The 63,366-nt window shown below is 42.2% G+C and overlaps 11 non-coding genes across 11 annotated transcripts; 6 read left to right on the top strand and 5 right to left on the bottom strand.

Annotated features, from left to right (window-relative positions):
• Positions 1 to 333: 333 nt before the first annotated feature.
• LOC140265791 (U5 spliceosomal RNA) lies at positions 334 to 447 on the top strand. The gene has a single exon (XR_011906483.1). It is a non-coding gene; the product is annotated as a U5 spliceosomal RNA (small nuclear RNA).
• A 316-nt stretch (positions 448 to 763) lies between these two features.
• Positions 764 to 954, top strand: LOC140320404 (U2 spliceosomal RNA). Its single transcript, XR_011918256.1, has one exon. It is a non-coding gene; the product is annotated as a U2 spliceosomal RNA (small nuclear RNA).
• A 2,289-nt stretch (positions 955 to 3,243) lies between these two features.
• On the bottom strand, positions 3,244 to 3,427 carry LOC140320610 (U2 spliceosomal RNA). Its single transcript, XR_011918442.1, has one exon. It is a non-coding gene; the product is annotated as a U2 spliceosomal RNA (small nuclear RNA).
• Positions 3,428 to 3,743: 316 nt separating this feature from the next.
• LOC140265790 (U5 spliceosomal RNA) lies at positions 3,744 to 3,857 on the bottom strand. Its single transcript, XR_011906482.1, has one exon. It is a non-coding gene; the product is annotated as a U5 spliceosomal RNA (small nuclear RNA).
• A 12,757-nt stretch (positions 3,858 to 16,614) lies between these two features.
• LOC140265928 (U5 spliceosomal RNA) lies at positions 16,615 to 16,728 on the top strand. The gene has a single exon (XR_011906609.1). It is a non-coding gene; the product is annotated as a U5 spliceosomal RNA (small nuclear RNA).
• A 3,244-nt stretch (positions 16,729 to 19,972) lies between these two features.
• Positions 19,973 to 20,156, bottom strand: LOC140320576 (U2 spliceosomal RNA). Its single transcript, XR_011918411.1, has one exon. It is a non-coding gene; the product is annotated as a U2 spliceosomal RNA (small nuclear RNA).
• Positions 20,157 to 20,464: 308 nt separating this feature from the next.
• On the bottom strand, positions 20,465 to 20,578 carry LOC140265902 (U5 spliceosomal RNA). Its single transcript, XR_011906585.1, has one exon. It is a non-coding gene; the product is annotated as a U5 spliceosomal RNA (small nuclear RNA).
• Positions 20,579 to 47,083: 26,505 nt separating this feature from the next.
• LOC140265926 (U5 spliceosomal RNA) lies at positions 47,084 to 47,197 on the top strand. Its single transcript, XR_011906607.1, has one exon. It is a non-coding gene; the product is annotated as a U5 spliceosomal RNA (small nuclear RNA).
• A 9,605-nt stretch (positions 47,198 to 56,802) lies between these two features.
• On the top strand, positions 56,803 to 56,916 carry LOC140265901 (U5 spliceosomal RNA). The gene has a single exon (XR_011906584.1). It is a non-coding gene; the product is annotated as a U5 spliceosomal RNA (small nuclear RNA).
• Positions 56,917 to 57,224: 308 nt separating this feature from the next.
• Positions 57,225 to 57,408, top strand: LOC140320608 (U2 spliceosomal RNA). Its single transcript, XR_011918440.1, has one exon. It is a non-coding gene; the product is annotated as a U2 spliceosomal RNA (small nuclear RNA).
• Positions 57,409 to 60,653: 3,245 nt separating this feature from the next.
• On the bottom strand, positions 60,654 to 60,767 carry LOC140265925 (U5 spliceosomal RNA). Its single transcript, XR_011906606.1, has one exon. It is a non-coding gene; the product is annotated as a U5 spliceosomal RNA (small nuclear RNA).
• Between the last annotated feature and the right edge of the window lie 2,599 nt (positions 60,768 to 63,366).

The raw sequence follows: 63,366 nt of genomic DNA, 5'->3' as shown, positions 1-63,366 counted from the left end.
ACACGGCTATGGGAGCGAGCCGAGTGTGGGCTAACCGGGAGAATTGCTTGAAAGAAACGCGACACCGAATGAGCGATCAGAACAAAGCCTCAATACGGGATTCTCGTGGTGTTTTTGTTGCTGCCTTGTCTTTTGCACAGAGTAAAAGACAAGGCAGCCATCGAATAGGGCCCGATTGTTCCTACTTGGTCAGCCGAGGAGCAAGGGGGGGGGGGGGGGGAGCAAGGGGGGGGGGGGGGGGTGGAGCAAGCGTCTCAACCAAGCAAAGCTCACCATGGGGCAGGTGGCTATGCCAACTAGCCTGATGCCCTGCTCCCGCAGTGACGGATAATCGTACTCTGGTTTCTCTTCATAACGTACAAGTCTTTCGCCTTTTACTAAAGACTTCTGTGGAGAGCAGCACTAATGAGTTGTTTCTATTTTTGGCAGGCTTTACCTTTGCGGGTGAAGCCCTTTCTGTCTGTGCAAAAGAAATCTTGTTACTGTGCAGAGTGACTTCTCTGAGTAGAGTCGCCTTACTTGTTGCGACTGTGCCGATGTTCGAAGCTGGAGTGCAAAGTTGTTGCTTGAATGGTGCTTGCTGGAGCGTGCGGGAGTGCAAAGTTATACCATTTAAAAGGGCTGAAGAGTGCTCAGTGCAGCAGGTGGGCGGAGGTGCAAAGTGACACTCTGGCCACCTATGGCCATAAAAAGAACAGGGGTGTTAGCGGACAAGTGCGCATTGTGCCAGGAAGGGCCCTCGGACGTGAACCAGTGGACAGTTGTCGCTTCTCGGCCTTTTGGCTAAGATCAAGTGTAGTATCTGTTCTTATCAGTTTAATATCTGATATGTCCTCTATACGAGGACTACATATTAAATGGATTTTTAGCAATAGGAGTTGAAAAAGTAGCTTGCTCCGTTCACTCCAAGCATTGACCCCGTACTGCAGTGCCGCTGGGAACGGTGCGCTCTTCTCTACTCTTGTGAAAAAGCGAACAGCGGTGCAGGATGCAAGTTTCAGGGAGCCCAAGATGAAACTTTCTTTTAGTCTGCTGAGAAAAGAGAGTGAATGCGAAGTAGACTTTAACACAGCTCTATACCAAATGAGCGGTCAGAACAAAGCCTCAATACGGTGTTCCCGTTGTGTTTTTGTTGCTGCCGCTGTTTGCTTTTTCACAAGAGCGCACCTGTTGAGGGGGGGCCTGGGGGGGGCCTGGGTGATGGTGGGTCTCAGGCCCGGGCTGCTGCGACTGGTGTGACCGGGTGGTTTGTTTGTTTGTTTTTTGTTGTTGTTTGTTTGTTTTTTGTAGAGGTCCTCCGGAGTGGGGTTGGGTTGAGTGGGATGGGGCGGGATGGGTACCTTCTGGGGGTACAGTAGCTCCCAGAATATGGTCGCTGCAGGCCCCGAGCCTGGTGGACATCAGGCCCTCCTGTCCTGTGTTGGCTCCCTGGTAGCGGGGATGCCTATTGCAGCCAGTCCCTGGCTGCCCCCAGTGTATATCCCCATACCCCTCTCCCTTCTGGCTCCTGTACACAGCACACACTCACACATGAAGGGTTTTGGGGGCGTGTGTGTTCGGTGGGGTGTAGTGGACTCTGCAGTAGTTGCACTCTGCAGTTCCCACCCCTGTTTTAATTACACCTTAGACATTACTACTTATCAAACACACTCACACACACACATTAGGTCTTGGGGGGTGGTTACACTGAGTGGCATCTGGTGGGCGGGGCTCTTTGGGTATGTAGGCTGCCCAGAGGGCCACGCTCCCAGTTCTACAAGTTTGGCTGCCCCTCAATTTTAATTGCTCACTATTAGAAAATATTGAAGAGCCAGAAGGGTGAGGGGAGGGGTCTTCTTCGCACACCCCTGCTTCCTGGTTGCTGCTCGGGGCGGGAGGGGCCAGGAGGATTAATTAATTGTTCTGCTGGTTTGGGGTCTGTGGTGGCTGGGGGGCTGCTGGCCCCCTGGTGTGCCCGCTGCACTACACCCCAGCGGAGTCGAGGGAGGGAGGACGTGTGGATGTATGGGACATGAAAGTGTGTGTGGTAATGATTGGGCCTGGATCTTGGACTTGCTGTCGCCTGGCCTGCCTGTGCTTCTCCCGATGGGGGGGGCGGCGTGGCCTCTCTCCGCTGCTCGCGACTTCACCCACCTGTGGGCACGTCTTGACTCCCAGGGCCCAGGGCACTTGGCCAGGGGTGCTGGGGCAGGCGCTGACCCACTGTGTGGCTGTCTGGGGCGCTTGGTCCTCCTGGGTTTTGGGTGGGGCCTCTGCCGGGGGGTTTGGGGGCGCTCGGGCTCCTGGGGCCCGGATCCAGTGCACGGCCCATGTCTGGGCGGCTGGGGCCTGGCGACGTCGGTGGGCTGTTGCCCCTGGCTCCCGGAGGGCCTCTGCCCTATGCTTATGGGGGCTCTTTCCGGGGGCTTCCTCTGCAGTCTTCTGGGTGGATGCGTGGTTGCCCCTGCGGTGGGCTTCCTGGGTTCTGTGCTCTGTGGGGGCTGCTGGTGGCCTGTGTCTTGTGGCCCTCTCTGCCTGCTTCTGATTGCTTGGGGGGGCTGTGGATTGTGGCCCTGTACGCTTATACACTCATAACTAAGCACGGTTATCATGTAGGTCCTGTGCCATGGGTGTTGCATGTTCTCACACACACACAACCACATTCATTAGTCCAGTAGCATGGTCGCTAAGCAGTTGATGTATTATCATGTCGTCTCAGGTCATCTATATCCACAGCTGTGTTGTATGCGATGTATGTTCTGTTTTTCTCTTCTTTCCTCTTCTTCTTTCCTTGTCCCCCGGTCCGGTTCAGTTCTATTACATGTCATATATTGTAAACAGAAATAAATAAATGGGCATCAAGGGGAGCTTTACATTTATAAAACTTCCCTTGGCAAAGCAAATCTGTTTGGCATCAAAGGTATTCAGACTACAATTCTGCTGCCATAATGCTGAACACGATAAGGGGAAAAAAAAAAAAAGTAAAGAAGACAGTTCTGCCGAAAGCCAGGGACTAGACCTGTTCTAAGTTCTGTACTTTTTAAAAGGGAGCCAACACAGGACAGGAGGGCCTGATGTCCACCAGGCTCGGGGCCTGCAGCGACCATATTCTGGGAGCTACTGTACCCCCAGAAGGTACCCATCCCGCCCCACCCCACTCAACCCGCATTCACTCTCTTTTCTCAGCAGACTAAAAGAAAGTTTCATCTTGGGCTCCCTGAAACTTGCATCCTGCACCGCTGTTTGCTTTTTCACAAGAGTAGAGAAGAGCGCACCATTCCCAGCGGCACTGCAGTACGGGGTCAATGCTTGGAGTGAACGGAGCAAGCTACTTTTTCAACTCCTATTGCTAAAAATCCATTTAATATGTAGTCCGCGTATAGAGGACATATTAAACTGATAAGAACAGATACTACACTTGATCTTAGCCAAAAGGCAGAGAAGCGACAACTGTCCACTGGTTCACGTCCGAGGGCCCTTCCTGGCACAATGCGCACTTGTCCGCTAACACCCCTGTTCTTTTTATGGCCATAGGTGGCCAGAGTGTCACTTTGCACCTCCGCCCACCTGCTGCACTGAGCACTCTTCAGCCCTTTTAAATGGTATAACTTTGCACTCCCGCACGCTCCAGCAAGCACCATTCAAGCAACAACTTTGCACTCCAGCTTCGAACATCGGCACAGTCGCAACAAGTAAGGCGACTCTACTCAGAGAAGTCACTCTGCACAGTAACAAGATTTCTTTTGCACAGACAGAAAGGGCTTCACCCGCAAAGGTAAAGCCTGCCAAAAATAGAAACAACTCATTAGTGCTGCTCTCCACAGAAGTCTTTAGTAAAAGGCGAAAGACTTGTACGTTATGAAGAGAAACCAGAGTACGATTATCCGTCACTGCGGGAGCAGGGCATCAGGCTAGTTGGCATAGCCACCTTCCCCATGGTGAGCTTTGCTTGGTTGAGACGCTTGCATCCCCCCCCCCCCCCCCACCCCCCCCCCCCCCCCCCTTGCTCCTCGGCTGACCAAGTAGGAACAATCGGGCCCTATTCGATGGCTGCCTTGTCTTTTACTCTGTGCAAAAGACAAGGCAGCAACAAAAACACCACGGGAAAACCGTATTGAGGCTTTGTTCTGACCGCTCATTCGGTGTCGCGTTTCTTTCAAGCAATTCTCCCGGTTAGCCCGCACTCGGCTCGCTCCCAGAGCCGTGTTAAAGTCTACTTCGCATTCACTCTCTTTTCTCAGCAGACTCTTGGGATTTTATCAATAAAATGAATTCCTTCACTCAAACTATGTTAAAACTGCTTTGTCCTTCATATTTACCATGTCTTGAAAGATTTAAACAAAAAAAACAACGTTGTACTTTGCAGTAAAAGAAATAGCAAATCTAAAGTTTCAGGAATCCGAGAATAAGCTTACTTTCATGAGTTCTTCACGATTTTGGATTTTGCTATATAATGAATTCCTTCACTCAAACTAAATTAAAACTGCTAAACCGCTAATCTGTTACATGTAAGGCAGATGTCAAATTCACCGAATTAGGATTATTCGGTATTCGGCCAATCGAGCTGTAGCAGCTTCAGTAAAAGAGTATAAGTTGAAGAGTTTGTGAATAAAGGTGTGGCGCACACATAGTGAGCTGTAGGAAAATAGGCAGGGAGCAATGCCGGCTGGGGTATATGTTCTTGTATGTTGTCTGACTGTTTGATTTGAATGTGTTGTGTAAGTGTCCTGTTGAATGTTACATGTTTGGGCTTTGACACGCTTCACTGTGGTTGTTAACTGTGTGGTGTGTCCTGAAATGTTATATGTTTGGGCTGTGTGACATGCTTAATGCTTGTCAGTAGCTACCCACTTATTCATATATAGCAACTGACAACGTAAGAAGTCCGGACATACTTTGATAGAGTAGTTGTAGAAGTATCCTTATTGATAATAGATAAACTAATTCATAGTGATAGAACAGTAGATGAACAGGTGCCTGCACATGTCTCACGAAAATAAAATGGATGTATGATTGCTGACGGCAGAGCAATACTGCCAAACTTATGAGTTCTTGTGGCAAACTTGATTCAGTGTCTTGACGTGTATACGCTGTTTCGCTGACTTGATTGTCACAAGAAACAAAGTGTGTTTGATAAGATCCGACCATTTTATTACGGGAGGATCAGTATGTATGGATTCTGATGTGACAAACCCATTCGTATCTTAAGCACAATCTAATACGTGAGACAACGCCCTGGCACACGATAAAAAAAAAAAGAGAGAGCGGTTTTGTGTCCCCACAGTCCATAATGTAGAAAAGAGAGAAAAAAGCCTTTCTGATTTGGTGTGTGTGCTCACAGTGCAGAGTGTAGAGAAAAGAAAGCCGTTTTGGTGTCACGGGTGTTGTGACTTACACACACACATTTCTGAATTGAGAAAGGAAATTATTTTAGAGGAAGCACTAGAGTTTAGATCCCACATTTGTTGATAGGCATTCATTTATTTCTTCACTTCTGATGAAGTTTCAACAATAAACAACAAACTTTGTATTATGAGAAAGAACCAGACTCATTCTTCAGGAATCCGAAAATAAGCTCTATTTTACGAGTTATGCACGAATTCGGATTCTCCTATAAAACGAATTCCTTAACTCTAACCAAGTTAAGACTGCTTTGTCCTTCATATTTATTCATGTCTAATCAAGTTTCAACGATAAACAACGTTGTACTTTGTAGAATGAGAAAGAACTTCTTCAGCAATAAGCATCTCTCGACATATGACGAAATACAGATTTTGCTATAAAATTAATTCCTTCTATCAGCCTGACTTAAAACTGTTTGTCCTCCTTATTTATCCACTTCAAATCAAGTTTCAACAATTAAAAAAATGTTGTAGTTTGAGAAAGAACAACTTAATCTTAAGCAATCAGTAGGGTAAGAAAGGGTAAGAAAAGGTGCAAATGCCAACCATACATCACTAAAAGGTGGAGCGGAAGTATTCGGCTGCAAGTAGGTGCGAATGCCTGACAATGTATGATCAAAAGAGGGAGCGGAGGTTTTCGGCTGCAAGGTCTGAATGTCCAACCATAATTTGTGAAAACCGGGGAAGAAAAGGCTCGAAAGCCCGACTATACACCATCAAAAGCGGGAGCGGAGGTGTTCGGCTGCAAGTAGGTGTGAATGTTCGACCATAATTTGTAAAAAGCGGGTAAGAAAAGGTTCGAATGCCCGACTATATATTAACCAAAGCAGGAGGAGAGGTCTTCGGATAAGAGTGGGTGAGAATTTACAACCATAATCTATAAAATGCGGTGAAAAAAAAGGTGTGAATACCCCATAGAACACTAAAAGGTAGAGCGGAAGTGTTCCGCTACTAAAAGGTGTGAAAGTCCGACCATGGTTTGTAAAAAGCGGGTAAGAAAAGGTGCGAATGCCCGAAAATGTATGATCAAAAGAGGGAGCGGAGGTTTTCGGCTGAAACAAGGTCTGAATGTCCATCCATATTTTGTAAAAATCTGGGAAGAAAAGGCTCGAAAGCCCGACTATACACCATCAACAGCTGGAGCGGAGGTGTTCAGCTGCAAGAAGGTCTGAATGTCCATCAATAATTGCTAGAAAACATGGAAGAGAATTTTCGAATATCAAACCGCACATGATCATAAGCGGGAGAGGAGGTGTTAAAATGCAAAAAGGTGTGAATGTCCACCCATAATTACTGCAAAATGGGTAAGAAAAGGTACGAATGCGCAACCATACATCATCAAAAGCAGGAGTGGATGTGTTCGGCTACAAGAAGGTTTTAATGTACGACCACAGTTTGTAAAAAGCGGGTAAGAAAAGGTTCGAATGCCCGAACATACACCATCAAAAGAGGGAGCGGAGGTGTTTCCACTGTAAGAAGGTGTGAATGTCTGACCATAGTTGGTAAAAAGCGGGTAAGAAAAGGTGAAAATACCCGACTGTACACAATCAATAGCGGGAGCGGAGTTGTTCGGCTACTAAAAGGTGTGAAAGTCCGACCCTGGTTTGTAAAAAGCGGGTAAGAGAAGGTGCGAATGCCCGACAATGTATGATCAAAAGAGGGAGCGGAGGTTTTCGGCTGCAAGAAGGTCTGAATGTCCAACAATAATTTTGTAAAAACCGGGGAAGAAAAGGCTCGAAAGCCCGACTATACATCATCAAAAGCGGGAGCGGAGGTGTTCAGCTGCAAGAAGGTCTGAATGTCCATCAATAATTGCTAGAAAACATGAAAGAAAATTTTCGAATATCAAACCACACATCATCATAAGCGGGAGAGGAGGTGTTCAGCTGCAAGAAGGTGTGAATGTCCGACCATAGTTTGTAAAAAATGGGTAAGAAAAGGTGCGAATGCTCAACCATACATCATCAAAAGCAGGAGTGGATGTGTTCGGCTAAAAGAAGGTTTGAATGTCCGACCATAGTTCGTAAAATGCGGGTAAGAAAAGGTTCGAATGCCCGAACATACACCATCAAAAGAGGGAGCGGAGGTGTTCCGCTGTAAGACGGTGTGAATGTCCAACAATAGTTGGTAAAAAGCGGGTAAGAAAAGGTTAAAATACCCGACTGTACACAATCAATAGCGGGAGCGGAGTTGTTCGGCTACAAGAAGGTGTGAAAGTCCGACCATGGTTTGTAAAAAGCGGGTAAGAAAAGGTGCGAATGTCCGACAATGTATGATCAAAAGAGAGAGCGGAGGTTTTCGGATACACGAAGGTTTGAATGTCCTACCATAGTTTGTAAATAGCGGGTAAGAAAAGGTTCGAATGCCCGACTATACACCATAAAAAGCGGGAGCGGAGGTCTTCCGCTGTAAGATGGTGTGAATGTCCAACCATAGTTGGTAAAAAGCGGGTAAGAAAAGGTTAAAATACCCGACTGTACACAATCAATAGCGGGAGCGGAGTTGTTCGGCTACAAGAAGGTGTGAAAGTCCGACCATGGTTTGTAAAAAGCAGTTAAGAAAAGGTTCGAATATCCAACCAAACATAATCAAAAGCGGGAGCAGAGCTGTTTGACGGCAAGTAGGTGTGAATGTCCAGCCATAATTACTCACAAACGGGGGAAGAAAAGGTAGTATTGCCAGACCATACATGATCAAAACAGGGAGCGGAGGTTCAGCTGCAAGGTGTGAATGTCTGACTATAGTTTGTAAAAAGTGGGTAAGACAAGGTGCGAATGCCCAACAATGTATGATCAAAAGAGAGAGCGGAGGTGTTCGGCTGCAAGGTCTGAATGTCCAACCATAATTTGTAAAAACCGGGTAAGAAAAGGCTCGAAAGCCCGACTATACATCATCAAAAGCGGGAACGGAGGTGTTCAGCTGCAAGAAGGTGTGAATGTTCGACTAAAGTTTGTAAAAAGCTGGTAAGACAAGGACTGATGTCCCGACATTGTATGATCAAAAGCGGGAGCGGAGGTATCCAGCTGTGAGTAGGTGTGAATGTCCGACCATAATTGCTGAAAAATGTGTTAGAAAAGGTAAGAATACTGGACCATACATCATCAAAAGCGGGAGAGGTGGTGTTCGGCTGCAAGAAGGTGTGAAAGTCCGACAATGGTTTGTAAAAAGCGGGTAAAAAAAGGTTCGAATGCCCGAATATACATCATCAAAAGCGGAAGCGGAGGTGTTCGGATGCAATAAAGGTGTGAACGTCCGACCAAAGTTTTTAAAAAGCAGTGAAAAGCGAGAAAAAGCATTTCGTGAGTTCTGCATGATTTGGGATTTTGCTTATAAAATGCATTACTTCAATCAAACTATGTTAAAACTGATTTGTCCTTCATATTTACTATGTCTAGAAATATTTAAACAAAAAAACAACGTTGTACTTTGCAGTAAAAGAAAGAGCAAATCTAAAGTTTCAGGAATCCGAGTATAAGCCTGCTTTCATGAGTTCTGCACGATTTCGGATTTTGCTATAAAATGAATTGCTTTGCTCAAACCAAGTTAAAACTGCTTTGTCCTTCCATATTCATCAATGTCTAGATCGACTTCAACAAAGAAAAACATTGGACTTTGCAGTAGAAGAAGTTGAAATCCATCTACACATTGATAAATATGAAGGACAAAGCAGTTCCCACTTGCCCATAAGAAAATAAGCTTATTCTCGGATTCCTGATCCTTCAGTGTTGCTCTTTCTTCTACTGCAAAATACAATGTTGTTCTTTGTTGAAGTCGATCTAGACATTGATAAATATGAAGGAAAAAGCAGTTTTAACTTGGTTTGAGTGAATGAATTCATTTTATACATAAAATCCGAAATCGTGCAGAACTCATGAAAATAAGCTTATTCTCGGATTCCTAAAACTTTTGATTGGCTCTTTCTTTTACTGCAAAGTACAACGTTGTTTTTTTGTTTAAATATATCGAGACATTGATAAATATGAAGGTAAAAGCCGTTTTAACATAGTTTGAGTGAAGGAATTGATTTTATAGATAAAATCCCAAATCATGCAGAACTCCTCAAAAGGGGCGTATGGCTTAATCACAAGTGTGGTTCTTTCTCATTCAGGGTAGTATGAGGAAGTTTATGCTTGAAATATATGTAGAAATGGGTACATATGAAGGACAAAGCAGTGTTAACTTAGTTTGAGTGAAGGAATTCATTTTATACATAAAATCCCAAATCATGCAGAACGTATGAAAAGAAGCTTATTCTCGGATTCCTGATCCTTCAGTTTTGCTCTTTCTTCTACTGCAAAATACAATGTTGTTCTTTGTTGAAGTCGATCTAGACATTGATAAATATGAAGGAAAAAGCAGTTTTAACTTGGTTTGAGTGAATGAATTCATTTTATACATAAAATCCGAAATCGTGCAGAACTCATGAAAATAAGCTTATTCTCGGATTCCTAAAACTTTTGATTGGCTCTTTCTTTTATTGCAAAGTACAACGTTGTTTTTTTTGTTTAAATCTATCGAGACATTGATAAATATGAAGGTAAAAGCCGTTTTAACATAGTTTGAGTGAAGGAATTAATTTTATGGATAAAATCCCAAATCATGCAGAACTCCTCAAAAGGGAGGTATGGCTTAATCACAAGTGTGGCTCTTTCTCATTCAGGGTAATATGAGGAAGTTTATGCTTGAAATATATGTAGAAATGGGTACACATGAAGGACAAAGCAGTGTTAACTTAGTTTGCGTGAAGAAATTCATTTTATACATAAAATCCGAAATCGTGCAGAACTCATGAAAATAAGCTTATTCTCGGATTCCTAAAACTTTTGATTTGCACTTTCTTTTACTGCAAAGTACAACGTTGTTTTTTGTTGAAATCTATCTAGACATTGATAAATACCAGCCGAAACTCTGCTGCCGCTTTTGATAATTTATGGTTGGGCATTCTTACCTTTTCTTACCCACTTTTTACAAATTATGATCTTACATTCACACCTACTTGCAGTCGAACACCTTCTCATCCACTTATGATCATGTGCGGTTGGGCTTTCGCACCTTTTCTTACCCATTTTTCAGTAATTATGGGTGGACATTCAGACCTTCTTGCACCTGAACACCTCTGCTCCCGCTTTTGATGGTGTATAGTCGGGCTTTCGAGCCTTTTCTTCCCCGATTTTTACAAATTATGGTTGGACATTCAGACCTTGCAGCCGAAAACCTCCGCTCCCTCTTTTGATCATACATTGTCGGGCATTCGCCCCTTGTCTTACACGGTTTTTACAAACTTTAGTCAGACATTCACACCTTGCAGCTGAACCACCTCCATTCCCTGTTTTGATCATGTGTGGTCTGGAAATACTACCTTTTCTTCCCCCGTTTGTGAGTAATTATGGCTGGACATTCACACCTACTTGCAGCCGAAAAACCACCTCTCCCGCTTTTGATGATGTATTGTCCGGCATTCCAGTCTTTTCTATCACATTTTTCAGCAATTATGATCTGACATTCACACCTACTTGCAGTCGAACAGCTCTGCTCCCGCTTTTGATTATGTTCGGTTGGATATTCAAACCTTTTCTTAACTGCTTTTTACAAACTTTGGTCGGACGTTCACACCTTCTTGCAGCCGAACACCCCCGCTTCCGCTTTTGATGGTATATATTCGGGTATTCGAACATTCTCTTACCCGCTTTTTACAAACCATGGTTGGACTTTCATACCTTCTTGTAGCTGAACAACTCCACTCCTGCTTTTGAAGATTTATGGTTGGACATTCGCATCTTTTCCTACCCATTTTTCAGTAATTATGGGTGGATATTCACATCTTCTTGCAGCTGAACACCTTCTCTCCCGCTAATGATCATGTAAGGTTTGATATTCGAAAATTTTCTTTCATGTTTTAAAGCAATTATTAATGGACATTCACACCTACTTGCAGCCGAACACCACCTCTCCCGCTTTTGATGATGTATGGACCGGCATTCTTACCTTTTCTAACACATTTTTCAGCAATTATGGTTGGAGAATCACACCTACTCACAGCCGAACAACTCCGCTACCGCATTTGATGGTGTATAGTCGGGCATTCTCACCCTTTCTCATCAGCTTTTTGCAAATTATTCTCTGACATTCACACCTACTTGCAGTCGAACAGCTCTGCTCCCGCTTTTGATTATGTTTGGTTAGATATTCGAACCTTTTCTTAACTGCTTTTTTACAAACTTTGGTCGGACGTTCACACCTTCTTGCAGCCGAACACCTACGCTTCCGGTTTTGATAGTGTATATTCGGGCATACGAACCTTTTCTTACCCGCTTTTTACAAACCATGGGTGGACTTTCACACCTTCTCTTAGCTGAACAACTCCGCTCCCTCTTTTGATTGTGTACAGTCGGGTATTTTAACCTTTTCTTACCCGCTTTTTACCAACTATGATCGGACATTCACACCGTCTTACAGCGGAACACCTCAACTCCCTCTTTTGATGGTGTATGTTCGGGCATTTGAACCTTTTCTTACCAGCTTTTTACAAACCAGGGTCGGACTTTCACACCTTTTAGTAGCCGAACAACTCCGCTCCCGCTATTGATTGTGTACAGTCGGGTATTTTAACCTTTTCTTACCCGCTTTTTACCAACTATGGTCGGACATTCACACTGTCTTACAGCGGAACACCTCCTCTCCCGCTTATGATCATGTATGGTTTGATATTCGAAAATTTACTTTCTTGTTTTAAAGCAATTATTGATGGACATTCAAACCTTCTTTTTGATGGTGTATATTCGGGCTTTCGAGCCTTTTCTTCCCGGTTTTTACAAACCATGGTCGGACTTTCACACCTTCTTGTAGCCGAACAACTCCGCTCCCGCTATTGATAGTGTACAGTCGGGTATTTTAACCTTTTCTTACCCGCTTTTTAACAACTATGGTCGGACATTCACACCGTCTTACAGCGGAACACCTCTGCTCCCGTTTTTGATGGTGTATAGTCGGGCATTCGAACCTTTTCTTACCCGCTTTTTACAAACTATGGTGGGACATTCAAACCTTCTTGTATCCGAAAACCTCCGCTCTCTCTTTTGATCATACATTGTCGGACATTCGCACCTTTTCTTACCCGCTTTTTACAAACCATGGTCGGACTTTCACACCTTCTTGTAGCCGAACACATCCGCTCCCGCTATTGATTGTGTACAGTCGGGTATTTTAACCTTTTCTTACCCGCTTTTTACCAACTATGGTTGGACATTCACACCTTCTTACAGCAGAACACCTCCGTTCCCTGTTTTGATTATGTATGGTTTGACATTCGCACCTTCTCTCACCCGCCTTTTACTATGGTCGGCCATTCACAGCTTCCTCTCCACCATACTTGTATGGTGGGATATTCACACCCACTTGCATCCGAAGACCTCCGCCCCCACTTTTGTTGATATTTAGTCGGTCATTCGCACCTTACCCGCTTTTGGCAAACTATGGCCTTCTTGCAGCCAAACACCTCTGATCTCGCTTTTGATGATGTAAGGTTGGGCATTCAGACCTTGCTTCACCTGCTTTTCACCAAATATAGTCGGACATTCACACCCACTTGCATCCGAAGACCTCCGCCCCAAATTTTGTTGATATTTAGTCGGACATTCGCACCTTACCCGCTTTTGGGAAACTATGGCCTTCTTGCAGCCAAACACCTCTGATCTCGCTTTTGATGATGTAAGGTTGGGCATTCAGACCTTGCTTCACCTGCTTTTCACCAAATATAGTCGGACATTCACACCTTCTTGCAGCCGAACACTTCCGCTCCAGCTTTTAGTGTTGTATCACACCTTTTTTTTCACCGCATTTTATACATTATGGTTGGAAATTTTCAACCACTATCATCCGAAGACCTCTCCTCCCGCTTTTATTAATATATTTGAACTTTAGTCGGACATTCAAACCTTCTTGCAGCTGAACCACCTCCGCTCCATGTTTTGATCATATATGGTCTGGCAATACTACCTTTTCTTACCCGTTTGTGAGTAATTATGGCTGGACATTCACACCTACTTGCAGCCGAACACAACCTCTCTCGATTTTGATGATGTATGGACCGGCATTCTTACCTTTTCTAACACATTTTTCAGCAATTATGGTCGGAGATTCACACCTACTCACAGCCGAACAACTCCGCTCCCGCATTTGATGGTGTATAGTCGGGCATTCTCACCCTTTCTCATCAGCTTTTTGCAAATTATGATCTGACATTCACACCTACTTACAGTCGAACAGCTCTGCTCCCGCTTTTGATTATGTATGGTTGGATATTCGAACCTTTTCTTAACTGCTTTTTACAAACTTTGGTTGGACGTTCACACCTTCTTGTAGCTGAACACATGCACTCCTGCTTTTGATGATGTATGGTTGGGCATTCGCACCTTTTTTTTACCCATTTTTCAGGTATTATGGGTAGACATTCACACCTTCTTGCAGCTGAACACCTCCTCTCCCACTTATGATCATGTGTGGTTTGATTTTCGAAAATTTTCTTTCATGTTTTCTAGCAATTATTGATGGACATTTAGACCTTCTTGCAGCTGAACACCACCTCTCCCGATTTTGATTATGTATGGACCGGCATTTTTACCTTTTCTAAGACATTTTTCAGCAATTATGGTTGGAGATTCACACCTACTCACAGCCGAACAACTCCGCTACCGCATTTGATGGTGTATAGTCGGGCATTCTCACCCTTTCTCATCAGCTTTTTGCAAATTATGATCTGACATTCACACCTACTTCCAGTCGAACAGCTCTGCTCCCGCTTTTGATTATGTTTGGTTAGATATTCGAACCTTTTCTTAACTGCTTTTTACAAACTTTGGTCGGACGTTCACAATATCTTGCAGCCGAACACCTCCGCTTCCGCTTTTGATGGTGTATATTCGGGCATACGAACCTTTTCTTACCCGCTTTTTACAAACCAAGGTCGGACTTTCACACCTTCTCTTAGCTGAACAACTCCGCTCCCTCTTTTGATTGTGTACAGTCGGGTAATTTAACCTTTTCTTACCCGCTTTTTACCATCTATGGTCGGACATTCACACCGTCTTACAGCGGAACACCTCCGCTCCCTCTTTTGATGATGTATGGTTAGGCATTCGCACCTTTTCTTACCCATTTTTCAGTAATTATGGGTAGACATTCACACCTTCTTGCAGCTGAACACCTCCTCTCCCGCTTATGATCATGTGCAGTTTGATATTCGAAAATTTTCTTTCATGTTTTCTAGCAATTATTGATGGACATTCAGACCGTCTTGCAGCTGAACACCTCCGCTCCCACTTTTGATGGTGTATAGTCGGGCTTTCGAGCCTTTTCTTCCCCGGTTTTTACAAATTATGGTTGGACATTCAGACCTTCTTGCAGCCGAAAACCTCCACTCCCTCTTTTGATCATACATTGTCGGGCATTCGCACCTTTTCTTACCCGCTTTTTACAAACCATGGTCGGACTTTCACACCTTTTAGTAGCCGAACAACTCCGCTCCCGCTATTGATTGTGTACAGTCGGGTATTTTAACCTTTTCTTACCCGCTTTTTACCAACTATGGTTGGACATTCACACCTTCTTACAGCAGAACACCTCCGCTCCCTGTTTTGATTATGTATGGTTTGACATTCGCACCTTCTCTCACCCGCCTTTTACTATGGTCGGCCATTCACAGCTTCCTCTCCACCATACTTGTATGGTGGGATATTCACACCCACTTGCATCCGAAGACCTCCGCCCCCACTTTTGTTGATATTTAGTCAGTCATTCGCACCTTACCCGCTTTTGGCAAACTATGGCCTTCTTGCAGCCAAACACCTCTGATCTCGCTTTTGATGATGTAAGGTTGGGCATTCAGACCTTGCTTCACCTGCTTTTCACCAAATATAGTCGGACATTCACACCCACTTGCATCCGAAGACCTCCGCCCCCACTTTTGTTGATATTTAGTCGGTCATTCGCACCTTACCCGCTTTTGGCAAACTATGGCCTTCTTGCAGCCAAACACCTCTGATCTCGCTTTTGATGATGTAAGGTTGGGCATTCAGAACTTGCTTCACCTGCTTTTCACCAAATATAGTCGGACATTCACACCTTCTTGCAGCCGAACACTTCCGCTTTTAGTGTTCTATGAGGCATTCACATATTTTTTTTCACCGTATTTTATAGATTATGGTTGGAAATTCTCACCCACTCTCATCCGAAGACCTCTCCTCCCGCTTTTGTTAATATATAGTCGGGCATTCGAACCTTTTCTTACCCGCTTTTTACAAATTATGGTCGAACATTCACACCTACTTGCAGCTGAATACTTCCGCTCCACCTTTTAGTGATGTATGGTTGGCATTTGCACCTCTTTTTATACTGATTGCTGAAGATTAAGTTGTTCTTTCTCAAACTACAATTTTTTTTAATTGTTGAAACTTGATTTGAAGTGGATAAATAAGGAGGACAAACAGTTTTAAGTCAGGCTGATAGAAGGAATTAATTTTATAGCAAAATCTGTATTTCGTCATATGTCGAGAGATGCTTATTGCTGAAGAAGTTCTTTCTCATTCTACAAAGTACAACGTTGTTTATCGTTGAAACTTGATTAGACATGAATAAATATGAAGGACAAAGCAGTCTTAACTTGGTTGGAGTTAATGAATTCGTTTTATAGGAGAATCCGAATTCGTGCATAACTCATAAAATAGAGCTTATTTTCGGATTCCTGAAGAATGAGTCTGGTTCTTTCTCATAATACAAAGTTTGTTGTTTATTGTTGAAACTTCATCAGAAGTGAAGAAATAAATGAATGCCTATCAACAAATGTGGGATCTAAACTCTAGTGCTTCCTCTAAAATAATTTCCTTTCTCAATTTAGTCTAATGAGAAAAGAGAGTGAATGCGAAGTAGACTTTAACACGGCTATGGGAGCGAGCCGAGTGTGGGCTAACCGGGAGAATTGCTTGAAAGAAACACGACACCGAATGAGCGATCAGAACAAAGCCTCAATACGGGATTCTCGTGGTGTTTTTGTTGCTGCCTTGTCTTTTGCACAGAGTAAAAGACAAGGCAGCCATCGAATAGGGCCCGATTGTTCCTAGTTGGTCAGCCGAGGAGCAAGGGGGGGGGGGAGCAAGCGTCTCAACCAAGCAAAGCTCACCATGGGGAAGGTGGCTATGCCAACTAGCCTGATGCCCTCCTCCCGCAGTGACGGATAATCGTACTCTGGTTTCTCTTCATAACGTACAAGTCTTTCGCCTTTTACTAAAGATTTCTGTGGAGAGCAGCACTAATGAGTTGTTTCTATTTTTGGCAGGCTTTACCTTTGCGGGTGAAGCCCTTTCTGTCTGTGCAAAAGAAATCTTCTTACTGTACAGAGTGACTTCTCTGAGTAGAGTCGACTTACTTGTTGCGACTGTGCCGATGTTCGAAGCTGGAGTGCAAAGTTGTTGCTTGAATGGTGCTTGCTGGAGCGTGCAGGAGTGCAAAGTTATACCATTTAAAAGGGCTGAAGAGTGCTCAGTGCAGCGGGTGGGCGACACTCTGGCCACCTTGAAAACCGAGGTTACATCCACTACCAGGGGCAGCCCAAGTTCTGCCGCAAGTGTGGTGAGCATGGGCACCTGGTTGAGGCTTGTACCAAGGTGTTATGTGGGAAGAGCAGAGAAATTGGGCAAACTTTTGGAGAGTGTCCAAATGGCAGGAAATGTAATCTCTGTGGAGAATTAAATCACCTCTTCAGAGATTGCCCTAAATCTTTTGCCAACAAATTAAAGACGGTAAAGCCACAGTCAAGCCAACAAAGAGAAGGACCAAAGGTGGCATTTGGTGAACAAAGTGAAGAGGTTGACCCAATAAATTCAAACTTCCCGCCAAAAGCTTGGATTGGAAGTGAGGAGCAAAAAGGGGAGGGGCCTGTAGAGGCCTCACCACTCAGTGTTGAAGTCTGTGAGAATTCACAGGCAGAGGGTGGAGCTACGCTAAATGAGGAGGAAGAGCAGACAGGTGAGTCTAGTGAAGATACTCACCTCCCCGAAGGTCAACAGCCGAAGAGGACGGCATCTGAGCCTCTGATTCCCCAGTGGTATCAGAGAAGAGGGGAAGGGTTAGGTCCCTTTCAGACAGTTCTTCAGAGGAAGAACCTAGAGTCTTCCCCTCCGACTCACCAAATGAGGTCTCCTTTTTAACTTCAGCTCTGCAATCAACCCCCAGGGACTCAAAGTTAAATGCAACATTGCGTCAGAGGCCAACACCGAGAGTCCGAAAAGGAAATATAGATCACCCTACTCACTTTTCACCTAAAGAAATGAAGGAAGAGCTAGTTTCCCAAGAAATAACCTGTGTGTAATTTGTTTTGATAACTTAGAAAAACGAAAATGACATACCTACTTTCCTTTATGCTTTTAATGGTTCTCACCTTCTCAACACTAAATGTGAGAAGTGTGAAATCAAAGACAAGAGCCCAGAGTATTTTATCCTTCTTAGACTCCATAAAATCAGATGTGTTTTTAATACAAGAATGTGGACTACCTTTTTTAAAAAACCATAGACAATGGGAGGAAATGTGGCCCCATTTATCGATATGGAGTGGCTCAAATCAAAATAAAAATGATGGTGTGGCCATTCTAATTAAAAATCCGCATGTTCTGGTGAAAGGTAGCACAGTGGTGAGAGACGGACGGGCACTTTTAGCACACTTGAATTTTATGGGGCAAGACTTTAACCTCTTAAATATTTATGGTTTCAATGGAAAAAATGAAAGGTATGACCTTTTAGAAGATATACAGCTTTACATGCTAGGGCAAGTACCTTTAGTTGTAGGAGGGGATTTTAACTGTATCTTGAGCAGGAAAGATAGAAAAAGAGCAGGGGCAGATTTTAAAGTGGATAAGACTTCGATTTTACTTCAGGGCATATGCAGGGATTTTAAGCTTATTGACTGTTTTAAAACCATGCATCCCAGAGAGGAGGGCTTCACCTGGTTTAGTCATGATGGCACCAGAGCCTCTCGCATTGATTATTTCTTTACTAGAGATTGCCCACCCACTGATGTTAGATTAACCCCTGTTTTCTTTTCAGACCACCTTATGCTCTCCTGCACCCTTTCACCCCCTTCTGGTGTGACGGTAGGAAGTGGTCTGTGGAAACTCAACTGTTCCCTGTTGGAGGATGAAATCATAGTCAGTCAGTACAGGGAATGTTATAAAGAGTGGCAGACCCTTCAAGACCTCTACGAAACACATGCACAATGGTGGGAAATGGTGAAGGAAACGACCCAGACTTTTTTTAAACAGCAAGGTAAACGTAAAAAAAGGAAAGAGAATAGATGTATGATGGGACTACATAAACGCTTACAGCGCTACTTTAAACTAAATCAGTGTGGCATAGACTTTAAAGAAGATATCAATGATGTCAAAAAGGAAATGTCAGTTTTAGCAGAAATAAAGAGTAAAGGAATTTTTGTAAGAAGCAGGGAGCAGGAAATTGAGGAAGGTGAAAAAGAAAGAAAGTTATAAATAAAAAGGAGTGTATTCAAAATCTAAAAAGAGAAGATGGGTTTTTAACAAAATCCACACAAGAGATGATTGAAACTGTACATACCTTTTATAGTAACATGTACAAAGAGAAACCAGTGCACTTGGAAACATCGGCAGAAATCTTAAAATTCGTTGACAAAACCGTAAAAGAGAATGCACACTTGACACAGAATTTTACTGCTTTAGAGTTAAAAAAATGCCTAACAGGTTTTAAGAGAAGTCGAGCTCCGGGTTTAGACGGGCTTCCTGCAGAATTCTATCTGACCTATTGGGACCTTTTATCATCAGACATTTTAGATGTTTTTAAAGATTTTGAAAAACTCGACCGACTGCCTGACAGTTTTAGAGTGGGAATAGTGACTCTACTTTCTAAAAAAAATTATAAGACTGACCTAAAGAATTGGAGGCCCATCACACTTTTAAACTTTGACTGTAAACTTTTTAGCAAGGTTTTAGCGACACGGATGTCCTCTGTTTTAGAGGAGGTAATTCACCCAGACCAAGCTTGTGCTATCTCAGGGAGACAACTCACCGACAGCCTCGTACTGATTCGAGACATCATTGATTACGCTAGAGACAGAAACACCCGGCTTGTCATCTTAAATTTAGACTTTGAAAAAGCATTTGATCGGGTCTCGCATCAATATCTCTTTCAGGTGTTGCAGCCATCGAAAAGGGCCCGATTGTTCCTACTTGGTGAGCTTTGCTTGGTTGAGACGCTTGCCCCCCCCCCCTGCTCCTCGGCTGACCAAGTAGAAACAATCTATTCGATGGCTGCCTTGTCTTTTACTCTGTGCAAAAGACAAGGCAGCCACAAACACCACGGGAACACCGTATTGAGGCTTTGTTCTGACCACTCATTCGGTGTTGCGTTTCTTTCAAGCAATTCTCCCGGTTAGCCCGCACTCGGCTCGCTCCCAGAGCCGTGTTAAAGTCCACTTCGCATTCACTCTCTTTTCTCAGCAGATTAAAAGAAAGTTTCATCTTGGGCTCCCTGAAACTTCCATCCTGCACCGCTGTTTGCTTTTTCACAAGAGCAGAGGAGAGCGCACCGTTCCCAGCGGCACTGCAGTACCGGGTCGAGGCTTGGAGTGAACGGAGCAAGCTTCTTTTTCAACTCCTATTCTTAAAAATCCATTTAATATGTTGTCCTCGTATAGAGGACATATTAAACTGATAAGAACAGATACTACACTTGATCTTAGCCAAAAGGCCGAGAAGCGATAACTGTCCACTGTTTCAGGTCCGAGGGCCCTTGCTGGCACAATGCGCACTTGTAGCAGTGTTCTTTTTATGGCCATAGGTGGCCAGAGTGTCACGTTGCACCTCCGCCCACCCGCTGCACTGAGCACTCTTCAGCCCTTTTAAATGGTATAACTTTGCACTCCCGCATGCTCCAGCAAGCACCATTCAAGCAACAACTTTGCACTCCAGCTTCGAACATCGGCACAGTCGCAACAAGTAAGGCGACTCTACTCAGAGAAGTCACTCTGCAAAGTAGCAAGATTTCTTTTGCACAGACAGAAAGGGCTTCACCCGCAAAGGTAAAGCCTGCCAATAATAGAAACAACTCATTAGTGCTGCTCTCCACGGAAGTCTTTAGTAAAAGGCGAAAGACTTGTATGTTATGAAGAGAAACCAGAGTACGATTATCCGTCACTGCGGGAGCAGGGCATCAGGCTAGTTGGTATAGCCACCTTCCCCATGGTGAGCTTTGCTTGGTTTAGACGCTTGCCCCCCCCCCCCCCCCCCCCCCTTGCTCCTCGGCTGACCAAGTAGGAACAATCGGGCCCTATTCGATGGCTGCCTTGTCTTTTACTCTATGCAAAAGACAAGGCAGCAACAAAAACACCACGAGAATCCCGTATTGAGGCTTTGTTCTGACCGCGTTTCTTTCAAGCAATTCTCCCGGTTAGCCGACACTCGGCTCGCTCCCATAGCCGTGTTAAAGTCTACTTCGCATTCACTCTCTTTTCTCTGCAGACTCTTGGGATTTTATCTATAAAATGAATTCCTTCACTCAAACTATGTTAAAACTGCTTTGTCGTTCATATTTACCATGTCTAGAAAGATTTAAACAAAAGAAACAACGTGGTACTTTGCAGTAAAAGAAAGAGCAAATCTAAAGTTTCAGGAATCCGAGAATAAGCTTACTTTCATGAGTGCTTCACGATTTCGGATTTTGCTATAAAATGAATTCCTTCACTCAAACTAAATTAAAACTGCTAAACCGCTAATCTGTTACATTTAAGGCAGATGTCAAATTCACCGAAATAGGATCTAAGGGTATTCGGCCAATCGAGCTGTAGCAGCTTCGGTAAAAGAGTATAAGTTGAAGAGTTTGTGAATAAAGGTGTGCGCACACATAGTGAGCTGTAGGAAAATAGGCAGGGAGCAATGCCGGCTGGGGTATATGTTCTTGTATGTTGTCTGACTGTTTGATTTGAATGTGTTGTGTAAGTGTCCTGTTGAATGTTTGGGCTTTGACACTTCACTGTGGTTGTTAACTGTGTGGTGTGTCCTGAAATGTTATATGTTTGGGCTGTGTGACATGCTTAATGCTTGTCAGTAGCTACCCACTTATTCATATATAGCAACTGACAACATAAGAAGTCTGGACATACTTTGATAGTAGTTGTAGAAGTATCCTTATTGATAATAGATAAACTAATTCATAGTGATAGAACAGTAGATGAACAGGTGCCTGCACGTCTCACGAAAATAAAATGGGTGTATGATTGCTGACGGCAGAGCAATACTGCCAAACTTATGAGTTCTTGTGGCAAACTTGATTCAGTGTCTTGACGTGTATACGCTGTTTCGCTGACTTGATTGTCACAAGAAACAAAGTGTGTTTGATAAGATCCGACCATTTTATTACGGGAGGATCAGTATGTATGGATTCTGATGTGACTGATAAATCCATTCGTATCTTAAGCATAATCTAATACGTGAGACAACGCCCTGGCACACAATCAAAAAAAAAAAGAGAGAGCGGTTTTGTGTGAGAAAAGGTGCGAATGTCAAAACATACATGATCAAAACAGGGAGCGGAGGTGTTTGGCTGCGACAAGGTGTGAATGTCCACCCATAATTAATGAAAAACGGGCAACAAGTAGGTTCGAATGCCCAACCATACATCATCAAAAGCAGGAGTGGATGTGTTCGGCTTCAAGAAGGTATGAATGTCCATCAATAATTGCTATAAAACATGAAAGAAAATTTTCGAATATCAAACCGCACATAATCATAAGCGGGAGAGGAGGTGTTCCGCTGCAAGAAGGTGTGAATATCCACCCATAATTACTGAAAAATGGGTAAGAAAAGGTGCGAATGCCCAACCATACATCATCAAAAGCAGGAGTGGATGTGTTCGGCTACAAGAAGGTTTGAATGTCCGACCATAGTTTGTAAAAAGCGGGTAAGAACAGGTTTGTATGCCCGACTGTACACAATCAAAAGAGGGAGCGGAGTTGTTCAGCTACAAGAAGGTGTGAAAGTCCGACCATGGTTTGTAAAAAGCGGGTAAGAACACGTTCGTATGCCCGAATATACACCATCAAATGCGGGAGAGGAGGTGTTCGGCTGTGAGTAGGTGTGAATCTCCAGCCATAATTACTCACAAATGGGTAAGAAAAGGTAGTATTGCCAGACCATACATGATCAAAACAGGGAGCGAAGGTGGTTAAGCTGCAAGAAGGTGTTAATGTCCGACTAAAGTTTGTAAAAAGCGGGTAAGAAAAGGTGCGAATGCCCGACAATGTTTGATCAAAAGAGGGAGCGGAGGTTTTCGGCTGAAAGAAGGTCTGAATGTCCAACCATAATTTGTAAAAACCGGGGAAGAAAAGGCTCGAAAGCCCGACTATACACCATCAAAAGCTGGAGCGGAGGTGTTCAGCTGCAAGAAGGTCTGAATGTACATCAGTAATTGCTAGAAAACATGAAAGAGAATTTTCAAATATCAAACCGCACATGATAATAAGCGGGAGAGGAGGTGTTCAGCTGCAAGAAGGTGTGAATGTCCACCCATAATTACTGAAAAATGGGTAAGAAAAGGTGCGAATTCCCAACCATACATCATCAAATGCACGAGTGGATGTGTTCGGCTACAAGAAGGTTTGAATGTCCAACCATAGTTTGTAAAAAGCGGGTAAGAAAACGTTCGAATGCCCAAACATACACCATCAAAAGAGGGAGCGGAGGTGTTCCGCTGTAAGAAGGTGTGAATGTCCGACCATAGTTGGTAAAAAGCGGGTAAGAAAAGGTTAAAATACCCGACTGTACACAATCAATAGCGGGAGCGGAGTTGTTCGGCTAAGAGAAGGTGTGAAAGTCCGACCATGGTTTGTAAAAAGCGGGTAAGAAAAGGTTCGTATGCCTGAATATACACTATCAAAACCGGAAGCGTAGGTGTTCGGCTGCAAGAAGGTGTGAACGTCCGACCAAAGTTTGTGAAAAAGCAGTTAAGAAAAGGTTCGAATATCTAACCAAACATAATCAAAAGCGGGAGCGGAGCTGTTCGACTGCAAGTAGGTGTGAATGTCAGAAAATAATTTGCAAAAAGCTGATGAGAAAGGGTGAGAAATCCCGACTATACACCATCAAATGCGGTAGCGGAGTTGTTCGGCTGTGAGTAGGTGTGATTCTCCAACCATAATTGCTGAAAAATGTGTTAGAAAAGGTAAAAATGCCGGTCCATACATCATCAAAATCGGGAGAGGTGGTGTTCGGCTGCAAGTAGGTGTCAATATCCACCCATAATTACTGAAAAATGGGTAGGAAAAGATGCGAATGTCCAACCATAAATCATCAAAAGCAGGAGTGGAGTTGTTCAGCTACAAGAAGGTATGAAAGTCCAACCATGGTTTGTAAAAAGCGGGTAAGAGAAGGTTCGAATACCCGAATATATACCATCAAAAGCGGAAGCGGAGGTGTTCGGCTGCAAGAAGGTGTGAACGTCCGACCAAAGTTTGTAAAAAGCAGTTAAGAAAAGGTTTGAATATCCAACCGAACATAATCAAAAGCGGGAGCAGAGCTGTTCGACTGCAAGTAGGTGTGAATGTCAGATCATAATTGCTGAAAAATGTGATAGAAAAGACTAGAATGCCGGACAATACATCATCAAAAGCGGGAGAGGTGGTTTTTCGGCTGCAAGTAGGTGTGAATGTCCACCCATAATTACTCACAAACGGGGGAAGAAAAGGTAGTATTTCCAGACCACACATGATCAAAACAGGGAATGGAGGTGGTTCAGCTGCAAGGTGTGAATGTCTGACTAAAGTTTGTAAAAACCGTGTAAGACAAGGGGCGAATGCCCGACAATGTATGATCAAAAGAGGGAGCGGAGGTTTTCGGCTGCAAGGTCTGAATGTCCAACCACAATTTGTAAAAATCGGGGAAGAAAAGGCTCGAAAGCCCGACTATACACCATCAAAAGCGGGAGCAGAGGTGTTCAGGTGCAAGAAGGTCTGAATGTCCGACCAAAAATTACTGAAAAATGGGTAAGAAAAGGAGCGAATGCCAAATCATACATCATCAAAAGCAGGAGCGGATGTGTTCGGCTACAAGAAGGTTTGAATGTCCAACCATAGTAAGTAATAGGCGGGTAAGAAAAGGCTCGAATGCCCGACTATGTACCATCAAAAGCAGAAGCGGAGGTGTTCGGCTGCAAGACGGTGTGAACGTCCGACCAAAGTTTGTAAAAAGCAGTTAAGAAAATGTTCGAATATCCAACCAAACATAATCAAAAGCGGGAGCAGAGCTGTTCGACTGCAAGTAGGTGTGAATATCAGATCATAATTTGCAAAAAGCTGTTGAGATAGGGTGAGAATGCCCGACTATACACTATCAAATGTGGGAGCGGAGGTGTTCGTCTGTGAGTAGGTGTGAATGTCCGACCATAATTGCTGAAAAATGTGTTAGAAAAGGTAAGAATGCCGGACCATATATCATCAAAAGCGGGAGAGGTTGTGTTCGGCTGCAAGTAGGTGTGAATGTCCAGCCATAATTACTCACAAACGGGTAAGAAAAGGTACTATTGCCAGACCATATATGATCAAAACAGGGAGCGGAGGTGGTTCAGCTGCAAGAAGGATTGAATGTCCGACTAATGTTTGTAAAAAGCGGGTAAGACAAGGTGTGAATGCCCGACAATGTATGATCAAAAGAGGAGCGGAGGTTTTCGGCTGCAAGAAGGTCTGAATGTCCACCCATAATTACTGAAAAATGGGTAAGAATAGGTGTGAAAGCCCAACCGCACATGATCATAAGTGGATGAGAAGGTGTTCGACTGCAAGTAGGTGTGAATGTAAGATCATAATTTGTAAAAAGCGGGTAAGAAAAGGTAAGAATGCCCAACCATAAATTATCAAAAGCGGCAGCAGAGTTTCGGCTGGTATTTATCAATGTCTAGATAGATTTCAACAAAAAACAACGTTGTACTTTGCAGTAAAAGAAAGTGCAAATCAAAAGTTTTAGGAATCCGAGAATAAGCTTATTTTCATGAGTTCTGCACGATTTCGGATTTTATGTATAAAATGAATTCCTTCACATAAATTAAGTTAACACTGCTTTGTCCTTCATATGTACCCATTTCTACATATATTTCAAGCATAAACTTCCTCATACTACCCTGAATGAGAAAGAGCCACACTTGTGATTAAGCCATACGCCCCTTTTGAGGAGTTCTGCATGGTTTGGGATTTTATCTATAAAATTAATTCCTTCACTCAAACTATGTTAAAACGGCTTTTACCTTCATATTTATCAATGTCTCGATAGATTTAAACAAAAAAACAACGTTGTACTTTGCAATAAAAGAAAGAGCAAATCAAAAGTTTTAGGAATCCGAGAATAAGCTTATTTTCATGAGTTCTGCACGATTTCGGATTTTATGTATAAAATGAATTCATTCACTCAAACCAAGTTAAAACTGCTTTTTCCTTAATATTTATCAATGTCTAGATCGACTTCAACAAAGAACAACATTGTATTTTGCAGTAGAAGAAAGAGCAAAACTGAAGGATCAGGAATCCGAGAATAAGCTTCTTTTCATACGTTCTGCATGATTTGGGATTTTATGTATAAAATGAATTCCTTCACTCAAACTAAGTTAACACTGCTTTGTCCTTCATATGTACCCATTTCTACATATATTTCAAGCATAAACTTCCTCATACTACCCTGAATGAGAAAGAGCCACACTTGTGATTAAGCCATACGCCCCTTTTGAGGAGTTCTGCATGATTTGGAATTTTATCTATAAAATCAATTCCTTCACTCAAACTATGTTAAAACGGCTTTTACCTTCATATTTATCAATGTCTCGATAGATTTAAACAAAAAAAACAACGTTGTACTTTGCAGTAAAAGAAAGAGCCAATCAAAAGTTTTAGGAATCCGAAAATAAGCTTATTTTCACGAGTTCTGCACGATTTCGGATTTTATGTATAAAATGAATTCATTCACTAAAACCAAGTTAAAACTGCTTTTTCATTCATATTTATCAATGTCTAGATCGACTTCAACAAAGAACAACATTGTATTTTGCAGTAGAAGAAAGAGCAAAACTGAAGGATCAGGAATCCGAGAATAAGCTTATTTTCTTATGGGCAAGTGGGAACTGCTTTGTCCTTCATATTTATCAATGTGTAGATGTTTTTCTTTGTTGAAGTCGATCTAAACATTGATGAATATGGAAGGACAAAGCAGTTTTAACTTGGTTTGAGCAAAGCAATTCATTTTATAGCAAAATCCGAAATCGTGCAGAACTCATGAAAGCAGGCTTATACTCGGATTCCTGAAACTTTAGATTTGCTCTTTCTTTTACTGCAAAGTACAACGTTGTTTTTTTGTTTAAATATTTCTAGACATAGTAAATATGAAGGACAAATCAGTTTTAACATAGTTTGATTGAAGTAATGCATTTTATAAGCAAAATCCCAAATCATGCAGAACTCACGAAATGCTTTTTCTCGCTTTTCACTGCTTTTTACAAACTTTGGTCGGACGTTCACACCTTCTTGCATCCGAACACCTCCGCTTCCGCTTTTGATGATGTATATTCGGGCATTCGAACCTTTTTTTACCCGCTTTTTACAAACCATTGTTGGACTTTCACACCTTCTTGAAGCCGAACACCACCTCTCCCGCTTTTGATGATGTATGGTCCAGTATTCTTACCTTTTCTAACACATTTTTCAGCAATTATGGTCGGACATTCACACCTACTCACAGCTGGACACCTCCGCTCCCGCTTTTGATCATACAATGTCGGGACATCACTCCTTGTCTTACCAGCTTTTTACAAACTTTAGTCGAACATTCACACCTTCTTGCAGCTGAACATCTCCGCTCCCACTTTTGATGATGTATAGTCGGGCTTTCGAGCCTTTTCTTACCCGGTTTTTACAAATTATGGTTGGACATTCAGACCTTGCAGCCGAACACCTCCGCTCTCTCTTTTGATCATACATTGTTGGGAATTCGCACCTTGTCTTACCCACTTTTTACAAACTATAGTCAGACATTCACACCTTGCAGCTGAACCTCCGCTCCCTGTTTTGATCATGTATGGTCTGGCAATACTACCTTTTCTTCCCCCGTTTGTGAGTAATTATGGCTGGACATTCACACCTACTTGCAGTCGAACAGCTCTGCTCCCGCTTTTGATTATGTTTGGTTGGATATTCGAACCTTTTCTTAACTGCTTTTTACAAACCATGGTCGGACTTTCACACCTTCTTGTAGCCGAACAACTCCGCTCCCGCTATTGATTGTGTACAGTCGGGTATTTTAACCTTTTCTTACCCGCTTTTTACCAACTATGGTCGGACATTCACACCGTCTTCCAGCGGAACACCTCCGCTCCCGCTTTTTATGGTGTATAGTCGGGCATTCGAACCTTTTCTTACCCGCTATTTACAAACTATGGTAGGACATTCAAACCTTCGTGTATCCGAAAACCTCCGCTCTCTCTTTTGATCATACATTGTCGGACATTCGCACCTTTTCTTACCCGCTTTTTACAAACCATGGTCGGACTGTCACACCTTCTTGTAGCCAAACACATCCGCTCCCGCTATTGATTGTGTACAGTCGGGTATTTTAACCTTTTCTTACCCACTTTTTACCAAGTATGGTCGGACATTCACACCTTCGTACAGCGGAACACCTCCGCTCCCTCTTTTGATGGTGTATGTTCGGGCATTCAAACCTTTTCTTACCCGCTTTTTCCAAACTATGGTCGGCTATTCACAGCTTCCTCTCCACCATACTTGTATGGTGGGATATTCACACCCACTTGCATCCGAAAACCTCCGCCCCAAATTTTGTTGATATTTAGTCGGACACTCGCACCTTACCCGCTTTTGGCAAACTATGGCCTTCTTGCAGCCAAACAACTCTGATCTTGCTTTTGATGATGTAAGGTTGGGCATTCAGACCTTGCTTCACCTGCTTTTCACCAAATATAGTCGGACATTCACACCTTCTTGCAGCCGAACACTTCCGCTCCACCTTTTAGTGTTCTATCACACCTTTTTTTTCACCGCATTTTATACATTATGGTTGGAAATTTTCAACCACTTTCATCCGAAGACCTCTCCTCCCGCTTTTGTTAATATATTTGAACTTTAGTTTGACATTCAAACCTTCTTGCAGCTGAACCACCTCCGCTCCCTGTTTTGATCATATATGGTCTGGCAATACTACCTTTTCTTACCCGTTTGTGAGTAATTATGGCTGAACATTCACACCTACTTGCAGCCGAACACAACCTCTCTCGCTTTTGATGATGTATGGACTGGGATTTTTACCTTTTCTAACACATTTTTCAGCAATTATGGTCGGAGATTCACACCTACTCACAGCCGAACAACTCCGCTCCCGCATTTGATGATGTATAGTCGGGCATTCTCACCCTTTCTCATAAGCTTTTTGCAAATTATGATCTGACATTCACACCTACTTGCAGTCGAACAGCTCTGCTCCCGCTTTTGATTATGTTTGGTTGGATATTCGAACCTTTTCTTAACTTCATTTTACATATTTTGGTTGGACGTTCACACCTTCTTGTAGCCGAACACTTCCACTCCTGCTTTTGATGATGTATGGTTGGGCATTAACACCTTTTCTTACCCATTTTTCAGGAATTATGGGTGGACATTCACACCTTGCAGCTGAACACCTCCTATCCCACTTATGATCATGTGCGGTTTGATTTTCGAAAAGTTTCTTTCATGTTTTCTAGCAATTATTGATGGACATGTAGACCTTCTTGCAGCTGAACACCTCCGCTCCCGCTTTTGATCATACATTGTCAGGCATTCGCACCTTGTCTTACCCACTTTTGACAAACTTTAGTCGAACAGTCACACCTTTTTGCAGCCGAACACCACCTCTCCCGCTTTTGATGATTTATGGTCCAGCATTCTTACCTTTTCTAACACATTCTTCAGCAATTATGGTCGGACATTCACACCTACTCAGAGCCGAACACCTCCGCTCCCGCATTTGATGGTGTATAGTCGGGCATTCTCACCCTTTCTCATCAGCTTTTTACAAACCATGGTCGGACTTTCACATCTTCTTGTAGCCGAACACATCCGCTCCCGCTATTGATTGTGTACAGTCGGGTATTTTAACCTTTTCTTACCCGCTTTTTACCAAGTATGGTCGGACATTCACACCTTCGTACAGCGGAACACCTCCGCTCCCTCTTTTGATGGTGTATGTTCGGGCATTCAAACCTTTTCTTACCCGCTTTTTCCAAACTATGGTCGGCTATTCACAGCTTCCTCTCCACTATACTTGTATGGTGGGATATTCACACCCACTTGCATCCGAAGACCTCCGCCCCAAATTTTGTTGATATTTAGTCGGACATTCGCACCTTACCCGCTTTTGGCAAACTATGGCCTTCTTGCAGCCAAACAACTCTGATCTTCCTTTTGATGATGTAAGGTTGGATATTCAGACCTTGCTTCACCTGCTTTTCACCAAATATAGTCGGACATTCACACCTTCTTGCAGCCGAACACTTCCGCTCCACCTTTTAGTGTTCTATATCACCTTTTTTTTCACCGCATTTTATACATTATGGTTGGAAATTTTCAACCACTCTCATCCGAAGACCTCTCCTCCCGCTTTTGTTAATATATTTGAACTTTAGTTTGACATTCAAACCTTCTTGCAGCTGAACCACCTCCGCTCCCTGTTTTGATCATATATGGTCTGGCAATACTACCTTTTCTTACCTGTTTGTGAGTAATTATGGCTGGACATTCACACCTACTTGCAGCCGAACACAACCTCTCTCGCTTTTGATGATGTATGGACCGGCATTCTTACCTTTTCTAACACATTTTTCAGCAATTATGGTCGGAGATTCACACCTACTCACAGCCGAACAACTCCGCTCCCGCATTTGATGGTGTATATTCGGGCATACGAACCTGTTCTTACCCGCTTTTTACAAACCATGGTCGGACTTTCACACCTTCTTGTAGCTGAACAACTCCGCTCCCTCTTTTGATTGTGTACAGTCGGGCATACAAACCTGTTCTTACCCGCTTTTTACAAACTATGGTCGGACATTCAAACCTTCTTGTAGCCGAACACATCCACTCCTGCTTTTGATGATGTATGGTTGGGCATTCGCACCTTTTCTTACCCATTTTTCAGTAATTATGGGTGGATATTCACACCTTCTTGCAGCGGAACACCTCCTCTCCCGCTTATGATTATGTGCGGTTTGATATTCGAAAATTTTCTTTCATGTTTTATAGCAATTATTGATGGACATTCATACCTTCTTGAAGCCGAACACATCCACTCCTGCTTTTGATGATGTATGGTTGGGCATTCGAACCTACTTGTTGCCCGTTTTTCATTAATTATGGTTGGACATTCACACCTTGTCGCAGCCAAACACCTCCGCTCCCTGTTTTGATCATGTATGTTTTGACATTCACACCTTTTCTCACCTGCTTTTTACTATTGTCGGCCAATCACAGCTTCCTCTCCACCATACTTGTATGGTAGGAAATTCTCACCCACTCTCATCCGAAGACTTCTCCTCCCGCTTTTGTTAATATTTAGTCGGGCATTCGAACCTTTTCTTACCCACTTTTTACAAATTATGGTCGAACATTCACACCTACTTGCAGCTGAATACTTCCGCTCCACCTTTTAGTGATGTATGGTTGGCATTTGCACCTTTTGTTACCCTCTTTTTATACTGATTGCTGAAGATTAAGTTGTTCTTTCTCAAACTACAATTTTTTTCAATTGTTGAAACTTGATTTGAAGTGGATAAATAAGGAGGACAAACAGTTTTAAGTCAGGCTGATTGAAGGAATTAATTTTATAGCAAAATCTGTATTTCGTCATATGTCGAGAGATGCTTATTGCTGAAGAAGTTCTTTCTCATTCTACAAAGTACAACGTTGTTTATCGTTGAAACTTGATTAGACATGAATAAATATGAAGGACAAAGCAGTCTTAACTTGGTTTGAGTTAATTAATTCGTTTTATAGGAGAATCCGAATTCGTGCTTATTTTCGGATTCCTGAAGAATGAGTCTGGTTCTTTCTCATAATACAAAGTTTGTTGTTTATTGTTGAAACTTCATCAGAAGTGAAGAAATAAATGAATGCCTATCAACAAATGTGGGATCTAAACTCTACTGCTTCCTCTAAAATAATTTCTTTTCTCAATTCAGAAATGAGTGTGTGTAAGTCACAACACCCGTGACACCAAAACGGCTTTCTTTTCTCTCTTTTCTCTACACTCTGCACTATGAGCACACACACCAAATCAGAAAGGCTTTTTTCTCTCTTTTCTACATTATGGACTGTGGGGACACAAAACCGCTCTCTCTTTTTTTTTTGATTGTGTGCCAGGGCGTTGTCTCATGTATTAGATTATGCTTAAGATACGAATGGGTTTATCAGTCACATCAGAATCCATACATACTGATCCTCCCGTAATAAAATGGTCGGATCTTATCAAACACACTTTGTTTCTTGTGACAATCAAGTCAGCGAAACAGCGTATACACGTCAAGACACTGAATCAAGTTTGCCACAAGAACTCATAAGTTTGGCAGTATTGCTCTGCCGTCAGCAATCATACACCCATTTTATTTTCGTGAGACGTGCAGGCACCTGTTCATCTACTGTTCTATCACTATGAATTAGTTTATCTATTATCAATAAGGATACTTCTACAACTACTATCAAAGTATGTCCAGACTTCTTATGTTGTCAGTTGCTATATATGAATAAGTGGGTAGCTACTGACAAGCATTAAGCATGTCACACAGCCCAAACATATAACATTTCAGGACACACCACACAGTTAACAACCACAGTGAAGTGTCAAAGCCCAAACATTCAACAGGACACTTACACAACACATTCAAATCAAACAGTCAGACAACATACAAGAACATATACCCCAGCCGGCATTGCTCCCTGCCTATTTTCCTACAGCTCACTATGTGTGCGCACACCTTTATTCACAAACTCTTCAACTTATACTCCTTTACCGAAGCTGCTACAGCTCGATTGGCCGACTATACACCATCAAAAGTGGGAGCGGAGGTGTTCAGCTGCAAGACGGTCTGAATGTCCATCAATAATTGCTAGAAAACTTGAAAGAAAATTTTCGAATATCAAACTGCACATGATCATAAGCGGGAGAGGAGGTGTTCAGCTGCAAGAAGGTGTGAATGTCTACCCATAATTACTGAAAAATGGGTAAGAAAAGGTGCGAATGCCTAACCATACATCATCAAAAGAGGGAGCGGAGGTGTTCCGCTGTAAGACGGTGTGAATGTCCGACCATAGATGGTAAAAAGCGGGTAAGAAAAGGTTAAATTACCCGACTGTACACAATCAAAAGAGGGAGCGGAGTTGTTCAGCTAAGAGAAGGTGTGAAAGTCCGACCTTGGTTTGTAAAAAGCGGGTAAGAAAAGGTTCGTATGCCCGAATATACACCATCAAAAGCGGAAGCGGAGGTGTTCGGCTGCAAGATATTGTGAAGGTCCTACCAAAGTTTGTAAAAAGCAGTTAAGAAAAGGTTCGAATATCTAACCAAACATAATCAAAAGCGGGAGCAGAGCTGTTCGACTGGAAGTAGGTGTGAATGTCAGATCATAATTTGCAAAAAGCTGATGAGAAAGGGTGAGAATGCCCGACTATACACCATCAAATGCGGTAGCGGAGTTGTTCGGCTGTGAGTAGGTGTGAATCTCCAACCATAATTGCTGAAAAATGTGTTAGAAAAGGTAAAAATGCCGGTCCATACATAATCAAAATCGGGAGAGGTGGTGTTCAGCTGCAAGAAGGTCTAAATGTCCATCAATAATTGCTAGAAAACATGAAAGAAAATTTTCGAAAATCAAACCACACATGATCATAAGTGGGAGAGGAGGTGTTCAGCTGCAAGAAGGTGTGAATGTCCACCCATAATACCTGAAAAATGGGTAAAAAAAAGGTGCGAATGCCCAACCATACATCATCAAAAGCAGGAGTGCATGTGTTCGGCTACAAGAAGGTGTGAACGTCCAACCAAAGTTTGTAAAAAGCAGTTAAGAAAAGGTTCGAATATCCAACCATACATAATCAAAAGCGGGAGCAGAGCTGTTCGACTGCAAGTAGGTGTGAATGTCAGATCATAATTTGCAAAAAGCTGATGAGAAAGGGTGAGAATGCCCGACTATACACCATCAAATGCGGTAGCGGAGTTGTTCGGCTGTGAGTAGGTGTGAATCTCTACCCATAATTGCTGAAAATTGTGTTAGAAGAGGGAAAAATGCCGGTCCATACATAATCAAAATCGGGAGAGGTGGTGTTCAGCTGCAAGAAGGTCTAAATATCCATCAATAATTGCTAGAAAACATGAAAGAAAATTTTCGAAAATCAAACCACACATGATCATAAGTGGGAGAGGAGGTGTTCAGCTGCAAGAAGGTGTGAATGTCCACCCATAATACCTGAAAAATGGGTAAAAAAAAGGTGCGAATGCCCAACCATACATCATCAAAAGCAGGAGTGCATGTGTTCGGCTACAAGAAGGTGTGAACGTCCAACCAAAGTTTGTAAAAAGCAGTTAAGAAAAGGTTCGAATATCCAACCATACATAATCAAAAGCGGGAGCAGAGCTGTTCGACTGCAAGTAGGTGTGAATGTCAGATCATAATTTGCAAAAAGCTGATGAGAAAGGGTGAGAATGCCCGACTATACACCATCAAATGCGGGAGCGGAGTTGTTCGGCTGTGAGTAGGTGTGAATCTCCGACCATAATTGCTGAAAAATGTGTTAGAAAAGGTAAGAATGCCGGTCCATACATCATCAAAAGCGAGAGAGGTTGTGTTCGGCTGCAAGTAGGTGTGAATGTCCAGCCATAATTACTCACAAACGGGTAAGAAAAGGTAGTATTGCTAGACCATATATGATCAAAACAGGGAGCGGAGGTGGTTCAGCTGCAAGAAGGTTTGAATATCCGACTAAAGTTCAAATATATTAACAAAAGCGGGAGGAGAGGTCTTCGGATGAGAGTGGTTGAAAATTTCCAACCATAATGTATAAAATGCGGTGAAAAAAAGGTGTGATAGAACACTAAAAGGTGGAGCGAAAGTGTTCGGCTGCAAGAAGGTGTGAATGTCCGACTATATTTGGTGAAAAGCAGGTGAAGCAAGGTCTGAATGCCCAACCTTACATCATCAAAAGCGAGATCAGAGGTGTTTGGCTGCAAGAAGGCCATAGTTTGCCAAAAGCGGGTAAGGTGCGAATGTCCGACTAAATATCAACAAAATTTGGGGCGGAGGTCTTCGGATGCAAGTGGGTGTGAATGTCCGACTATATTTGGTGAAAAGCAGGTGAAGCAAGGTCTGAATGCCCAACCTTACATCATCAAAAGCGAGATCAGAGGTGTTTGGCTGCAAGAAGGCCATAGTTTGCCAAAAGCGGGTAAGGTGCGAATGACCGACTAAATATCAACAAAAGTGGGGGCGGAGGTCTTCGGATGCAGGTGGGTGTGAATATCCCACCATACAAGTATGGTGGAGAGGAAGCTGTGAATGGCCGACCATAGTAAAAGGCGAGTGAGAGAAGGTGCGAATGTCAAACCATACATAATCAAAACAGGGAGCGGAGGTGTTCTGCTGTAAGAAGGTCTGAATGTCCAACCATAATTTGTAAAAACCGGGGAAGAAAAGGCTCGAAAGCCCGACTATACACCATCAAAAGTGGGAGCGGAGGTGTTCAGCTGCAAGACGGTCTGAATGTCCATCAATAATTGCTAGAAAACATGAAAGAAAATTTTCGAATATCAAACTGCACATGATCATAAGCGGGAGAGGAGGTGTTCAGCTGCAAGAAGGTGTGAATGTCTACCCATAATTACTGAAAAATGGGTAAGAAAAGGTGCGAATGCCTAACCATACATCATCAAAAGAGGGAGCGGAGGTGTTCCGCTGTAAGACGGTGTGAATGTCCGACCATAGATGGTAAAAAGCGGGTAAGAAAAGGTTAAATTACCCGACTGTACACAATCAAAAGAGGGAGCGGAGTTGTTCAGCTAAGAGAAGGTGTGAAAGTCCGACCTTGGTTTGTAAAAAGCGGGTAAGAAAAGGTTCGTATGCCCGAATATACACCATCAAAAGCGGAAGCGGAGGTGTTCGGCTGCAAGATATTGTGAACGTCTGACCAAAGTTTGTAAAAAGCAGTTAAGAAAAGGTTCGAATATCTAACCATACATAATCAAAAGCGGGAGCAGAGCTGTTCGACTGGAAGTAGGTGTGAATGTCAGATCATAATTTGCAAAAAGCTGATGAGAAAGGGTGAGAATGCCCGACTATACACCATCAAATGCGGTAGCGGAGTTGTTCGGCTGTGAGTAGGTGTGAATCTCCAACCATAATTGCTGAAAATGTGTTAGAAAAGGTAAAAATGCCGGTCCATACATAATCAAAATCGGGAGAGGTGGTGTTCAGCTGCAAGAAGGTCTAAATGTCCATCAATAATTGCTAGAAAACATGAAAGAAAATTTTCGAAAATCAAACCACACATGATCATAAGTGGGAGAGGAGGTGTTCAGCTGCAAGAAGGTGTGAATGTCCACCCATAATACCTGAAAAATGGGTAAAAAAAAGGTGCGAATGCCCAACCATACATCATCAAAAGCAGGAGTTCATGTGTTCGGCTACAAGAAGGTGTGAACGTCCAACCAAAGTTTGTAAAAAGCAGTTAAGAAAAGGTTCGAATATCCAACCATACATAATCAAAAGCGGGAGCAGAGCTGTTCGACTGCAAGTAGGTGTGAATGTCAGATCATAATTTGCAAAAAGCTGATGAGAAAGGGTGAGAATGCCCGACTATACACCATCAAATGCGGGAGCGGAGTTGTTCGGCTGTGAGTAGGTGTGAATCTCCGACCATAATTGCTGAAAAATGTGTTAGAAAAGGTAAGAATGCCGGTCCATACATCATCAAAAGCGAGAGAGGTTGTGTTCGGCTGCAAGTAGGTGTGAATGTCCAGCCATAATTACTCACAAACGGGTAAGAAAAGGTAGTATTGCCAGACCATATATGATCAAAACAGGGAGCGGAGGTGGTTCAGCTGCAAGAAGGTTTGAATATCCGACTAAAGTTCAAATATATTAACAAAAGCGGGAGGAGAGGTCTTCGGATGAGAGTGGTTGAAAATTTCCAACCATAATGTATAAAATGCGGTGAAAAAAAGGTGTGATAGAACACTAAAAGGTGGAGCGAAAGTGTTCGGCTGCAAGAAGGTGTGAATGTCCGACTATATTTGGTGAAAAGCAGGTGAAGCAAGGTCTGAATGCCCAACCTTACATCATCAAAAGCGAGATCAGAGGTGTTTGGCTGCAAGAAGGCCATAGTTTGCCAAAAGCGGGTAAGGTGCGAATGTCCGACTAAATATCAACAAAATTTGGGGCGGAGGTCTTCGGATGCAAGTGGGTGTGAATGTCCGACTATATTTGGTGAAAAGCAGGTGAAGCAAGGTCTGAATGCCCAACCTTACATCATCAAAAGCGAGATCAGAGGTGTTTGGCTGCAAGAAGGCCATAGTTTGCCAAAAGCGGGTAAGGTGCGAATGACCGACTAAATATCAACAAAAGTGGGGGCGGAGGTCTTCGGATGCAGGTGGGTGTGAATATCCCACCATACAAGTATGGTGGAGAGGAAGCTGTGAATGGCCGACCATAGTAAAAGGCGAGTGAGAGAAGGTGCGAATGTCAAACCATACATAATCAAAACAGGGAGCTGGTCGGCTGTGAGTAGGTGTGAATCTCCAACCATAATTGCTGAAAAATGTGTTAGAAAAGGTAAAAATGCCGGTCCATACATAATCAAAATCGGGAGAGGTGGTGTTCAGCTGCAAGAAGGTCTAAATGTCCATCAATAATTGCTAGAAAACATGAAAGAAAATTTTCGAAAATCAAACCACACATGATCATAAGTAGGAGAGGAGGTGTTCAGCTGCAAGAAGCTGTGAATGTTCGACTAAAGTTTGTAAAAAGCTGGTAAGACAAGGAGTGATGTCCCGACATTGTATGATCAAAAGCGGGAGCGGAGGTGTCCAGCTGTGAGTAGGTGTGAATGTCCGACCATAATTGCTGAAAAATGTGTTAGAAAAGGTAAGAATACTGGACCTCACATCATCAAAAGCGGGAGAGGTGGTGTTCGGCTGCAAGAAGGTGTGAAAGTCCGACAATGGTTTGTAAAAAGCGGGTAAAAAAAGGTTCAAATGCCCGAATATACATCATCAAAAGCGGAAGCGGAGGTGTTCGGATGCAAGAAGGTGTGAACGTCCGACCAAAGTTTGTAAAAAGCAGTGAAAAGCGAGAAAAAGCATTTCGTGAGTTCTGCATGATTTGGGATTTTGCTTATAAAATGCATTACTTCAATCAAACTATGTTAAAACTGATTTGTCCTTCATATTTACTATGTCTAGATCGACTTCAACAAAGAAAAACATTGGACTTTGCAGTAGAAGAAGTTGAAATCCATCTACACATTGATAAATATGAAGGACAAAGCAGTTCCCACTTGCCCATAAGAAAATAAGCTTATTCTCGGATTCCTGATCCTTCAGTGTTGCTCTTTCTTCTACTGCAAAATACAATGTTGTTCTTTGTTGAAGTCGATCTAGACATTGATAAATATGAAGGAAAAAGCAGTTTTAGCGGAAGTGAATGAATTCATTTTATACATAAAATCCGAAATCGTGCAGAACTCATGAAAATAAGCTTATTCTCGGATTCCTAAAACTTTTGATTGGCTCTTTCTTTTACTGCAAAGTACAACGTTGTTATTTTGTTTAAATCAATCGAGACATTGATAAATATGAAGGTAAAAGCCGTTTTAACATAGTTTGAGTGAAGGAATTGATTTTATAGATAAAATCCCAAATCATGCAGAACTCCTCAAAAGGGGCGTATGGCTTAATCACAAGTGTGGTTCTTTCTCATTCAGGGTAGTATGAGGAAGTTTATGCTTGAAATATATGTAGAAATGGGTACATATGAAGGACAAAGCAGTGTTAACTTAGTTTGAGTGAAGGAATTCATTTTATACATAAAATCCCAAATCATGCAGAACGTATGAAAAGAAGCTTATTCTCGGATTCCTGATCCTTCAGTTTTGCTCTTTCTTCTACTGCAAAATACAATGTTGTTCTTTGTTGAAGTCGATCTAGACATTGATAAATATGAAGGAAAAAGCAGTTTTAACTTGGTTTGAGTGAATGAATTCATTTTATACATAAAATCCGAAATCGTGCAGAACTCATGAAAATAAGCTTATTCTCGGATTCCTAAAACTTTTGATTTGCTCTTTCTTTTATTGCAAATTACAACGTTGTTTTTTTGTTTAAATCTATCGAGACATTGATAAATATGAAGGTAAAAGCCGTTTTAACATAGTTTGAGTGAAGGAATTGATTTTATAGATAAAATCCCAAATCATGCAGAACTCCTCAAAAGGGGCGTATGGCTTAATCACAAGTGTGGCTCTTTCTCATTCAGGGTAATATGAGGAAGTTTATGCTTGAAATATATGTAGAAATGGGTACATATGAAGGACAAAGCAGTGTTAACTTAGTTTGCGTGAAGAAATTCATTTTATACATAAAATCTGAAATCGTGCAGAACTCATGAAAATAAGCTTATTCTCGGATTCCTAAAACTTTTGATTTGCACTTTCTTTTACTGCAAAGTACAACGTTGTTTTTTGTTGAAATCTATCTAGACATTGATAAATACCAGCCGAAACTCTGCTGCCGCTTTTGTTAATTTATGGTTGGGCATTCTTACCTTTTCTTACCCACTTTTTACAAATTATGATCTTACATTCACACCTACTTGCAGTCGAACACCTCATCCACTTATGATCATGTGCGGTTGGGCTTTCGCACCTTTTCTTACCCATTTTTCAGTAATTATGGGTGGACATTCAGACCTTCTTGCAGCCGAAAACCTCCGCTCCTCTTTTGATCATACATTGTCGGGCATTCACACCTTGTCTTACACGCTTTTTACAAACTTTAGTCGGACATTCAAACCTTCTTGCAGCTGAACCACCTCCGCTCCCTGTTTTGATCATATATGGTCTGGCAATAGTACCTTTTCTTACCCGTTTGTGAGTAATTATGGCTGGACATTCACACCTACTTGCAGCCGAAAAACCACCTCTCCCGCTTTTGATGATGTATTGTCCGGCATTCTAGTCTTTTCTATCACATTTTTCAGCAATTATGATCTGACATTCACACCTACTTGCAGTCGAACAGCTCTGCTCCCGCTTTTGATTATGTTCGGTTGGATATTCAAACCTTTTCTTAACTGCTTTTTACAAACTTTGGTCGGACGTTCACACCTTCTTGCAGCCGAACACCCCCGCTTCCGCTTTTGATGGTATATATTCGGGTATTCGAACCTTCTCTTACCCGCTTTTTACAAACCATGGTTGGACTTTCATACCTTCTTGTAGCTGAACAACCCTGCTTTTTATGATTTATGGTTGGACATTCGCATCTTTTCCTACCCATTTTTCAGTAATTATGGGTGGATATTCACATCTTCTTGCAGCTGAACACCTCCTCTCCCGCTAATGATCATGTAAGGTTTGATATTCGAAAATTTTCTTTCATGTTTTAAAGCAATTATTAATGGACATTCACACCTACTTGCAGCTGAACACCACCTCTCCCGCTTTTGATGATGTATGGACCGGCATTCTTACCTTTTCTAACACATTTTTCAGCAATTATGGTTGGAGAATCACACCTACTCACAGCCGAAAAACTCCGCTACCGCATTTGATGGTGTATAGTCGGGCATTCTCACCCTTTCTCATCAGCTTTTTGCAAATTATTCTCTGACATTCACACCTACTTGCAGTCGAACAGCTCTGCTCCCGCTTTTGATTATGTTTGGTTAGATATTCGAACCTTTTCTTAACTGCTTTTTTACAAACTTTGGTCGGACGTTCACACCTTCTTGCAGCCAAACACCTACGCTTCCGGTTTTGATAGTGTATATTCGGGCATACGAACCTTTTCTTACCCGCTTTTTACAAACCATGGTCGGACTTTCACACCTTCTCTTAGCTGAACAACTCCGCTCCCTCTTTTGATTGTGTACAGTCGGGTATTTTAACCTTTTCTTACCCGCTTTTTACCAACTATGATCGGACATTCACACCGTCTTACAGCGGAACACCTCAACTCCCTCTTTTGATGGTGTATGTTCGGGCATTTGAACCTTTTCTTACCCGCTTTTTACAAACCAGGGTTGGACTTTCACACCTTTTAGTAGCCGAACAACTCCGCTCCCGCTATTGATTGTGTACAGTCGGGTATTTTAACCTTTTCTTACCCGCTTTTTACCAACTATGGTCGGACATTCACACCGTCTTACAGCGGAACACCTCCTCTCCCGCTTATGATCATGTACGGTTTGATATTCGAAAATTTACTTTCTTGTTTTAAAGCAATTATTGATGGACATTCAAACCTTCTTTTTGATGGTGTATAGTCGGGCTTTCGAGCCTTTTCTTCCCGGTTTTTACAAACCATGGTTGGACTTTCACACCTTCTTGTAGCCGAACAACTCCGCTCCCGCTATTGATAGTGTACAGTCGGGTATTTTAACCTTTTCTTACCCGCTTTTTACCAACTATGGTCGGACATTCACACCGTCTTACAGCGGAACACCTCTGCTCCCGTTTTTGATGGTGTATAGTCGGGCATTCGAACCTTTTCTTACCCGCTTTTTACAAACTATGGTGGGACATTCAAACCTTCTTGTATCCGAAAACCTCCGCTCTCTCTTTTGATCATACATTGTCGGACATTCGCACCTTTTCTTACCCGCTTTTTACAAACCATGGTCGGACTTTCACACCTTCTTGTAGCCGAACACATCCGCTCCCGCTATTGATTGTGTACAGTCGGGTATTTTAACCTTTTCTTACCTGCTTTTTACCAACTATGGTCGGACATTCACACCTTCGTACAGCGGAACAACTCCGCTCCCTCTTTTGATGGTGTATAGTCGGGTATTCAAACCTTTTCTTACCTGCTTTTTCCAAACTATGGTCGGCTATTCACAGCTTCCTCTCCACCATACTTGTATGGTTGGATATTCACACCCACTTGCATCCGAAGACCTCCGCCCCCACTTTTGTTGATATTTAGTCGGTCATTCGCACCTTACCCGCTTTTGGCAAACTATGGCCTTCTTGCAGCCAAACACCTCTGATCTCGCTTTTGATGATGTAAGGTTGGGCATTCAGACCTTGCTTCACCTGCTTTTCACCAAATATAGTCGGACATTCACACCCACTTGCATCCGAAGACCTCCGCCCCAAATTTTGTTGATATTTAGTCGGACATTCGCACCTTACCCGCTTTTGGCAAACTATGGCCTTCTTGCAGCCAAACACCTCTGATCTCGCTTTTGATGATGTAAGGTTGGGCATTCAGACCTTGCTTCACCTGATTTTCACCAAACATAGTCGGACATTCACACCTTCTTGCAGCCGAAGACCTCCGCTCCACCTTTTAGTGTTCTATCACACCTTTTTTTCACCGCATTTTATACATTATGGTTGGAAATTTTCAACCACTCTCATCCGAAGACCTCTCCTCCCGCTTTTGTTAATATATTTGAACTTTAGTCGGACATTCAAACCTTCTTGCAGCTGAACCACCTCCGCTCCCTGTTTTGATCATATATGGTCTGGCAATACTACCTTTTCTTACCCGTTTGTGAGTAATTATGGCTGGACATTCACACCTACTTGCAGCCGAACACAACCTCTCTCGCTTTTGATGATGTATGGACCGGCATTCTTACCTTTTCTAACACATTTTTCAGCAATTATGGTCGGAGATTCACACCTACTCACAGCCGAACAACTCCGCTCCCGCATTTGATGGTGTATAGTCGGGCATTCTCACCCTTTCTCATCAGCTTTTTGCAAATTATGATCTGACATTCACACCTACTTGCAGTCGAACAGCTCTGCTCCCGCTTTTGATTATGTATGGTTGGATATTCGAACCTTTTCTTAACTGCTTTTTACAAACTTTGGTTAGACGTTCACACCTTCTTGTAGCCGAACACATGCACTCCTGCTTTTGATGATGTATGGTTGGGCATTCGCACCTTTTTTTTTACCCATTTTTCAGGTATTATGGGTGGACATTCACACCTTCTTGCAGCTGAACACCTCCTCTCCCACTTATGATCATATGTGGTTTGATTTTCGAAAATTTTCTTTCATGTTTTCTAGCAATTATTGATGGACATTTAGACCTTCTTGCAGCTGAACACCACCTCTCCCGATTTTGATTATGTATGGACCGGCATTTTTACCTTTTCTAACACATTTTTCAGCAATTATGGTTGGAGATTCACACCTACTCACAGCCGAACAACTCCGCTCCCGCATTTGATGGTGTATAGTCGGGCATTCTCACCCTTTCTCATCAGCTTTTTGCAAATTATGATCTGACATTCACACCTACTTGCAGTCGAACAGCTCTGCTCCCGCTTTTGATTATGTATGGTTGGATATTCGAACCTTTTCTTAACTGCTTTTTACAAACTTTGGTTGGACGTTCACACCTTCTTGTAGCCGAACACATGCACTCCTGCTTTTGATGATGTATGGTTGGGCATTCGCACCTTTTTTTTACCCATTTTTCAGGTATTATGGGTGGACATTCACACCTTCTTGCAGCTGAACACCTCCTCTCCCACTTATGATCATGTGTGGTTTGATTTTCGAAAATTTTCTTTCATGTTTTCTAGCAATTATTGATGGACATTTAGACCTTCTTGCAGCTGAACACCACCTCTCCCGATTTTGATTATGTATGGACCGGCATTTTTACCTTTTCTAACACATTTTTCAGCAATTATGGTTGGAGATTCACACCTACTCACAGCCGAACAACTCCGCTACCGCATTTGATGGTGTATAGTCGGGCATTCTCACCCTTTCTCATCAGCTTTTTGCAAATTATGATCTGACATTCACACCTACTTCCAGTCGAACAGCTCTGCTCCCGCTTTTGATTATGTTTGGTTAGATATTCGAACCTTTTCTTAACTGCTTTTTACAAACTTTGGTCGGACGTTCACAATATCTTGCAGCCGAACACCTCCGCTTCCGCTTTTGATGGTGTATATTCGGGCATACGAACCTTTTCTTACCCGCTTTTTACAAACCAAGGTCGGACTTTCACACCTTCTCTTAGCTGAACAACTCCGCTCCCTCTTTTGATTGTGTACAGTCGGGTAATTTAACCTTTTCTTACCCGCTTTTTACCATCTATGGTCGGACATTCACACCGTCTTACAGCGGAACACATCCGCTCCCTCTTTTGATGATGTATGGTTAGGCATTCGCACCTTTTCTTACCCATTTTTCAGTAATTATGGGTAGACATTCACACCTTCTTGCAGCTGAACACCTCCTCTCCCGCTTATGATCATGTGCAGTTTGATATTCGAAAATTTTCTTTCATGTTTTCTAGCAATTATTGATGGACATTCAGACCGTCTTGCAGCTGAACACCTCCGCTCCCACTTTTGATGGTGTATAGTCGGGCTTTCATGCCTTTTCTTCCCCGGTTTTTACAAATTATGGTTGGACATGCAGACCTTCTTGCAGCCGAAAACCTCCACTCCCTCTTTTGATCATACATTGTCGGGCATTCGCACCTTTTCTTACCCGCTTTTTACAAACCATTGTCGGACTTTCACACCTTTTAGTAGCCGAACAACTCCGCTCCCGCTATTGATTGTGTACAGTCGGGTATTTTAACCTTTTCTTACCCGCTTTTTACCAACTATGGTTGGACATTCACACCTTCTTACAGCAGAACACCTCCGCTCCCTGTTTTGATTATGTATGGTTTGACATTCGCACCTTCTCTCACCCGCCTTTTACTATGGTCGGCCATTCACAGCTTCCTCTCCACCATACTTGTATGGTGGGATATTCACACCCACTTGCATCCGAAGACCTCCGCCCCCACTTTTGTTGATATTTAGTCGGTCATTCGCACCTTACCCGCTTTTGGCAAACTATGGCCTTCTTGCAGCCAAACACCTCTGATCTCGCTTTTGATGATGTAAGGTTGGGCATTCAGACCTTGCTTCACCTGCTTTTCACCAAATATAGTCGGACATTCACACCCACTTGCATCCGAAGACCTCCGCCCCAAATTTTGTTGATATTTAGTCGGACATTCGCACCTTACCCGCTTTTGGCAAACTATGGCCTTCTTGCAGCCAAACACCTCTGATCTCGCTTTTGATGATGTAAGGTTGGGCATTCAGACCTTGCTTCACCTGCTTTTCACCAAATATAGTCGGACATTCACACCTTCTTGCAGCCAAACACCTCCGCTCCCGCTTTTGATGGTGTATAGTCGGGCATTCGAACCTTTTCTTACCCGCTTTTTACAAATTATGGTCGAACATTCACACCTACTTGCAGCTGAATACTTCCGCTCCACCTTTTAGTGATGTATGGTTGGCATTTGCACCTTTTCTTACCCTTTCTTACCCTACTGATTGCTTAAGATTAAGTTGTTTTTTCTCAAACTACAAAATCTTTTTAATTGTTGAAACTTGATTTGAAGTGGATAAATAAGGAGGACAAACAGTTTTAAGTCAGGCTGATAGAAGGAATTAATTTTATAGCAAAATCTGTATTTCGTCATATGTCGAGAGATGCTTATTGCTGAAGAAGTTCTTTCTCATTCTACAAAGTACAACGTTGTTTATCGTTGAAACTTGATTAGACATGAATAAATATGAAGGACAAAGCAGTCTTAACTTGGTTTGAGTTAATGAATTCGTTTTATAGGAGAATCCGAATTCGTGCATAACTCATAAAATAGAGCTTATTTTCGGATTCCTGAAGAATGAGTCTGGTTCTTTCTCATAATACAAAGTTTGTTGTTTATTGTTGAAACTTCATCAGAAGTGAAGAAATAAATGAATGCCTATCAACAAATGTGGGATCTAAACTCTAGTGCTTCCTCTAAAATAATTTCCTTTCTCAATTTAGAAATGTGTGTGTGTAAGTCACAACACCCGTGACACCAAAATGGCTTTCTTTTCTCTACACTCTGCACTATGAGCACACACACCAAATCAGAAAGCTTTTTTCTCTCTTTTCTACATTATGGACTGTGGGGACACAAAACCGCTCTCTCTCTTTTTTTTTTTTTATCGTGTGCCAGGGCGTTGTCTCACGTATTAGATTATGCTTAAGATACGAATGGGTTTATCAGTCACATCAGAATCCATACATACTGATCCTCCCGTAATAAAATGGTCGGATCTTATCAAACACACTTTGTTTCTTGTGACAATCAAGTCAGCGAAACAGCGTATACACGTCAAGACACTGAATCAAGTTTGCCACAAGAACTCATAAGTTTGGCAGTATTGCTCTGCCGTCAGCAATCATACACCCATTTTATTTTCGTGAGACATGTGCAAGCACCTGTTCATCTACTGTTCTATCACTATGAATTAGTGATCTATTATCAATAAGGATACTTCTACAACTACTATCAAAGTATGTCCGGACTTCTTATGTTGTCAGTTGCTATATATGAATAAGTGGGTAGCTACTGACAAGCATTAAGCATGTCACACAGCCCAAACATATAACATTTCAGGACACACCACACAGTTAACAACCACAGTGAAGCGTGTCAAAGCCCAAACATGTAACATTCAAAAGGACACTTACACAACACATTCAAATCAAACAGTCAGACAACATACAAGAACATATACCCCAGCCGGCATTGCTCCCTGCCTATTTTCGTACAGCACACTATGTGTGCGCACACCTTTATTCACAAACTCTTCAACTTATACTCTTTTACCGAAGCTGCTACAGCTCGATTGGCCGAATACCCTTTGATCCTATTTCGGTGAATTTGACATCTGCCTTACATATAACAGATTAGCGGTTTAGCAGTTTTAATTTAGTTTGAGTGAAGGAATTCATTTTATAGCAAAATCCGAAATCGTGAAGAACTCATGAAAGTAAGCTTATTCTCGGATTCCTGAAACTTTAGATTTGCTATTTCTTTTACTGCAAAGTACAACGTTGTTTTTTTTTTTTAAATCTTTCTAGACATTGGTAAATATTAAGGACAAAGCAGTTTTCACATAGTTTGATTGAAGGAATTCATTTTATAGATAAAATCCCAAGAGTCTGCTTAGAAAAGAGAGTGAATGCGAAGTAGACTTTAACACGGCTATGGGAGCGAGCCGAGTGTGGGCTAACCGGGAGAATTGCTTGAAAGAAACGCGACACCGAATGAGCGATCAGAACAAAGCCTCAATACGGGATTCTCGTGGTGTTTTTGTTGCTGACTTGTCTTTTGCACAGAGTAAAAGACAAGGCAGCCATCGAATAGGGCCCGATTGTTCCTAGTTGGTCAGCCGAGGAGCAAGGGGGGGGGGGGGGGGGGGTGGGGGGGGGGGGGAAGCAAGCGTCTCAACCAAGCAAAGCTCACCATGGGGAAGGTGGCTATGCCAACTAGCCTGATGCCCTGCTCCCGCAGTGACGGATAATCGTACTCTGGTTTCTCTTCATAACGTACAAGTCTTTCGCCTTTTACTAAAGATTTCTGTGGAGAGCAGCACTAATGAGTTGTTTCTATTTTTGGCAGGCTTTACCTTTGCGGGTGAAGCCCTTTCTGTCTGTGCAAAAGAAATCTTCTTACTGTGCAGAGTGACTTCTCTGAGTAGAGTCGCCTTACTTGTTGCGACTGTGCCGATGTTCGAAGCTGGAGTGCAAAGTTGTTGCTTGAATGGTGCTTGCTGGAGCGTGCGGGAGTGCAAAGTTATACCATTTAAAAGGGCTGAAGAGTGCTCAGTGCAGCGGGTGGGCGACACTCTGGCCACCTTGAAAACCGAGGTTACATCCACTACCAGGGGCAGCCCAAGTTCTGCCGCAAGTGTGGTGAGCATGGGCACCTGGTTGAGGCTTGTACCAAGGTGTTATGTGGGAAGAGCAGAGAAATTGGGCAAACTTTTGGAGAGTGTCCAAATGGCAGGAAATGTAATCTCTGTGGAGAATTAAATCACCTCTTCAGAGATTGCCCTAAATCTTTTGCCAACAAATTAAAGACGGTAAAGCCACAGTCAAGCCAACAAAGAGAAGGACCAAAGGTGGCAGTTGGTGAACAAAGTGAAGAGGTTGACCCAATAAATTCAAACTTCCCGCCAAAAGCTTGGATTGGAAGTGAGGAGCAAAAAGGGGAGGGGCCTGTAGAGGCCTCACCACTCAGTGTTGAAGTCTGTGAGAATTCACAGGCAGAGGGTGGAGCTACGCTAAATGAGGAGGAAGAGCAGACAGGTGAGTCTAGTGAAGATACTCACCTCCCCGAAGGTCAACAGCCGAAGAGGACGGCATCTGAGCCTCTGATTCCCCAGTGGTATCAGAGAAGAGGGGAAGGGTTAGGTCCCTGTCAGACAGTTCTTCAGTGGAAGAACCTAGAGTCTTCCCCTCCGACTCACCAAATGAGGTCTCCTTTTTAACTTCAGCTCTGCAATCAACCCCCAGGGACTCAAAGTTAAATGCAACATTGCGTCAGAGGCCAACACCGAGAGTCCGAAAAGGACATATAGATCACCCTACTCACTTTTCACCTAAAGAAATGAAGGAAGAGCTAGTTTCCCAAGAAATAACCTGTGTGTAATTTGTTTTGATAACTTAGAAAAACGAAAATGACATACCTACTTTCCTTTATGCTTTTAATGGTTCTCACCTTCTCAACACTAAATGTGAGAAGTGTGAAATCAAAGACAAGAGCCCAGAGTATTTTATCCTTCTTAGACTCCATAAAATCAGATGTGTTTTTAATACAAGAATGTGGACTACCTTTTTTAAAAAAACATAGACAATGGGAGGAAATGTGGCCCCATTTATCGATATGGAGTGGCTCAAATCAAAATAAAAATGATGGTGTGGCCATTCTAATTAAAAATCCGCATGTTCTGGTGAAAGGTAGCACAGTGGTGAGAGACGGACGGGCACTTTTAGCACACTTGAATTTTATGGGGCAAGACTTTAACCTCTTAAATATTTATGGTTTCAATGGAAAAAATGAAAGGTATGACCTTTTAGAAGATATACAGCTTTACATGCTAGGGCAAGTACCTTTAGTTGTAGGAGGGGATTTTAACTGTATCTTGAGCAGGAAAGATAGAAAAAGAGCAGGGGTAGATTTTAAAGTGGATAAGACTTCGATTTTACTTCAGGGCATATGCAGGGATTTTAAGCTTACTGACTGTTTTAAAACCATGCATCCCAGAGAGGAGGGCTTCACCTGGTTTAGTCATGATGGCACCAGAGCCTCTCGCATTGATTATTTCTTTACTAGAGATTGCCCACCCACTGATGTTAGATTAACCCCTGTTTTCTTTTCAGACCACCTTATGCTCTCCTGCACCCTTTCACCCCCTTCTGGTGTGACGGTAGGAAGTGGTCTGTGGAAACTCAACTGTTCCCTGTTGGAGGATGAAATCATAGTCAGTCAGTACAGGGAATGTTATAAAGAGTGGCAGACCCTTCAAGACCTCTACAAAACACATGCACAATGGTGGGAAATGGTGAAGGAAATGACCCAGACTTTTTTTAAACAGCAAGGTAAACATAAAAAAAGGAAAGAGAATAGATGTATGATGGGACTACATAAACGCTTACAGCGCTACTTTAAACTAAATCAGTGTGGCATAGACTTTAAAGAAGAAATCAAAGATGTCAAAAAGGAAATGTCAGTTTTAGCAGAAATAAAGAGTAAAGGAATTTTTGTAAGAAGCAGGGAGCAGGAAATTGAGGAAGGTGAAAAAGAAAGAAAGTTATAAATAAAAAGGAGTGTATTCAAAATCTAAAAAGAGAAGATGGGTTTTTAACAAAATCCACACAAGAGATGATTGAAACTGTACATACCTTTTATAGTAACATGTACAAAGAGAAACCAGTGCACTTGGAAACATCGGCAGAAATCTTAAAATTCGTTGACAAAACCGTAAAAGAGAATGCACACTTGACACAGAATTTTACTGCTTTAGAGTTAAAAAAATGCCTAACAGGTTTTAAGAGAAGTCGAGCTCCGGGTTTAGACGGGCTTCCTGCAGAATTCTATCTGACCTATTGGGACCTTTTATCATCAGACATTTTAGATGTTTTTAAAGATTTTGAAAAACTCGACCGACTGCCTGACAGTTTTAGAGTGGGAATAGTGACTCTACTTTATAAAAAAAATGATAAGACTGACCTAAAGAATTGGAGGCCCATCACACTTTTAAACTTTGACTGTAAACTTTTTAGCAAGGTTTTAGCGACACGGATGTCCTCTGTTTTAGAGGAGGTAATTCACCCAGACCAAGCTTGTGCCATCTCAGGGAGACAACTCACCGACAGCCTCGTACTGATTCGAGACATCACTGATTACGCTAGAGACAGAAACACCCGGCTTGTCATCTTAAATTTAGACTTTGAAAAAGCATTTGATCGGGTCTCGCATCAATATCTCTTTCAGGTGTTGCAGCCATCGAAAAGGGCCCGATTGTTCCTACTTGGTGAGCTTTGCTTGGTTGAGACGCTTGCCCCCCCCCCCCCTGCTCCTCGGCTGACCAAGTAGAAACAATCTATTCGATGGCTGCCTTGTCTTTTACTCTGTGCAAAAGACAAGGCAGCCACGCCTTTTAGTAAAAGGCGAAAGACTTGTATGTTATGAAGAGAAACCAGAGTACGATTATCCGTCACTGCGGGAGCAGGGCATCAGGCTAGTTGGTATAGCCACCTTCCCCATGGTGAGCTTTGCTTGGTTGAGACGCTTGCCCCCCCCCCCTTGCTCCGCGGCTGACCAAGTAGGAACAACCGGGCCCTATTCGATGGCTGCCTTGTCTTTTACTCTATGCAAAAGACAAGGCAGCAACAAAAACACCACGAGAATCCCGTATTGAGGCTTTGTTCAGACCGCTCATTCGGTGTCGCGTTTCTTTCAAGCAATTCTCCCGGTTAGCCGACACTCGGCTCGCTCCCATAGCCGTGTTAAAGTCTACTTCGCATTCACTCTCTTTTCTCTGCAGACTCTTGGGATTTTATCTATAAAATGAATTCCTTCACTCAAACTATGTTAAAACTGCTTTGTCGTTCATATTTACCATGTCTAGAAAGATTTAAACAAAAAAAACAACGTTGTACTTTGCAGTAAAAGAAAGAGCAAATCTAAAGTTTCAGGAATCCGAGAAAAAGCTTACTTTCATGAGTTCTGCACGATTTCGGATTTTATGTATAAAATGAATTCCTTCACGCAAACTAAGTTAACACTGCTTTGTCCTTCATATGTACCCATTTCTACATGTATTTCAAACATAAACTTCCTCATACTACCCTGAATGAGAAAGAGCCACACTTGTGATTAAGCCATACGCCCCTTTTGAGGAGTTCTGCATGGTTTGGGATTCCTTCACTCAAACTATGTTAAAACGGCTTTTACCTTCATATTTATCAATGTCTCGATAGATTTAAACAAAAAAACAACGTTGTACTTTGCAATAAAAGAAAGAGCAAATCAAAAGTTTTAGGAATCCGAGAATAAGCTTATTTTCATGAGTTCTGAACGATTTCGGATTTTATGTATAAAATGAATTCATTCACTCAAACCAAGTTAAAACTGCTTTTTCCTTCATATTTATCAATGTCTAGATCGACTTCAACAAAGAACAACATTGTATTTTGCAGTAGAAGAAAGAGCAAAACTGAAGGATCAGGAATCCGAGAATAAGCTTCTTTTCATACGTTCTGCATGATTTGGGATTTTATGTATAAAATGAATTCCTTCACTCAAACTAAGTTAACACTGCTTTGTCCTTCATATGTACCCATTTCTACATATATTTCAAGCATAAACTTCCTCATACTACCCTGAATGAGAAAGAGCCACACTTGTGATTAAGCCATACGCCCCTTTTGAGGAGTTCTGCATGATTTGGGATTTTATATATAAAATCAATTCCTTCACTCAAACTATGTTAAAACGGCTTTTACCTTCATATTTACCAATGTCTCGACAGATTTAAACAAAAAAACAACGTTGTACTTTGCAGTAAAAGAAAGAGCCAATCAAAAGTTTTAGGAATCCGAGAATAAGCTTATTTTCATGAGTTCTGCACGATTTCGGATTTTATGTATAAAATGAATTCATTCACTCAAACCAAGTTAAAACTGCTTTTTCATTCATATTTATCAATGTCTAGATCGACTTCAACAATGAACAACATTGTATTTTGCAGTAGAAGAAAGAGCAAAACTGAAGGATCAGGAATCCGAGAATAAGCTTATTTTCTTATGGGCAAGTGGGAACTGCTTTGTCCTTCATATTTATCAATGTGTAGATGGATTTCAACTTCTTCTACTGCAAAGTCCAATGTTTTTCTTTGTTGAAGTCGATCTAGACATTGATGAATATGGAAGGACAAAGCAGTTTTAACTTGGTTTGAGCAAAGCAATTCATTTTATAGCAAAATCCGAAATCGTGCAGAACTCATGAAAGCAGGCTTATACTCGGATTCCTGAAACTTTAGATTTGCTCTTTCTTTTACTGCAAAGTACGTTGTTTTTTTGTTTAAATATTTCTAGACATGGTAAATATGAAGGACAAATCAGTTTTAACATAGTTTGAGTGAAGTAATGCATTTTATAAGCAAAATCCCAAATCATGCAGAAGTCACGAAAAGCTTTTTCTCGCTTTTCAATGCTATTTACAAACTTTGGTCGGACGTTCACACCTTCTTGCATCCGAAAACCTCCGCTTCCGCTTTTGATGATGTATGGACCGGCATTCTTACCTTTTCTAACACATTTTTCAGCAATTATGGTTGGAGAATCACACCTACTCACCGCCGAACAACTCCGCTACCGCATTTGATGGTGTATAGTCGGGATTTCTCACCCTTTCTCATCAGCTTTTTGCAAATTATTCTCTGACATTCACACCTACTTGCAGTCGAACAGCTCTGCTCCCGCTTTTGATTATGTTTGGTTAGATATTCGAACCTTTTCTTAACTGCTTTTTCACAAACTTTGGTCGGACGTTCACACCTTCTTGCAGCCAAACACCTACGCTTCCGGTTTTGATAGTGTATATTCGGGCATACGAACCTTTTCTTACCCGCTTTTTACAAACCATGGTCGGACTTTCACACCTTCTTGTAGCTGAACAACTCCGCTCCCTCATTTGATTGTGTACAGTCGGGTATTTTAACCTTTTCTTACCCGCTTTTCACCAACTATGATCGGACATTCACACCGTCTTACAGCGGAACACCTCCGCTACCTCTTTTGATGGTGTATGTTCGGGCATTCGAACCTTTTCTTACCCGCTTTTTAAAACCAGGGTCGGACTTTCACACCTTTTAGTAGCCGAACAACTCCGCTCCCGCTATTGATTGTGTACAGTCGGGTATTTTAACCTTTTCTTACCCGCTTTTTACCAACTATGGTCGGACATTCACACCTTCTTACAGCGGAACACCTCCGCTCCCTCTTTTGATTGTGTACAGTCGGGTATTTTAACCTTTTCTTACCCGCTTTTCACCAACTATGATCGGACATTCACACCGTCTTACAGCGGAACACCTCCGCTACCTCTTTTGATGGTGTATGTTCGGGCATTCGAACCTTTTCTTACCCGCTTTTTAAAACCAGGGTCAGACTTTCACACCTTTTAGTAGCCGAACAACTCCGCTCCCGCTATTGATTGTGTACAGTCGGGTATTTTAACCTTTTCTTACCCGCTTTTTACAAACTATGGTCGGACATTCACACCTTCTTGTAGCCGAACACATCCACTCGTGCATTTGATGATGTATGGTTGGGAATTCGCACCTTTTCTTACCCATTTTTCAGTAATTATGGGTGGACATTCACACCTTCTTGCAGCTGAACACCTCCTCTCGGGCTTATTATCATGTGCAGTTTAATATTCGAAAATTCTCTTTCATGTTTTCTAGCAATTATTGATGGACATTCAGACCTTCTTGCAGCTGAACACCTCCGCTCCAGCTTTTGATGGTGTATAGTCGGGCTTTCGAGCCTTTTCTTCCCCGGTTTTTACAAATTATGGTTGGACATTCAGACCTTCTTTCAGCCGAAAACCTCCGCTCCCTCTTTTGATCATACATTTTCGGGCATTCGCACCTTTTCTTACCCGCTTTTTACAAACTTTAGTCGGACATTAGCACCTTCTTGCAGCTTAACCACCTCCGCTCCCTGTTTTGATCATGTATGGTCTGGCAATACTACCTTTTCTTACCCATTTGTGAGTAATTATGGCTGGACATTCACACCTACTTGCAGCCGAACACCACCTCTCCCGCTTTTGATGATGTATGGACCGGCATTCTTACCTTTTCTAACACATTTTTCAGCAATTATGGTTGGAGATTCACACCTACTCACAGCCGAACACCTCCTCTCCCGCATTTGATGGTGTATATTCGGGCATACGAACCTGTTCTTACCCGCTTTTTACAAACCATGGTCGGACTTTCACACCTTCTTGTAGCTGAACAACTCCGCTCCCTCTTTTGATTGTGTACAGTCGGGCATACAAACCTGTTCTTACCCGCTTTTTACAAACTATGGTCGGACATTCAAACCTTCTTGTAGCCGAACACATCCACTCCTGCTTTTGATGATGTATGGTTGGGCATTCGCACCTTTTCTTACCCATTTTTCAGTAATTATGGGTGGATATTCACACCTTCTTGCAGCGGAACACCTCCTCTCCCGCTTATGATTATGTGCGGTTTGATATTCGAAAATTTTCTTTCATGTTTTATAGCAATTATTGATGGACATTCATACCTTCTTGAAGCCGAACACATCCACTCCTGCTTTTGATGATGTATGGTTGGGCATTCGAACCTACTTGTTGCCCGTTTTTCATTAATTATGGGTGGACATTCACACCTTGTCGCAGCCAAACACCTCCGCTCCCTGTTTTGATCATGTATGTTTTGACATTCGCATCTTTTCTCACCTGCTTTTTACTATTGTCGGCCAATCACAGCTTCCTCTCCACCATACTTGTATGGTAGGAAATTCTCACCCACTCTCATCCGAAGACCTCTCCTCCCGCTTTTGTTAATATTTAGTCGGGCATTCGAACCTTTTCTTACCCACTTTTTACAAATTATGGTCGAACATTCACACCTACTTGCAGCTGAATACTTCCGCTCCACCTTTTAGTGATGTATGGTTGGCATTTGCATCTTTTGTTACCCTCTTTTTATACTGATTGCTGAAGATTAAGTTGTTCTTTCTCAAACTACAATTTTTTTTTAATTGTTGAAACTTGATTTGAAGTGGATAAATAAGGAGTACAAACAGTTTTAAGTCACGCTGATAGAAGAAATTAATTTTATAGAAAAATCTGTATTTCATCATATGTCGAGAGATGCTTATTGCTGAAGAAGTTCTTTCTCATTCTACAAAGTACAACGTTGTTTATCGTTGAAACTTTATTAGACATGAATAAATATGAAGGACAAAGCAGTCTTAACTTGTTTTGAGTTAATTAATTCGTTTTATAGGAGAATCCGAATTCGTGCTTATTTTCGGATTCCTGAAGAATGAGTCTGGTTCTTTCTCATAATACAAAGTTTGTTGTTTATTGTTGAAACTTCATCAGAAGTGAAGAAATAAATGAATGCCTATCAACAAATGTGGGATCTAAACTCTACTGCTTCCTCTAAAATAATTTCTTTTCTCAATTCAGAAATGTGTGTGTGTAAGTCACAACACCCGTGACACCAAAACGGCTTTCTTTTCTCTCTTTTCTCTACACTCTGCACTATGAGCACACACACCAAATCAGAAAGGCTTTTTTCTCTCTTTTCTACATTATGGACTGTGGGGACACAAAACCGCTCTCTCTTTTTTTTTTTGATTGTGTGCCAGGGCGTTGTCTCACGTATTAGATTATGCTTAAGATACGAATGGGTTTATCAGTCACATCAGAATCCATACATACTGATCCTCCCGTAATAAAATGGTCGGATCTTATCAAACACACTTTGTTTCTTGTGACAATCAAGTCAGTGAAACAGCGTATACACGTCAAGACACTGAATCAAGTTTGCCACAAGAACTCATAAGTTTGGCAGTATTGCTCTGCCGTCAGCAATCATACACCCATTTTATTTTCGTGAGACGTGCAGGCACCTGTTCATCTACTGTTCTATCACTATGAATTAGTTTATCTATTATCAATAAGGATACTTCTACAACTACTATCAAAGTATATCCAGACTTCTTATGTTGTCAGTTGCTATATATGAATAAGTGGGTAGCTACTGACAAGCATTAAGCATGTCACACAGCCCAAACATATAACATTTCAGAACACACCACACAGTTAACAACCACAGTGAAGTGTCAAAGCCCAAACATTCAACAGGACACTTACACAACACATTCAAATCAAACAGTCAGACAACATACAAGAACATATACCCCAGCCGGCATTGCTCCCTGCCTATTTTCCTACAGCTCACTATGTGTGCGCACACCTTTATTCACAAACTCTTCAACTTATACTCTTTTACCGAAGCTGCTACAGCTCGATTGGCCGAATACCCTTAGATCCTATTTCGGTGAATTTGACATCTGCCTTACATGTAACAGATTAGCGGTTTAGCAGTTTTAATTTAGTTTGAGTGAAGGAATTCATTTTATAGCAAAATCCGAAATCATGAAGCACTCATGAAAGTAAGCTTATTCTCGGATTCCTGAAACTTTAGATTTGCTCTTTCTTTTACTGCAAAGTACAACGTTGTTTTTTTTGTTTAAATCTTTCTAGACATGGTAAATATGAACGACAAAGCAGTTTTAACATAGTTTGAGTGAAGGAATTCATTTTATAGATAAAATCCCAAGAGTCTGCAGAGAAAAGAGAGTGAATGCGAAGTAGACTTTAACACGGCTATGGGAGCGAGCCGAGTGTCGGCTAACCGGGAGAATTGCTTGAAAGAAACGCGACACCGAATGAGCGGTCAAAAAGCCTCAATACGGGATTCTCGTGGTGTTTTTGTTGCTGCCTTGTCTTTTGCATAGAGTAAAAGACAAGGCAGCCATCGAATAGGGCCCGATTGTTCCTACTTGGTCAGCCGAGGAGCAAGGGGGGGGGGGCAAGCGTCTCAACCAAGCAAAGCTCACCATGGGGAAGGTGGCTATACCAACTAGCCTGATGCCCTGCTCCCGCAGTGACGGATAATCGTACTCTGGTTTCTCTTCATAACATACAAGTCTTTCGCCTTTTACTAAAGACTTCCGTGGAGAGCAGCACTAATGAGTTGTTTCTATTATTGGCAGGCTTTACCTTTGCGGGTGAAGCCCTTTCTGTCTGTGCAAAAGAAATCTTGCTACTTTGCAGAGTGACTTCTCTGAGTAGAGTCGCCTTACTTGTTGCGACTGTGCCGATGTTCGAAGCTGGAGTGCAAAGTTGTTGCTTGAATGGTGCTTGCTGGAGCATGCGGGAGTGCAAAGTTATACCATTTAAAAGGGCTGAAGAGTGCTCAGTGCAGCGGGTGGGCGGAGGTGCAACGTGACACTCTGGCCACCTATGGCCATAAAAAGAACACTGCTACAAGTGCGCATTGTGCCAGCAAGGGCCCTCGGACCTGAAACAGTGGACAGTTATCGCTTCTCGGCCTTTTGGCTAAGATCAAGTGTAGTATCTGTTCTTATCAGTTTAATATGTCCCCTATACGAGGACAACATATTAAATGGATTTTTTAGAATAGGAGTTGAAAAAGAAGCTTGCTCCGTTCACTCCAAGCCTCGACCCGGTACTGCAGTGCTGCTGGGAACAGTGCGCTCTCCTCTGCTCTTGTGAAAAAGCAAACAGCGGTGCAGGATGGAAGTTTCAGGGAGCCCAAGATGAAACTTTCTTTTAATCTGCTGAGAAAAGAGAGTGAATGCGAAGTGGACTTTAACACGGCTCTGGGAGCGAGCCGAGTGCGGGCTAACCGGGAGAATTGCTTGAAAGAAACGCGACACCGAATGAGTGGTCAGAACAAAGCCTCAATACGGTGTTCCCGTGGTGTTTGTGGCTGCCTTGTCTTTTGCGCAGAGTAAAAGACAAGGCAGCCATCGAATAGATTGTTTCTACTTGGTCAGCCGAGGAGCAGGGGGGGGGGGGCAAGCGTCTCAACCAAGCAAAGCTCACCAAGTAGGAACAATCGGGCCCTTTTCGATGGCTGCAACACCTGAAAGAGATATTGATGCGAGACCCGATCAAATGCTTTTTCAAAGTCTAAATTTAAGATGACAAGCCGGGTGTTTCTGTCTCTAGCGTAATCAATGATGTCTCGAATCAGTACGAGGCTGTCGGTGAGTTGTCTCCCTGAGATGGCACAAGCTTGGTCTGGGTGAATTACCTCCTCTAAAACAGAGGACATCCGTGTCGCTAAAACCTTGCTAAAAAGTTTACAGTCAAAGTTTAAAAGTGTGATGGGCCTCCAATTCTTTAGGTCAGTCTTATCATTTTTTTTATAAAGTAGAGTCACTATTCCCACTCTAAAACTGTCAGGCAGTCGGTCGAGTTTTTCAAAATCTTTAAAAACATCTAAAATGTCTGATGATAAAAGGTCCCAATAGGTCAGATAGAATTCTGCAGGAAGCCCGTCTAAACCCGGAGCTCGACTTCTCTTAAAACCTGTTAGGCATTTTTTTAACTCTAAAGCAGTAAAATTCTGTGTCAAGTGTGCATTCTCTTTTACGGTTTTGTCAACGAATTTTAAGATTTCTGCCGATGTTTCCAAGTGCACTGGTTTCTCTTTGTACATGTTACTATAAAAGGTATGTACAGTTTCAATCATCTCTTGTGTGGATTTTGTTAAAAACCCATCTTCTCTTTTTAGATTTTGAATACACTCCTTTTTATTTATAACTTTCTTTCTTTTTCACCTTCCTCAATTTCCTGCTCCCTGCTTCTTACAAAAATTCCTTTACTCTTTATTTCTGCTAAAACTGACATTTCCTTTTTGACATCTTTGATTTCTTCTTTAAAGTCTAAGCCACACTGATTTAGTTTAAAGTAGCGCTGTAAGCGTTTATGTAGTCCCATCATACATCTATTCTCTTTCCTTTTTTTACGTTTACCTTGCTGTTTAAAAAAAGTCTGGGTCGTTTCCTTCACCATTTCCCACCATTGTGCATGTGTTTCGTAGAGGTCTTGAAGGGTCTGCCACTCTTTATAACATTCCCTGTACTGACTGACTATGATTTCATCCTCCAACAGGGAACAGTTGAGTTTCCACAGACCACTTCCTACCGTCACACCAGAAGGGGGTGAAAGGGTGCAGGAGAGCATAAGGTGGTCTGAAAAGAAAACAGGGGTTAATCTAACATCAGTGGGTGGGCAATCTCTAGTAAAGAAATAATCAATGCGAGAGGCTCTGGTGCCATCATGACTAAACCAGGTGAAGCCCTCCTCTCTGGGATGCATGGTTTTAAAACAGTCAGTAAGCTTAAAATCCCTGCATATGCCCTGAAGTAAAATCGAAGTCTTATCCACTTTAAAATCTACCCCTGCTCTTTTTCTATCTTTCCTGCTCAAGATACAGTTAAAATCCCCTCCTACAACTAAAGGTACTTGCCCTAGCATGTAAAGCTGTATATCTTCTAAAAGGTCATACCTTTCATTTTTTCCATTGAAACCATAAATATTTAAGAGGTTAAAGTCTTGCCCCATAAAATTCAAGTGTGCTAAAAGTGCCCGTCCGTCTCTCACCACTGTGCTACCTTTCACCAGAACATGCGGATTTTTAATTAGAATGGCCACACCATCATTTTTATTTTGATTTGAGCCACTCCATATCGATAAATGGGGCCACATTTCCTCCCATTGTCTATGTTTTTTTAAAAAAGGTAGTCCACATTCTTGTATTAAAAACACATCTGATTTTATGGAGTCTAAGAAGGATAAAATACTCTGGGCTCTTGTCTTTGATTTCACACTTCTCACATTTAGTGTTGAGAAGGTGAGAACCATTAAAAGCATAAAGGAAAGTAGGTATGTCATTTTCGTTTTTCTAAGTTATCAAAACAAATTACACACAGGTTATTTCTTGGGAAACTAGCTCTTCCTTCATTTCTTTAGGTGAAAAGTGAGTAGGGTGATCTATATTTCCTTTTCGGACTCTCGGTGTTGGCCTCTGACGCAATGTTGCATTTAACTTTGAGTCCCTGGGGGTTGATTGCAGAGCTGAAGTTAAAAAGGAGACCTCATTTGGTGAGTCGGAGGGGAAGACTCTAGGTTCTTCCACTGAAGAACTGTCTGAAAGGGACCTAACCCTTCCCCTCTTCTCTGATACCACTGGGGAATCAGAGGCTCAGATGCCGTCCTCTTCGGCTGTTGACCTTCGGGGAGGTGAGTATCTTCACTAGACTCACCTGTCTGCTCTTCCTCCTCATTTAGCGTAGCTCCACCCTCTGCCTGTGAATTCTCACAGACTTCAACACTGAGTGGTGAGGCCTCTACAGGCCCCTCCCCTTTTTGCTCCTCACTTCCAATCCAAGCTTTTGGCGGGAAGTTTGAATTTATTGGGTCAACCTCTTCACTTTGTTCACCAACTGCCACCTTTGGTCCTTCTCTTTGTTGGCTTGACTGTGGCTTTACCGTCTTTAATTTGTTGGCAAAAGATTTAGGGCAATCTCTGAAGAGGTGATTTAATTCTCCACAGAGATTACATTTCCTGCCATTTGGACACTCTCCAAAAGTTTGCCCAATTTCTCTGCTCTTCCCACATAACACCTTGGTACAAGCCTCAACCAGGTGCCCATGCTCACCACACTTGCGGCAGAACTTGGGCTGCCCCTGGTAGTGGATGTAACCTCGGTTTTCAAGGTGGCCAGAGTGTCGCCCACCCGCTGCACTGAGCACTCTTCAGCCCTTTTAAATGGTATAACTTTACACTCCCGCACGCTCCAGCAAGCACCATTCAAGCAACAACTTTGCACTCCAGCTTCGAACATCGGCACAGTCGCAACAAGTAAGGCGACTCTACTCAGAGAAGTCACTCTGCACAGTAAGAAGATTTCTTTTGCACAGACAGAAAGGGCTTCACCCGCAAAGGTAAAGCCTGCCAAAAATAGAAACAACTCATTAGTGCTGCTCTCCACAGAAATCTTTAGTAAAAGGCGAAAGACTTGTACGTTATGAAGAGAAACCAGAGTACGATTATCCGTCACTGCGGGAGCAGGGCATCAGGCTAGTTGGCATAGCCACCTTCCCCATGGTGAGCTTTGCTTGGTTGAGACGCTTGATCCAACTAGGAACAATCGGGCCCTATTCGATGGCTGCCTTGTCTTTTACTCTGTGCAAAAGACAAGGCAGCAACAAAAACACCACGAGAATCCCGTATTGAGGCTTTGTTCTGATCGCTCATTCGGTGTCGCGTTTCTTTCAAGCAATTCTCCCGGTTAGCCCACACTCGGCTCGCTCCCATAGCCGTGTTAAAGTCTACTTCGCATTCACTCTCTTTTCTAAGCAGACTCTTGGGATTTTATCTATAAAATGAATTCCTTCACTCAAACTATGTGAAAACTGCTTTGTCCTTAATATTTACCATGTCTAGAAAGATTTTTAAAAAAAAAACAACGTTGTACTTTGCAGTAAAAGAAAGAGCAAATCTAAAGTTTCAGGAATCCGAGAATAAGCTTACTTTCATGAGTGCTTCACGATTTCGGATTTTGCTATAAAATGAATTCCTTCACTCAAACTAAATTAAAACTGCTAAACCGCTAATCTGTTATATGTAAGGCAGATGTCCAATTCACCGAAATAGGATCAAAGGGTATTCGGCCAATGGAGCTGTAGCAGCTTCGGTAAAAGAGTATAAGTTGAAGAGTTTGTGAATAAAGGTGTGCGCACACATAGTGTGCTGTACGAAAATAGGCAGGGAGCAATGCCGGCTGGGGTATATGTTCTTGTATGTTGTCTGACTGTTTGATTTGAATGTGTTGTGTAAGTGTCCTTTTGAATGTTACATGTTTGGGCTTTGACACGCTTCACTGTGGTTGTTAACTGTGTGGTGTGTCCTGAAATGTTATATGTTTGGGCTGTGTGACATGCTTAATGCTTGTCAGTAGCTACCCACTTATTCATATATAGCAACTGACAACATAAGAAGTCCGGACATACTTTGATAGTAGTTGTAGAAGTATCCTTATTGATAATAGATCACTAATTCATAGTGATAGAACAGTAGATGAACAGGTGCTTGCACATGTCTCACGAAAATAAAATGGGTGTATGATTGCTGACGGCAGAGCAATACTGCCAAACTTATGAGTTCTTGTGGCAAACTTGATTCAGTGTCTTGACGTGTATACGCTGTTTCGCTGACTTGATTGTCACAAGAAACAAAGTGTGTTTGATAAGATCCGACCATTTTATTACGGGAGGATCAGTATGTATGGATTCTGATGTGACTGATAAACCCATTCGTATCTTAAGCATAATCTAATACGTGAGACAACGCCCTGGCACACAATAAAAAAAAAAAAAAGAGAGAGAGAGCAGTTTTGTGTCCCCACAGTCCATAATGTAGAAAAGAGAGAAAAAAGCCTTTCTGATTTGGTGTGTGTGCTCATAGTGCAGACTGTAGAGAAAAGAAAGCCGTTTTGGTGTCACGGGTGTTGTGACTTACACACACACATTTCTAAATTGAGAAAGGAAATTATTTTAGAGGAAGCACTAGAGTTTAGATCCCACATTTGTTGATAGGCATTCATTTATTTCTTCACTTCTGATGAAGTTTCAACAATAAACAACAAACTTTGTATTATGAGAAAGAACCAGACTCATTCTTCAGGAATCCGAAAAAAAGCTCTATTTTATGAGTTATGCACGAATTCGGATTCTCCTATAAAACGAATTAATTAACTCAAACCAAGTTAAGACTGCTTTGTCCTTCATATTTATTTATGTCTAATCAAGTTTCAACGATAAACAACGTTGTACTTTGTAGAATGAGAAAGAACTTCTTCAGCAATAAGCATCTCTCGACATATGACGAAATACAGATTTTGCTATAAAATTAATTCCTTCTATCAGCCTGACTTAAAACTGTTTGTCCTCCTTATTTATCCACTTCAAATCAAGTTTCAACAATTAAAAAAAATTTGTAGTTTGAGAAAGAACAACTTAATCTTCAGCAATCAGTATAAAAAGAGGTGCAAATGCCAACCATACATACCTAAAAGGTGGAGCGGAAGTATTCAGCTGCAAGTAGGTGTGAATGTTCGACCATAATTTGTAAAAAGAGGGTAAGAAAAGGTTCGAATGCCCGACTATATATTAACAAAAGCGGGAGGAGAGGTCTTCGGATGAGAGTGGGTGAGAATTTCCAACCATAATCTATAAAATACGGTGAAAAAAAATATGTGAATGCCTCATAGAACACTAAAAGCGGAAGTGTTCGGCTGCAAGAAGGTGTGAATGTCCGACTATATTTGGTGAAAAGCAGGTGAAGCAAGGTCTGAATGCCCAACCTTACATCATCAAAAGCGAGATCAGAGGTGTTTGGCTGCAAGAAGGCCATAGTTTGCCAAAAGCGGGTAAGGTGCGAATGACCGACTAAATATCAACAAAAGTGGGGGCGGAGGTCTTCGGATGCAAGTGGGTGTGAATATCCCACCATACAAGTATGGTGGAGAGGAAGCTGTGAATGGCCAACCATAGTAAAAGGCGGGTGAGAGAAGGTGCGAATGTCAAACCATACATAATCAAAACAGGGAGCGGAGGTGTTCTGCTGTAAGGTGTGAATGTCCAAC

The sequence above is a fragment of the Leuresthes tenuis genome, unplaced genomic scaffold, assembly GCF_036924035.1.
Source record: "Leuresthes tenuis unplaced genomic scaffold, fLeuTen1.0.hap1 SCAF_12, whole genome shotgun sequence".
Lineage (NCBI taxonomy): Eukaryota > Metazoa > Chordata > Actinopteri > Atheriniformes > Atherinopsidae > Leuresthes > Leuresthes tenuis.
Note: the sequence above shows the minus strand (reverse complement) of the source record. Positions and strands in the feature narration are given on the sequence as shown.